The sequence below is a fragment of the Apium graveolens genome, unplaced genomic scaffold, assembly GCF_009905375.1.
Source record: "Apium graveolens cultivar Ventura unplaced genomic scaffold, ASM990537v1 ctg5971, whole genome shotgun sequence".
Taxonomy (NCBI): Eukaryota; Viridiplantae; Streptophyta; class Magnoliopsida; order Apiales; family Apiaceae; genus Apium; species Apium graveolens.
The window spans coordinates 74,496-146,584 of NW_027419176.1; the positions used below are offsets into that span (position 1 = coordinate 74,496).

General features: G+C 38.8%; 1 protein-coding gene, 1 long non-coding RNA gene and 3 other non-coding genes across 54 annotated transcripts; 2 read left to right on the forward strand and 3 right to left on the reverse strand.

Annotated features, from left to right (window-relative positions):
• Positions 1-13,029: 13,029 nt before the first annotated feature.
• On the reverse strand, positions 13,030-14,697 carry LOC141702949 (uncharacterized). Its single transcript, XR_012567307.1, has 4 exons — positions 14,628-14,697; positions 14,450-14,537; positions 14,237-14,345; positions 13,030-13,215 (listed from the first exon to the last, which is right to left on the reverse strand). It is a non-coding gene; the product is annotated as an uncharacterized LOC141702949 (long non-coding RNA).
• A 1,103-nt stretch (positions 14,698-15,800) lies between these two features.
• LOC141702950 (uncharacterized) lies at positions 15,801-34,215 on the reverse strand. Of its 50 annotated transcripts, none has more exons than XM_074506556.1 (19): positions 33,918-34,211; positions 31,727-31,835; positions 30,569-30,757; positions 30,016-30,190; positions 29,431-29,493; positions 29,213-29,275; positions 28,535-28,631; positions 27,080-28,438; positions 25,990-26,036; positions 25,386-25,645; positions 22,562-22,847; positions 20,634-22,474; positions 19,164-20,184; positions 18,743-18,790; positions 18,521-18,601; positions 18,209-18,441; positions 17,508-17,598; positions 17,228-17,350; positions 15,801-16,453 (listed from the first exon to the last, which is right to left on the reverse strand). In XM_074506556.1, the coding sequence occupies exons 4-8, from the start codon at positions 30,133-30,135 to the stop codon at positions 28,068-28,070; spliced, it is 714 nt and encodes a 237-aa protein (XP_074362657.1). In that variant the 5' UTR covers positions 30,136-30,190; positions 30,569-30,757; positions 31,727-31,835; positions 33,918-34,211; the 3' UTR covers positions 15,801-16,453; positions 17,228-17,350; positions 17,508-17,598; positions 18,209-18,441; positions 18,521-18,601; positions 18,743-18,790; positions 19,164-20,184; positions 20,634-22,474; positions 22,562-22,847; positions 25,386-25,645; positions 25,990-26,036; positions 27,080-28,067. The 50 variants fall into 50 exon arrangements, with proteins under 50 accessions (XP_074362657.1, XP_074362653.1, XP_074362654.1 ...); XM_074506552.1 differs by having other exon boundaries at positions 25,807-26,036; XM_074506553.1 differs by having other exon boundaries at positions 25,386-26,036; positions 31,727-31,900; positions 33,918-34,215.
• Positions 34,216-41,008: 6,793 nt separating this feature from the next.
• Positions 41,009-41,115, forward strand: LOC141702952 (small nucleolar RNA R71). Its single transcript, XR_012567308.1, has one exon. It is a non-coding gene; the product is annotated as a small nucleolar RNA R71 (small nucleolar RNA).
• Positions 41,116-42,956: 1,841 nt separating this feature from the next.
• Positions 42,957-43,063, forward strand: LOC141702954 (small nucleolar RNA R71). Its single transcript, XR_012567310.1, has one exon. It is a non-coding gene; the product is annotated as a small nucleolar RNA R71 (small nucleolar RNA).
• A 4,811-nt stretch (positions 43,064-47,874) lies between these two features.
• On the reverse strand, positions 47,875-47,981 carry LOC141702953 (small nucleolar RNA R71). The gene has a single exon (XR_012567309.1). It is a non-coding gene; the product is annotated as a small nucleolar RNA R71 (small nucleolar RNA).
• Positions 47,982-72,089: the final 24,108 nt, after the last annotated feature.

The following is a 72,089-nucleotide window of genomic DNA, read 5'->3' on the forward strand; positions in this document are numbered from 1 at the left end:
AGAGATAGATCCGTTAGTCCAGATTACTGGAGGAATGCCCGAAGCCTTAATAGGGTGAATGCCGTGAACATGCGGAGAGAATGGAGTCCTGCGTCAAATTCTGAAAAGAGGGTAAGCAATTACACTCCGCTAGCAACATCCATTGATCATATCTTTGAGGTAAATATGGATAGGGGAATTTTCCAAAAACTAGACCTTCAGACCTCATGGCAGAGTAGGGACAAGAAAAAATATTGTGACTACCATGAGTGCACTGGCCACGACACCCACGAGTGTCGTCACCTAAAAGATGAAATCTAAAAATTGATCAAGGCCAGATATTTGGGTGAGTGGATTAATAAGGTGAAGCGACGCAGGGGAAATGATGATAAGGGCAAAGATGAAAGGCGTCCCACACCGGCAGAGGATGTCAAAAAAATGGCGGAGATTAAGTTCCAAAGGGCTGGAAGTATTCGGGCAATCTTCGGAGGACATCCGTTTGTTGGTGATAACAATCGAGCGTTGGAAAGGAATGCAAGAGAGGCACGACACCCGCCGCTCACCAACATTCATAGTTTGGAAGATAGACCTCCAAAAATATTCAAAGGCGAATCTGTCGATATTACGTTCAGAGAGAGTCAAGATGGGTACATCATCCTCATAACGATGCGCTGGTGAGAACTAAGCTTATTGGGGCAATGAACGTGCATCGAGTCTTCTTGGACAACGGGAGTTCAGCGAACATCTTGTATTATAGCACGTACAAAAAATTGGATTTCCCGGACAATGACATGAACTTTGAAGATGCACACATCCACGGTTTTACTGGAGAGGCAGTAAGAGTCATGGGTTCTGTTAGGCTTCCAGTCACCCTTTGGGAAGGAGCTCTGTCCATCACCCAAATGATAGATTTCGAGGTGCTAGATCAAGACTCTGCGCATAACGTGCTGGTAGGCAGATCTTGGTTGCGGGTGTTCAGAGTGATAACCTCGATACATCACTTGATGATAAAGTTTCCAACGCCAAACAGAGTGGGTAGTCTGAGAGGATCCCACTACGAATCACGCGATTGCTATCACAAGGCTGTTAAAGAATTTCTCAGGAGAAGGTATGAGGGAAAAGGCCTTCCATTTGAAGACGCGGTGGATATTCAGACAAAACCAAGTGGAGAGGTTCTTGCCCATTATTTTATGAAAGATCCAGAGGAAGAAGATACTCATGCAACCAAAGCCCCTGCTTTGATGCTGAGGAATGTTTCGAGGATCCACAATGTGGAAGAAATCGTGGTGAATCAGACAGAAGGGATCATGCAAAAGGAGGTTAACGGAGAAAGTTGGAAGGAAGTGAGATTTTATAAAGTCTCGAAAGTAGCCTCAAGGTGGATGCTCCTCAAAATAAGGACGCTCCCTTGAAGAGTGAAAATGGAATTGAGGTTGATGCTCCTCAAAACGAGGACGCGCCCTCCACACCTGCATTGCACAAAGCCATGCCTTGTTCTGAGGTCGATGCTCCCACACATGGGGACGTGCCCTCGGATGCAAGAATGGAGGTCGAGGACCCCCGAGACTTTGATTTTGATATGGATCTCAGGATCCCTATGCCTGCCGAGAGAATGGGGCCGACCGAAGACACAATATCTGTTCCGATCGACTAGGATGACCTAAGCAAGGTTTTGAAGGTGGGATCTCAGCTATGTGATGAAATGAGGGAAAAACTTACCCGTTTTTTGGTTAAAAATCTCGATGTCTTCGCATGGAGTCATTCAGACATGGTGGGAATCGACTCAGGGGTAATATGTCATAGGTTGAACATCTTCCCTAATTGTACGGGCATACAATAAGAGTGTCTCCCGGTGAGCAGGGAAAGGGCAATATCATTAAAGGAAGAAGTGGACCGACTGTTGGAAGTGAGGTTGATCAAAGAATCTTACTACCTCGAGTGGCTCGCGAATCCGGTGCTTGTGAAAAAACCGAATGGGAAGTGAAGGACATGTGTAGATTTTACAGATCTAAATAAGGCTTGCCCGAAGGACAGCTTTCCGCTCCCACGAATTGATCAGCTGGTTGACACGATGACAGGGCATGCCTTGTTAAGCTTTATGGATGCATACTCCGGTTACAACCAAATTCCCATGTACGGTCCTGATCAGGAGCATACATCATTCATTACTGATAGAGGATTATACTGCTACATAGGGATGCCATTTGGATTGATCAATGCAGGCGCGACCTACCAAAGATTGATGAACATGATGTTCAAGAATCAAATTGGGAGAACCATGGAGGTATATGTGGATGATATGTTGGTAAAATCCAAGGAGGCAAACGATCATGTCAAGCACTTGATGAAAATGTTCAACATTCTTAGGTACTTTCGCATGAGGTTGAATTCGTAGAAGTGTGTGTTCGGTGTAGAGTCAGGCAAGTTTCTGGGGTTCATTGTCAATCACAGAGGAATTGAAGCTAACCTGCAAAGATTAAAGCACTACTGGATATGAAATCACCCACCAATATTAAGTAGGTGCAAAGTCTAACTGGGAGGATCGCCGCGTTGAACAGATTTATCTCTAAATCATCCGACAGGTGCAAAGAATTCTTTAAGGCGATCAAAGTGGCAGGGAAGTACTTTGTATGGACACCGGAATGTGAGGAAACTTTTAGGAAGATCAAGGAACAACTGGGAAACCCTCCTATATTGTCAAAACCATTAGATGGAGAATCCTTAATCCTATACCTTGCGGTTTCTGAGTATTCAATTAGCGCTGTGCTAGTAAGGGAAGAAGACGTTCAACAGTCACCGGTATATTATGTGAGCAAGCGATTGCACGATGCTGAAACTCGTTATACGAGTATGGAGAATCTGGTTTATGCCTTGATCCTTGCGTCGAGGAAGCTACGCCCATACTTCCAGGCCCATAGAATTGAAGTCCGTACAACATATCCTCTGCGGCAAGTTCTTCACAAACCAGAATCATCGGGGAGGATGTTGAAATGGGCTGTGGAGTTGGGATAGTTTGACTTGGAATACATGCCCCGTACGGTAATTAAGGGACAAGCCTTGGCTGATTTCTTATTGGAATTTGATTCTGCGGTTGATGATAAGGCTTTGGTAGTGCTACATCCCCCTCATACTGAGGAATATTTAAAGGAGTTTCCACATCCCTGGTGGATGTTGCATGTGGATGGGGCAGTTAACAATGGAGGAGCAGGCGCAGGTATAGTGCTCGTGTCTCCGGAAGGCCATCATCTGATGAGTGCGATCCATTTTAAATTTTATGCAACGAATAATGATGCGGAATATGAAGCATTGATCAATGGCCTAAAGATCGCTTTGGAAATGGGAGTGCGGAATCTAATTGCAAAAAGCGACTCGGAGTTGGTGATAAACTAGGTGAATGGGGGGTTTCAAGCTCGAGGACCACGGACGGAATTGTACCTGAGGTGCACGCAGCGCCTGATTGGAAAGTTCAAAGAGGTTAGGCTGGAATGTGTACCGCGGGAAAAGAATAGCAACATAGATGTCCTGGAAAAAATGGGATCCCAGCAGGAGGCTGTTTTGTTGGGATCTATTCCTAGTATCCTGGAGGTGGAGGTGATGCAAATAGATGAGGCTCCCAAGAAAACATGGATGACGCCCATTCTTGCCTACATTCACAAGGGAACACTCCTCGTGGATAAGTTCAAGACTCGTCGACTCCGTTATCAGCCTGTAAGGTATGTGGTGTACGATGAAGTTCTGTACAATAGGGGTTTCAATCAACCGCTGCTCAGATGTGTCGATGAAGAAGAAGGAAATTATATCCTAAGGGAGGTGCATGAAGGAATTTGTGATAATCACTCGGGGGGTAACTCGTTGGCGATGAAAGTTTTACGCCATGGATACCATTGGCCTATGATGAAAGAAGATGATGTAAATTTCGTCAGAGCATGCGATCGCTACCAGCGCTTTGCAAATTATTCTTCTATGTCGGCGACGCTCTTAACACCTATGGTGAGCCCCTGGCCATTTTCCATGTGGGGAATAGATCTTATTGGAGAATTGTCCAAGGCTAAAGGGGATGTCAAGTATACAGTGGTCGCGGTTGATTACTTTACTAAGTGGGTAGAAGCTATCCCATTGGCGACTATCACCATAAAGATAATCAAAGATTTTGTCTTCAACTCTATCGTGTGCAGGTTTGGAATCCCTTACAAACTTTTGTCTGACAACGGAAAGTAGCTTGACAGCAAGGAGTTGCGACAGTTATGTAAGGATCTTAAAATCAAGAAGGAGTTTGCAGCGGTCTATCATCTTCAAAGCAATGGGCAGAAAGAGGCTGTGAATAAAATAATAAAGCATACCCTCAAGACCAAACTAAAAGAGCGCAAATGGAATTGGCCTGACAAACTCCCAAAAGTGATGTGGTCCTACAACACTACTCCGCGATCTACTACGGGAGAAACTCCATTTATACTGACTTACGGCTATGAAGCTATGGTCCCTGTGGAAGTTGGTTCAGGGTCGCTTCGTAGAGATCGTTACACGAAGGAAGATGCAGAGGTTAATCAAAGGCTTCATTTGGATCTTTTGGAAGAAACAAGGGAAAATTCCCAGCTGAGGCTTGCGGCATATCAACAGCGTGCTACAAGGTATTACAACAAGAAAATAAAGGGACAGCTGCTGAAGGTAGGGGATTTGGTGCTTAGGAAGGTGATGCCAAACATAAAGAATCCCCACCATGGAGTGTTTGGAGCTAATTGGGAAGGATCATACAAGATAAAAGCAATCTTGTGGAAAGGGACTTATCACCTTGAGGATTTGGAAGGAAAACTGGTTCCGTGAGCGTGAAACGCGGAACATCTCTGAAAGTATTATCAGTAAGGCGTGGCTTTGGCCCCTTACATATCTTTTTATTATATACTTAGGGTTGTACCCAGATTATAGTCTAGAAGCAATAAAATTCCTCCTAGCCTAGGGGGGTAGTGCATGTACTACTTACCTTAGAACTAGTTGAAGGATCATTTTTTCGAATAAATTCCCCACAGAGCATAGTAGCCGTGGGACTGGTGCACTTTTTGACACCAGAGCGCTGTATTAATAAAAACTTTAAAAAATCCCAAAGGCTGTTTGTTTGATTTTTTTGGTTATGTGACGCGTCCTAATTACAGGGCGCACCCTGAGAATGAGTTCTTTATACATATTTATAGAGAAAACACTGAAGAAAATCCAAGTAAAAAATGGAAAATAGGACGTGTCTCGGGTCTAAGGATGCGCCCAAGTAACCTTGGTTGATGCTCCTTTAATTTTATGCTCCAATTTTGGCAATCCATAACTGAAAATAAGAACGCGTCCTTGCAAAGGACACGTCCAGCCTGATATGTTAAAAATATTATCTTCAAAAATAAAGGGTAGACGCGTCAAAACACTAGGACGCGCCCCTCATGTATTGTGCCTTACCTAAATACAAAGGTACAACATGATATCATGTTTGGGAAAAATATACCATCCAGAAAATTCAAAACGGTCTAAGTAAATGGATTAATGAAGATGTGTCCAAGCAGCGGGACGCGCCTTATAGCATATGATGCTAGAATAGAATTAACACATAATAAAATAAATAACAGCAATATCTAAAAGGTGACTCGTCCTCAGCTTAGGACGCGCCCACTATAGGTAAACAAGATGGTCAGGAGAACACAACATGCATGAAGATAATTAAAGGAGAGAAATCTCATGAAAAGTACAAACAAACGAAGTTCAAAGATAATCATTACAACTCGTAAGGCTTGAAAGGGCCTGCACCCTTAAAATAGTTCAGATAAAAAGTTCATGAATAAACATAAGACGCACCCTAAGCAGGAGGCGCGTCCTGGGGCTTGTCCTGGTTGTTTGGAGGAGGAGGTTGAGTCTGCGCTGGGGACGCGTCATCCTCTTCCAAGTCACGGATGGTCCTTTTGTTTTTGATGGAATCTGCAGCCCTGATTCTGAAATCATTTGCCCACTTCTGGGTGTCCTCATCGAACTTGGAAAAAGTGTATTCTGGGTCATTGGCTATGAACCCAGAACACCACTCTTTAAACCCAGCTGCAAAACTATTATGGTAAACCAATTTTTTCTCTTCCTTCCATCCATGCAACCTCTCATCATTTAAAGTGTACAGCTCCAGTTGCATGATGGAATTCAAGGCTACAACACTCTCCATGGCCTTCTCCACAGAGGTAACATTACCTTCCAGCAGCGCCTTCTCACCCTCAAGACGCGTCCTATCTTCCTGTAGCTGCTTGATCTCAGCATCTTTCTCTTGGATGAGCAAAGCAGTGTTCCTTTGCAAAAGTTTGATCTTATCTTCAGCCTGGCTTTTAGCAGTGTCAGTGACAGCAAGACGCGCTCTGAGTCTAGCAGCCATGTTGGCACTTTGCCTAGCGTGCAAGTGGAGTTCGGCTGCGGCTCTCACCATGGCTTGCTCTGTTTGTTCTTTTATCCTGAAAGTCCAGCCTCGAACTTCATCTTCAGTGAAGTCGCCAGCCGAGGACGTGCCTAGATATCTGAGAACAAAGGATTGCTCATGTGACATTGTTTTCTGACGCTTTAAGGGCACATCCTCCTTATCAGGGATGTCTGACACTTTGGTGTCAATGATCTTTGGTGGAGGGGGAGGAGTAACAGCAGGCAAGGGGTCTTTAACCTTTGGATCAAGCTTAACAGGAGTTTGCTTCATGGCTCTCATCTTTTTGGTGGCCCCAATAGCCAATCCTTTTGGAAGAGAAGACACATATGTGACAAACATGGAAAAATGTTAGACAGGGACGTGCCAGGGCAATAGGACGCGTCCTAAATGGAATATCATAGTAGTAAAATGATACATGCAAACATTTAAAGGAGAAAGTAGGTATGGAGCTTTGATTCATAAAGCATGACAAGTTGAAAAGGATACTAAGGTCACATATAGGTCATCAGGCGTGTCAAGAATTGAGGACGCGCCCAAAAAATTGATAAATCAAAAGGACAAGATGAGTATAAACTTAGACAAGACAAGTAGTAACAAGGCCATGACGCGTCCTAAGCATTATGGTAGGTTCGTATTTTTTAAAGCAAGAGGCTAACTTTGTAGCTTTCGACGCATCCAAAGTTATAGGACGCGTCCTCTCTCATATATACTTACCTTATTCTAGGTTAAATTGCTTACTGATGTCAATCTCAATGACTTTTGCGGCACTAAGGCCCCTGGCTTTTTCTGAGACTGTGAGAATAGGTTTGCCATTATGAAACTCGCGGAATTTGCTGACAGAACCAACCCGGGCGGACAACGCGCCCACTAGTTTGAGGTTGTCTTCTGTGATCATATTCTTGAGATTAAAATGATCCTCGGCATATTTTAAGACTTTTTCTGCTTTCTTCTTCTTTTTTTCTTTTAGTTCTCTTTGAGTTCTTTTGTCTAGAAGGAAAGAAAGGAAAAGTAAGTAATACGGAGGTATGTGGAAAAAGAAGATGACGCGTCTTGAATATAGGACGCCTCCAGATGGTAAAACTTACTTGGCTCAAGGTTAAAACGGACATGGGCTCTGTATACATCAAAAATATAAAAGAATGGCTCCTTCCAGTCTCGTTCGGGGCTAATATTTCCCTCGTTAAATTCTTTATTATTCAGCCATTTATTGACCACAAGGAAATGATAGCCTGGGATGGATTTTCTGATACTAAAGAAGAAGCTGAATTTCTTCATGGAGGGCGCGCTCAGTCCTAGGTTATATTACATCATGTACAAAGCCCAGGCTAGTTTATAGGAGTTAGGAGATAGTTGTACAGGGGCTACGTCATACCATCTCAGAATCTTCTTGATGAACCGGTGTAAGGGCGCGCCCACGCCTAGGGAAATCAATTTTGGTATAAGCACCATTCTGGGGATCCTTTGATTTCCAATGTTGAAGATGTGTGGCCTCATTGTTCGAAGAGGGCACGACCAAATGCCCTCCATGTCATAATACTTCATGCACCACTGGATCTCCAAGTCAGTCACAATGGAGTCAAGAGCTACACAAGCTAGCTTGTTCTCCCTTTTTCTCCGAGCATTTTTCTCTGATTCTGTGAGGTGATCAAGTTCTTTCCAATCAAGATCCACTTCAACATCCGAGGGTTCCCAATGTTCTAGGGGGATCGTATTTCTGAGGGGACACAGGATACTTTTCAGGGTCAGGAACCCTCTTTTCAAACTCGCTCACGCTAAGCGGTGACGCGTCCTGAGCCGGTGGCGCCTTGCGATATGGACGCGTCGTCTTCAGAGACAATTACACGAGAAGGCAGATGAGTATAAGTAGGAATAACTTCATCGTCGGTCTAGTCCCTTATGGATGAGCTAGTCTTGACTGGAGAAGTCCTCTTGTGTTTTAGTCTTTTACTCCTTGTACTTAAAGGAGCGTGGTTCATGGACTCGTCACTTGAGCTTGACATAATGGAATTTTTGGATTAAAGTTCCTTGAAAACTTGGGATTCTGCTTTGAGAAATGAAGTGGTCCTATGAAAGTCAGATGGCTGGGGATTGAAAGAAAGTGGAGGAAGGGAATAAACCCCTATGCGTTTGTTGAGAACCTTGAATGGGTGGAATGGAGAAGATGAAGACGCGTCCTCCAGCTGAAATAAGAAGGGAAATTTTTTTTGAGGACGCATCCATATTTAAAAAAGAGGAAAGTATAAAAGAAGGATTAGCGTGAGGACGTGTCCTAGAAAATCTAACGAAGAAAATTTTGTCTCTCTACGTTAACAGCATATGACAGTCAGCTTGAGCAAATAATATGACGTGCCCTATAGGGATGACGCGTTCACTAGAGCTGAAATACAGTGGAATTCTAATCGGTTTGGGGAAATTCATTTAAACCCTAAAAACATTTAATCCAAGATCAAAAAAGCAAAATATAGCATATTTACGTATAAATACACATATACATATAGAAGAAAATAAAGAACAGTAAAGTGAGAAGGGGGAACACGAACGGTTTTTTGCTCGTTATAATGGATTTATTCGACGAAATGAAGAAATGAAAGAAGATTCGTGTACCTTGGAACTCGGGGATTTGATCGACTGTAAAAACTTGGAGAATGGTCGGTTGAATCGCCGGATTTTTGAACTTGAAACTTTTGCTTGGGCGGCGGCAACGGCGGTTGTTGAGAGGGAATAAGGTGATGATATGATTTTCATTTTAGGGTATTTATAGAGGAAAGAAGATGAATGACGTGTACACCAGCTGTCACGCTACGGTCAATTTTGTGAATGTAAATTTTGGGCGCGTCCAGGTATCAGGACGCGTCCTGGGGTTTAACAAGGGAGCAATCCAAATTTTGCTTGTGGTTTTTGAGTAAAATTCCAGTTTTATTTTCAACTGCAAATAGAATTTGGGGGTAGTTGTTATACCCAAAATTTGGCATTGGATTAATGCGGGTCAAACACAGGCTAATTACAGTCACACTCGGTGTTGCTTTGTAAAAGGTGAGGACGCGCCAAGGTAAGCAGGACGCGCCCACCTTTAAAGAGGTGTTTTACAAATGATGGTTTTGTGATAAGAAATCTTGAGAGCACATGCCTAGAGTAGAACGCGCCCTGGATTATTGGTCACGTCCAGCATGGTGGGAACATTTGACAGTTATGTTTATTTCGCAATGAAGGTTAAATGACGCGCTCAGGGAAGTAGGACGCGTCCTGATATGCTGGATGTCAGGGAAGGTAGTTGCTGGAAGAATAAATACATGTTTTATGAAGGCCAGGACTCACCCAATAGCTTAAGACGCGTCCTATGCGTGGTAAATGCATTCTTAAGGGTGACATGAGGACAAAGCATACATGGAAATGAGCAATGGAAATTATTTTCACTAATATATTTGTTGCAGGTACTTTTTAAAGAATTCCCTCCTTGAGACGGTCAAGGAGGGGGATGTTCGTGAAAAGCTTGAAGGCCTCCAGGGGTATGCCTGATGCTTGAAGGCCTCCTCCTGTATTCAACGGGTGTCCTCGTTGGGGATGCGGGGTTAACTTTGGTGTGTGCTTTGGGAGCTCTGTTCTTGTATTCAACGGGTGTCCTCGTTGGAGAACTTTGGAGTCATCCTGCACTTTGCACCCAAGAGCTTGGGATCACCAGTCCTGTTATCTGGTAGGTTATCCTCATTCGGGGAACAGGGACGCGTCTGGCATTTGGGGTGAACCGCGGCTATACCTGCGTCCGTAAATCAAGAGAGATAGTTGTAGCGGAGTGTTATCCTTGCGCAGGGAGATGTATTATTCGTGAAGTCCTACGGTTACGGACTAGCCTTGGGCCTTTGCGGTTGGGTCTCACAGTTGGACATTCCTAAAGCTAGCGAAAGATGGATTCTGGATGGGCTTCTACCGGGCCTAGGAATAAGAAGTCTAAGCCCATTAAATTTCTTGTTCCTCAAGAACTACGTTAGGTTTGATCCCTATATAAAGGGTACGTAGGCACATTGAGAGGGGTAAGAAGTCGAGAGCTGATAAGAGAGTCACCACTTACTCTGATCAATCTCAGCCAAAAATAACCACCAACCACTACACACCGCTTGATTTTCCGGCGAAGAACCACCGTCATAGATCTTAATTCCGGCGAGAAACCTCAAACCTTGTTGTTACTAGATTCCTCCGTCAACACTACAAAAGACCAGTAATCATATATAATTATCCAAAACATCGTAAGCCATTGAATGTGCGTCCTAATGACGATGGGAAAACAGTTGCAACATTCAATTTGATTGTACCAAAGGTAAGCTTAAACAAGTAGTACTTGACAAAATGCAGTGCCTATTCTACATTCTATTCTGAATCAATAAGCAATGTTTGCAGGCTGGAACTATGATCAGAGGAAGCCAAACTGAGGAGCGTTTCAATATGTTAGACTCAAGGTAAAGAGTCATATTTATTGGCAGAAATCTTACCTCTTTATAACTCATACTTTGTGAATTCAATAGCAATTATAACCATGAATATGTAGCACGAAGAAAACATTACATAGATTCAGAATCAAGTAGCACAAGTGTACATTATTATAACTGATTTGGAGTAAAATTGCAGGATTAAAGAGTTGACCTTGCTAAAGGATCAGTACTAGTGGCACATGGATCTTCGCAGGCATGGAACTTCCAAAAACTCAACTTTGTAAAATCTTATTTATCAGAATTCCAACTTATTTAGTAACATGTAGAATATATATGGACAATGTTCATGGACAATTAGATAAAAATGAAATGTTATTTTAGCTAGTGTACACTGTTACAAATAATGATAAGAAATAGAAATGACCCAGAATTGAAATAATAAGGGATATTTGTTTAGCATGTTTGTTATATAATTGAAAATATTTGCTACTAATAAATTCAAAAAATGTTAGTAATAAATTCACAAGTGTTAGTTTAGTGGTCATCACGAAGTTTAAATTAAAATTGTATTATACGTTATTTCATAACATTTGGGTTTGATAAACAAATTCGTGAGAAAAAAAAATATATAGCACATACTAAAATTCTATTTTAATGTGGGTTATAATACAGTAATTTATAAATTATATGTCTGAAACCTGAGTCTAAAACTGGGTTTTACTCCATTTTACATCCCTATTTATAATTGACAAAGTCATATTAAGCACACAAAAATAATATTGTAGCACTTAAAAATATATATGTACCATTTATTTAACCAAACAAATTTAAGTGTGACAATATTTTTAATAGATAATTGAATTTAATTAAAATTTACAGTTATATGTGAAACTATAAAAATCGATAAAGTGGAATTACTTCAAAATATAAACCCCAATTTATAAGGTCAAAATAATATTTAAAAATTTGATAAAATGTGAGAATATGATTTGAAAGAGGCCTGAACTAAACTCAAAGGTCCTTAGTAAGAATTTTTTGTTTTACACCAGGAAACCAGAAAAAATTATCCACGTATGGTTTATGGAAACATAAGTATTTTTATGTAACCCAAAAGAGTTTGATCGTTAAGTCACCTTTAAGCATATTATTGCCTGTATAGCCGTGCAGATGTAGGTGGATTTTAAAGGAGAGAAAGATGTGGATCCCCCATTTGAGGCCCTTTAGATTACTGAGTTGCAATTTCACCCTTGACGGGGTCAGTTCCAGCATGAATGACTTTAATTTTCTTACCATTATTCTCGTTTGGGAGTGTCATTTGATTAGAGGAAGCCTCCTGCATGGGTGCCAATTTAGACAATGAAAGATGTGTAGTCTCATTTGTAATCTGTCAGGGAATGTGTTTTGAGAACGGGGTTCTATGAAAATATAGTAAATAAATAATTAAGAGGGCATGGGCTATTGATTGGTGCAGCAGGGAGGTTAACGGGCGAGAGGGCATTACCTTTGAAGATTTAGATGCTTCATTGTTCAGCTCCACGGATTCATCTGCCAAGAAAATTACAACTGTATAATGTTGGGATTTTGAGGTACTGGCATAAGTAGTCAGTCTTAGTTTAAAAACAAGTGCCCTATGAGTGTGATCAGTTGGTCGGGGATGGAGTGATCCCTTGTAGACATTTCAGTGATGATTTTATTTGCTGATGTGTCGAGAAAGTGTTTGACAGTAGCGTTCCGCATGGATAGCCTGACTGTGCCACTCTTGTCTTGGACGCTGACAAAAACCTGGAATCTAAACATATTGTAGGTTAAGCGTCATTTGTTGAATGGCACTGGAATATCGTGTAATATGTTGTATGAAGGAATAATTTTTTGTATAAATGTATACTTACAGATGATAAACCCCCCAGATGGTGCAGATATCTCTTTGAGGCACACCTTGCATGAGGTATAAAACCAACCAGCCTTGTTGTCTATCCCAATAATTTGGGCCTTTAAAGTAACAAATTTAGTATGTCATAACAATTTTATTTGCTTTCAGGTATAAGTTTCTGAGGTTAATATGATAGGCAGACCGTGTATGTCGGCCGCTATATTTACGGTATAGTATCTGATATTTCTTAGTGTCTTGTGCACTATTAGTCAATTTGAGTTGTGATTACCAACTTACGTGTATCTTGCCGGCGGTCATTACCGCCGCAAAGTTTTTAACAGTCATGCGGTTGGTCACCAGTTGTTTGTGCAATGGAATCTGAGGTGGTGATGAGCCAACAGTGAACCTCAGCGCATTTGAGAGGGAAGAGAATCTATCACGTACAGAAGCCACATGGTTAGAGTCAGGGTCCATGTAGACGGCTAATGCATGTGTGGTAGCAAAGTTGACCGCACCTACTAAACAGAAAGCTTGAAAAGTAAAGAACAGGTTGCATACAAAGTATAGTTGTGAATAATATAATTGTATTATTTGGCCAGTAGTAGTGTTGTGAGAACTAAAATTTAATTATGCATGTATCGAAGCAGGCAAACGTGATTCCTTATCAAAATTTGGTGTGGTGTGTGGAGAACGTGAATGTGAAGGGTGTCATAGCGCCAAACAGGTGTCACGCTCAACCATGTAACTTGATTGAAGTATGGTTGATAGAGATATTGAAAAGATTTATATTGCCTTTGGTAGAGTTGATCCTAACAGTTTGCCCCGTCTGATTTATGCAAATGATACTTTACTGAATTTGTCCATGTATTCATGCAGCCTATTCTACTTGGGTATCAAACATTTATTTAAGGCGCCTATGTTCTTCGATTTTAGGACAAATAAGAACTCTGCCGTTTCTGCATTGTTATGCAAGCTTTTGTAATATGAGTGTGATACGTTTTAAATGAAGGGGTTGAAGGGTTTTTGCTGGAAAAGTTTGGAGTTATGATTTAAGAAACGAAATTTATAAGAGCAGCTGAGCATTTGCAGATCTAGTATGTTTTAGTTGTTATGTCAGCCTTAAGCCAAATTCAATTCTTTTTAAAATGATTAAATATGCATTGTGTAAAGCCGTTTGTATGACCATCTATAATATTTCTTTTGTAAAACGTTTATCATGTAGTAAAATTAACATCTTGAAGATATTTACACAGAGTGGGTAAAGAATACTCTCAGAGCAAGTTTTGTATGGAAGGAGGAAGACGGGAATATGCTTGACCTATGTCCTAATTGTGGTTAGTTAAGTATGGTACAGTTTTGCGGGCATCAGACCTAACTGCATGTAACATGTGATGAAAGTTTATGTATATATATGTATATGCATATGTGTAGGAATATAGATATGTCAGGGCCAACTTAATAATTTTTTTAAGTTATGTAAAACTACATTTCTATATGTTTTGGAGGGTCAGAAGACATGTCTTTAAATGCGTTTACCAGCACAGAGGTAACCACGATGACATGTGGGGCATCTTCCTCTGTATAGAGTGAAGGGTCAAACACCTCAGCAATATTTCCCCAAAGGGTGACGATGATAGTAACGGAGCTGTAATAAAAATAAAAACAGAGTTTAGCGTAAAGGCCCATTTATTCGGTTGCTTGTATATATCTGGAGAGGAGGAGAAATGAGCTTTGTCATTCATTACTTACAAATCGGTTAAGATGTTCACATGTCTTCTTTTATTGTCGCCGAAGATAGTCTCAACATCAGTACTTCCTAGATAGCAGTCGACAATATCTGTTGACATATATAAACATTATTTAGCAGCGTGTGGAAAGCCCGTAATATTTCTGATTTATATGCTGCAAATAGTACTGTAATACATACCTAAGAGAATGGTTGAATTGTTGGCCCGGCTACGCAGTATGGACTCCTTAACAAATTCAACTACGTGGCGTGGGATTTGGACGACGGAGTCCTCTAACGGTTCAAGTGAAGTGGATTCATGGAATAGGAGTTTAACCGGACAAGCCAGGAGCCGGAATGGAGCTTCATTCCTTGTCACAAAGGGGATTCTTAAGAATGTATATTTTTCAACGAACGTCAATAACACGGGGATAAAAGGTTTTCCAACGGCGGCATGTAGGTATATTGGTAAGTTTACACAATGTCATATCTGGTGAGGTAACAAAAAAGGTAATTGAAAAGAACAAAGGTGGATTGGTTTTACTCTTTGGAGGGGGGCGTGTTTTTTGGAATGAGTACCAACGAGTGCTTAAACCGAGAGGTTTGATTGCAAACTCCCTATGTAGGCTTGTGCAGTTCAAAAGACGGCTGTTGAGCTACAAAACGTGGATATAGTTGAGATTTGTATAGAGGTTGCATGAGCAACTAAATGTGAGATATTAGTGTAAACTTTATCCATGGAAGCAGCAATTATGTCCCCGTTAGTTTACATGAACGGTCTTTTGAGAGAAAATGTAAAGGCTAAAGTTGTCATGCATGTAAATGTAATTTGTATTGCTATTAAAATAATCAGTCTTTGAGGAAAAATAAAGAGGGAAATTTAGCAGGGCGGATGGTGTTTAGAACCTAAAATAATTGTGAAGAAGGTTTCTTCTTTTTAAAAAGACAAACCATAGTATGAAAGCTGCCCCTAATGACCAGGCAAAACCAAAGAAAGAAAGAAGAGCATTTGGGATTATCGGATCGTGTTGTCATGAGAACAATGGACATTTAGATGAGGTTATGGGACTTATACTGTAAGAATATACAGACTTAGCTGGAGTCTACTCGGAAGTACATATGAATTTCCGAATTCTTCTGAAAATAGAAGCTATGAGGGTCTGAATATCCTCAACTCTGAGCTTGGAAGGAACCAGAGGTCGTATAACATTATAATTTATTTTAGGCATCTACATTTTGGCAATTATCATCTGATTGTACGGTGTTCAAAACAGAGTGCAATGTTTTCTTCTAAAAAATATATTAAACCGGTTAGCACCCAATTCTTCCCCATCTATCATAATGAATTCATTATTAAGATGTGCAACAAGAACATATCAATAATTTGGAGAGTTATTTATTATCACTCTGCACATAATCATAACAAAAAATGTAAGATCCTCTATTCACTTAATGGTTTAAACATGCTGAAGCTCTCCATTATCTAGGGAAGTCAAAATTGTCTTCCAAGAATCAAGACCATATTCACTGGGACAAAAATGGCTACCTAGATATGCGACTTGCAAGTTCTTTCATGGAATTCTTGAAATGCCTGAAGCTTTTTTACTTCTAAAAAGTAGATATCAGGGGCAGAGTAACGATAAGATATAACATTACGACACAGGAAACCATAAATCATGGGCATCTCATAAAATTGCAAAGCACTGTCAACAGCCCAAGGCTTTGGTTCCTAGAGATGTCTTGCTTTCCTCAGAGCATTCCCACCTCTGAAAAGGAATCTTTGATCCCTCGCCAAAGCAATTTGCTTTTTGCATTGCAAAACAAATTGTTAATGTAGACCCTTCCGTTTCATCTACCATTAGGAGGTTTGTGCCACATCTTCTATTTGCCAAGGAGTGCATTCAATGATTTGATAATCTTGTAGTAAGAAAGACCTGGCTTCTCAGCCAACAGGCTTTTGCTCTATGCACCACATATCCCCGACAGTATCCTTCAGGAGCCTTCGATACACAGCAGTTTCATCATTCCTTTGCACCCACAAAAAAGTATACATCGGTGTAAGCATAAATTCACCCCGGTGAATATATTTAAACAACTTCAACATCATTGACCATCTCTGTGCAGTAATTATAGCAACATACAAGGATGGGACAGACATTGCTTTTATAGAAGAAGTCTCTTTGGAAATTTGCAGTGGATGCATTTTATAGATGAAATAGGGGTGCCGGCAAAGCTGTGAGACGCTGGCCTGCTTGGTTATTGGAGGTTGGTAAAGGGTCAAGACAAGGCTGAATTTTAAGAATCTCTACCGGATGCTTACTAATAAGGGAAATCATAACTAATCACATTATTCATCCATTTAGAATCCATACCACGAGCAATAATATCAGTCGTAATCAAAACCCATGTTTTGCCACCACTGAAATTATCAACTGCATTTTCTCGTTGAATTTAATGAACATGAATTAGAATTCTTCTAATTATTGTAGTTGGTCTACAAAAAAAACTGAATAATCAAATTAAAAGCAATATAAACACCAAAAATTATCAGACTTTAACAGACGGACTCTACCAAAACATAATTATAAGATTCTTGTAGAGCTATTATACCACAGTGACATGACTAAATACACCGGAATGAGGCGATTGTGCTAAGAATTTGTAGCAAGTAGTTCACACAAAGCATGAATATCAATATTGGGTTGGAAGTTCATCAAGTCTGCTTTTTATAGAAACATCACTGTTGATTTCTTCAATACCGTACTCAGTTTGAGATCATGTATAAAGATTTTCATGATTACCTCTGTTTGCGATAGAGCAGTATGTATGACATCAGCCCTGATACCGTCTTACTTCAATTCATTGTAAAGCTCTTTTGCTCTTTCTTTATTCTGGACTAAAACAAGTACATGTGGATTCAAGCGCTGAAAACAAGAAGTATTTATAAACAAAATATTTGTAGAGGGAACAATATAGCACTATAGATGCATCGTGCATGGCTATTTTTTAATATACAGTAACTATAATGACAATTGAGAGCATTCCCAGCATGCAGTGGGCATAATAATAGCAGCAGTTTACCTCTGCAAAACCCTAGTGAATAGCAATCAGTTTTCCTTCTTGACTTCCAACATGTAATAGTTCATGTTTTATTGTATCAGATGCAGATATCCTATATATATATAACTGAAGTGAGTAGGAAAAAGGAAAAACATCAACAGTTGAGTACACCTCTGTACCCAGACCTTAAATTTTGCCTCGGGTACCATTGTAAGACACTTGACACTCGGACGTGAGTATGGACACTTCCAGGAGAAAGACATGAATTTTTTAAAAACATTAATATAAATCACCTGTTGGAAATGACTATCTAATTTATACAAGAGCAAATTAACTTGTCAGACATTATTCCCTTTTCCTTCAGATTGAAAGGCGCTTTTTTTTCAGTGTAACAGGTGAATTCTGCTATGGGTTTCAATTCATAAATATGTTTACCTGTGAAAAAAGAAAATGATGCTTTTGAAGTCTGCTGAACATATTATCGCTGGTTTTTTGTAGGCTAAAAACTTGGCAAGTAGGTAAGGTGGTCATTTATGCTCATTTTATATATATTTTTCCAAAGAAGGGACATTTACTTAAAAATACTATATAGTGTTTGGTATAGGTAGGTTAACATGTGGCTCGTCAGGTAGCAGAACATCAATCTAAAATGAATTCTGAGTTTTAAACATCAACCCAATTTTTGTTGAGCATCGAAAGAAATAATCGTAGAGTGTGCATACCTGCTTAAAGCAAGCCTTTTCTTACGGACAGCATACTGTACCCAGTAAGGTGTTTATATTAATATATGAGAATGCAGTTATAAAAAGTAATCTGATTTCACAAGCTGCTTAGTCATCAGCTTCATATGAAATTTTGGTCCTTTAGTCAGTTTTTTGCACTCTCTTGCTGTTTGTGCAGCTACTTCTCGTGGTGGAAGTAGGATAAGACCCCGAATACAATCGGTAAGAGCATGCTGAAGATACAGGAAGATAAGATACGTTTATGTTCATTAATAAGATCACAAATAACGGCTGAAAATGTGTCTGACCTACCTTAAGTTTAATTAACATGGGATAGACAAAAGCCATTGCTTTTCCAGAGGCTGTTGGTGCGCAAGCAAAGCATTCCCGGCCCTAGGAAATGCACAATTTAAGAATTAATCATGTCTCTTAAGAAATGAAAACCATTCGTTTCATCCACAATTAAGAGTAGGGTTCCTGAATCCAGATATAAGAGAAAAGGTAATAGCTTTAAATAAGAAGCCATAAATAAACCTGCATCTGGTGTAGATTCATCTCGAGCTGCTTTCAGTTTCATCCCACCTAAAGAATTGAGAAAACAAAACATGAATAATTCATATAGCTAATTAGTTATATAAATGATCTTCATTATCAAACTCTAAATTAGACCTATGCACAATCTAGTATACAACTTGCATATCATTTGGAACACAATTGGTATATGTAAATTCATTTTAAAAAACTACAAATCAATGTATACTATTATTTACAGGGCCCTCATATAAAGGTTTTCCGCAACATACGTTGTACCAATGAAAAGCTCAAATGTATTGACATTACAAGCTTACCAGCCATAGTCCCCTAATAGACAAATCAGTGATATGCAGCAAGTTATACCATGCAGGTGACAAGGTTTAAAGATGAGATAGCAAACAAATTTCAGGGCTTCACTTACAATAAACGTGTCATTGAATGAATCAAAGATGTGAGCAACACCAAAACGTTCTCTCTATTCCTGACAGCAGGACCCAGGGCCATATTTTCTGAAATGAATGCCCGATGAACAAAATAGGTTTGTTAAATATTAACCACCGACAATGCATTTACGGGCCAATAATGCTTTCAGTTCTCAAAGTAAGTTATAGTTCTTATGGGGTTGAATAACCCTTTTGAGCGTCATTATGAAGGGAAATTTTCGGACACAGTAACATCCTTGCGTGTGTGGCATGAAATTAGATTTTCAAATATTCGCCATAGACGATGTTCTTGGTGTACCCTAAGTATTCCTCTGCTTCGTCGACATATACAATTTTCAAACCTCGTGGAGAAGTGACCCGAGAGACTGCCACATAAAAATGGCCATGGCTAAACACTATTTTAGGCAAAAACAAACCCACATTCTTCATTGGTTGGCCTTGACTTTTGTTTATAGTCATCGCATAACAAACTGCTATTGGGAATTGCTTTCTCTTCAGCATGAAAGGCAGGGTTTTATCGGCAGGGGACATGTTAATCCGGGGAATATATGTAATATCGCCAATCCGGTTGCCCGTTATAATCAATGCTTCAATTATGAAAGGATACGTCCTCCTAACTATGAGTCGAGTCCCGTTGCACAGTCCTTTCTTGGGATTCAGGTTTCGAAGAAGCATTATTGGGGAATCAATCTTAACCTGGATCTCATGATTTGGTACACCGCTGAATTTCAAAGAGTTTAGATATTCGGGTGTATACAGCATCTCATCACCCGCACCAGTTGAGGAGGCCTTACAAATATTGTCACAGCTTTTATAGGTTTTAAAATCCCTCGGAAGTAGCTATAGAACGTGATTATTGACAGAATCGACAAACTCATTGAGAGGTGTCAATATAGCCCTATCACGCAGATATTCTATGTCCCCATGCCTTTGACGCAAATCTCCATATACCTCGGCCACCATTGCATCCATTGGGTCACCATTATAGTTCAACCTAAGCTACACAACATACGAAAGTAACAGCATCAACTTCTTATCATTGCGAGGAAAACGATAATAACTTCGTAATTGTCATTAATTATCATACTCTTCGGTAGAGCTCACAACATGACTGAAATGTGTTAATGCTGAATAAAGGATGTGAATGAATTTAGTTATTAGCCCGATAGCAACCCCTTTTGGGGGTAAGTGTTTCGGAAAGATCATATCTACACAAAACTACAAATTGGTATGAATAAGGTCTTGCCTTAATGTTTTTCGCCACGCCGTCAGCATTTGTAGATTTTTTCAAACCCTCATTTAGCCGTGGGCAGACAGTAAGCCAAGACCTTTTTTTTTTGTTATTCTCCCTCAGGGTTTTTTACATGACAAATTCATTGTGGGGTCAAACAAAATCACAATCATAAGGTGAAAGTATTAGAAGTTCTAAAATCAAATATTTTTTGTACCTCGTTTGGTATTTTTATCCATGATGGCTCTATGTCATCACCAAATTGCAAAGTAGGTTCGGAGCCATCACCCAGTGCCAAAATCCAATCCCGGAACTGTACCCTTCTACCATCAATTGTAATCAGGGCAAATTTCTTTCTATCCTCATATTTTCAGTAAGCTGGAATATCTGACAATGTTGCCACAGTTTCGACTTGGTTATTGTTGATGCAACAACGTCCTCTCTTCCTTTCTTCGGGAGCACCGGCAAAGTTTGTCTAAAATCGCCCCCAAGCAACATAGTAACACCTCCAAAAGGCAACAACCGTGCATTAGGGCTTGTCTTGTTGCGGATGTCACGAAATGTCCGATCAACTGCTTCAAAAATGAAACGGTGATTCATAGGAGCTTCATCCCATATGACTTAGCTAGTATTGCATATTAGTTTTGCGAGATTAGTATTTTGTTTAATGTCACAACAACTGAATTCATTTATGTCTATCGGTATTTTGAAGCGGGAATGAGCTGTCCGCCCCCATCAATTAAAACATAAGTTATTCCAGAAGAAGCAACGCCCAAAGCAATTTTACCTTGACTCCTTAATCTGGATATGATAGTTGACCACAAGAAAGTCTTTCCGGTCCCTCCGGGTTCGTAAACAAAGTAGAAGCCACCCAAGCTAGAGTCCACAGATCTGACTATTGTTTTATATATGGTGCGCTGCCTTTGATTGAGACGCTCGCAATTATTATCTGCCTTCAACCGAAGTTCCTCTCGATCATACATCATTTCCTCATTTCCTCAATTAATAATTTGTTCCTATACTTCGAAGTGCTAACAACATTCAATTCCGGTAGACCAGGATAGTCAGCCAATTTCTTCCCATACTGTTTCAATATATTATTAACGGCCTCAAGTGCAAGCATTTGTTTGTCGGCAGCATCTATTTTCAATGTTGGCAAATTTAATATCTTTCTATGGTTGTACTTAATATCATCTGCTAATGTTGTCCAATGCTTGGCCCATATTTCCCCGGGATTACTAACTTTACAAAACACCAACATAGTGACAAATAAATCCCGTATGTGAGAAGGTGATGCACATACAGATGCATCATGAAGCGCAATATGCCATTCTTTATCTGATTCAAGCAAACCTCTCTGAAAACAAGCTTTCTTATATGTTGGGCATACAACTCCATCCACAGTTCTAATATCCTTAAAATTCATTGGTCCAGTAACAAAATTTAGCAACAGACGCATAATAAAATCGCTCTTCAGATGCAGGATGAGCATAGACCATACGACTAACCACATCCAAATTTTTTTTTCCGCCGAACCCAGCGTTTGGTTGAGGCATCCCACCGATATTTTGTAGGATATTTAACAAAAGTTAGTTCACGACCTTGTTCATCACATTGATCATCACATTGATTCTTAATAACCACTGAATAAACATTGTTCCGTTGGGGTCCAGCCTACATACTATCTCCGGAATAGTGTCATTATTGCGGAACCGCACCTCCTGCTCATTCTCAAGGTGGAAGTACAGACAATGCACAAATGGTTCCCTATGATGTATAGGAAACTCAAATAAACGTCAACATGCCTCGGCTTAAGAAACATACCGGCATGAGAGATAGCTTGTCACTTCGTCGAAATCATCCCTTTGTGCAGAGGTGGATGGCTGATCTGTTGTGGTTTGCTGTTGGCCTACTTTCTCCAAAACAAATGTAGCTGTATCCTGACCCTTGCCAATATATTTGAACATGTACTTTATGGACAGCGAGCAATTACACCATTGAACATTTATGTGGGCCTGATACTTGACCAATAAACCGCGATGATGAGGAACAACATGGCTGCACAAACGAAAATATTTGATAAAATAAGAAGTCTAAACGGTATTGCGAAAGTCAAAGTTTTAAAAAAGCACAGTAGTGGGTTACCTATTATTTAGTAGTATATTGTTGCACTCCACAGTTCTTTTCGTATCTCTACGCCCGTACAAAGCATAACCATCATCATCCACAGTGGTTTTGTCGCGGAATGCCTTTGGATAATACTTTGTGCATTTGCCTTTAGACATACATGGACATTTTGGGTTTGCGGCTCCACAAGGTCCATGCATCATAAACTGAAAGACGGCCTTATACCTTGCAGGACCAACTTCCTCATCTGGTATTTCTGCAGATATGACCTCATCTATGTCTTGTGGAGTTATCAACTTGTTTCCTTCGGCAAACCACAACACTATTTGAGCATGGGGGAGATGTAATGAACTCACTAATTCAAGTCTAAATCAACACTAAGGGATTCAATACAGAGATGTTTATCAGAGAAGAACACTTCAATTGACAATAACAATACTTTCTAATTAGTACTAAAAGGAAATAGATAGATAACACACTGAACGTTCGAGAGGTTCAGCTCTCTCCCACTAAAATAAAGTAAATACCAGAGTACTAATTGCCTGCCTTCTCAATAGCCTTGTCCCTCTATATATTACTCCCCCCTTCACATGTCTCGCGTGCTGTCTCCAAGTACTATTAGGTAATGACATAATTGCCCTGGTATAGTGTATTCGCATATTTGCCCTTATACTTGGTCGCATTATATATGTGTAGAATTTGTGGTTACCTTGATTCATCACATTACCCTCCCCTCAAAGATTCACCTTGTCCTCAAGGTGGAAGTGCGGGAACCTTGCATCCAAGTCACCAGTTACCTCCCAAGTGGCTTCAAACGGTGGTGAACCATGCCAATTAATCAAGACTTCCAATGTCCACTGTGATCTGTGCTGCACTTTATGAACATTCACCACTAACTCAGGCGTTGCCACCAGCTTTAGTCCAAGTGTTAGTTGTGCTGAAATTGTTGTATACTCAGGGGATGACCCAATGGCTCCTCTCAGTTGCGAGGTGTTTAACACCTTAAGAATTTTACTTGAGACTGGTAGTTCCAAACGATATGTCACCTTTTCAAGATGCTGCAATACTTTAGACAACCCGTAAACTTTTGAAGCTAAATTTTCATATGACCGGTATGCGATGGAACGTTGTCGATACGGATGAAACGTCACATACACGCATTTTCCCACGTGGAATGCATCATCCATACTCTTTTTACTTTCATTGTCTTTCATTGTCTTTGCCTCCTGCCACTTCACTAACACCTCTGGAGCTCCGGGAAGGCCTTTAACTTTTGAAGTAACATTTAGCAAAGGCTCGGGAACGACCACTAATTCCAAGTCTGGAGCAAAATCCACAGGGAGCGACAAGGACACCAAAGACACATGTGTTGTCCCAGTTGCTCTTTTAAGTTCTGACACGTGAAAAACGGGGTGGATTCTGATGTAAGAAGGGAGCTGTAATTGATATGCCACCTTGCCTATACGCTGGAGAATAGTAAACTGACAATAAAACCTCGCAGCCAGCTTCTCAATCGGCGTTCTCGCTAACAAATTATGTCGATATAGCTGGAACGTCACATGCACACATATCCCAACCTGGCATGCATCATCCCTCCTCTTTTTATCTGCATTGTCTTTCATAATATTACCAAGATAAAATAGTTTAGCATGCCAAATAGTTTAGCATGCCAAATGATCATCAGTTCCGAGGTAGGTGCATTCACTTCAAGAATTTGATCAACTATTATCCTCGCATACATCTCCGTTACAACAAGCTTAAACTTTTTACATGCCGGAAACAACTGAAGTACCACAAAAACTTGCTTATAAAGATATAGTCTAAGAAATCTATAGAAGTTTATACTCTGTCCATTAATCTTATACTTAGTGTTAGCTGGACAGGTCTTCATCACCTTCTCAGCCTTTACCCAATTAAAAGAAAGAAGATCCTTGATATAATTATCAACTACCGAAAATTTCACAATGAATATGGGCTGGTTGATCATTTCGCCAGGCACATCAAAATTCAGTGATAAACTATTCTCAGTACTGCAATAATTTGAAGCAAGTCTATCACTATCCATCACTCCTCGCACCCTCCCCTTAAAACCCTGATACAAATTCGGTTCAACATTTCGAAGATTAATATGCCTCTCAAGCTTAGTTTTAGCCTCTAAATCCAACTCTGGTCCTTTTTCTTCAGGTAGCTTATAATACATTGCTCCACCTTCATCATCCCACACTAAATTCCTCTGAAGCTTACTATTAAATAAATTGCATCCTCTTATATTATCGAATCTAAACACCAAACTCAACAAAATTATCGTAAGTGAAACTTCCTCTTTAAAAGACAATTCATCAACTTTTATCACTTCATGCACCATCCCATTGTAGGCCTGATACAAGTCCTGTTCACCAAGTTGAAAAATAGCAGGGCTCTTATTCCCATCATATCTATCTTTATCCCCCTCCTTATATCTTATTTTTATTCGATACTTACCATACTCATCTTCGTGAAGTTTGTAAATAGGAACAGTATCATACTCTTTTTCAGTAGGCTTAGAATTAATAATCATATGATACTTGACAAGTTGTTGAGAATGTATTTTTAAATCCCTTTCACTTCCCTAGATAAGATCAAGGATTCTTTGCAACACGATCGAAGAGAATAACAGAGTTTTATCTACTTGCACTTTGTCGGGACTATTATCAAACATTTTAAGGGCGGACCTTGCAGGTTGTATCAATTGTGACTTGTTTGAATCCTCACACTTTTCATTCACAGGTTTCTCTACTCTATTTAAATTATCCACTTTATCAACAACCGCAATATGAGTAGGAGCATTAAAAGTTTGAATTACCTGATTTATGGACAACTCCCTGGAATGAGAATCATCTTCACTGTCTCTATCACCCTTCCTAATCATCTCCGAAAGCGAATGATGCATAGCTTCCACTGCTTTATCTATTGCCTTGGACACCATCTCCGAAATCGCCTTTTCCAGATTTCTAAACTTATCTTCCTTTATCTTGTCGATTCTTTGAAACTGTCGTGTTTTCAGTTGGGGCGCCATGACCGAATCGCTCTGATACCACTTGTAATGAACTCACTAATTCAAGTCTAAATCAACACCAAGGGATTCAATACAGAGATGTTTATCAAAGAAGAACACTTCAATTGACAATAACAATACTTTCTAATTAGTACTAAAAGGAAATAGATAGATAACACACTGAACGTTCGAGAGGTTCGGCTCTCTCCCACTAAAATAAAGTAAATACCAGAGTACTAATTGCATGCCTTCTCAATAGCCTTGTCCCTCTATATATTACTCCCCCCCTTCACATGTCTCGCGTGCTGTCTCCAATTACTATTAGGTAATGACATAATTGCCCTGGTATAGTGTATTCGCATATTTGCCCTTATACTTGGTCGCATTATATATGTGTAGAATTTGTGGTTACCTTGATTCATCACAGGAGACCCCGTTTTTGGAACTCAATCTAGACAACTGTGAAAAGAATATAGTAAGGGCGCAGATACATATTAAGTGCAAGAAAAATTATTTAACAAAATGACATAACGGGGTAAAATGAGGGGATTGCGTAAGACTAGTGCTTTGGTATAAATACAGAAAGATTATACAAGATCATTATCCTAACTTCCTAATTTACTGAAAGACATTATGGCTACAACAATATCAACTTTTACATTTCGATTTTTGCCAATGATATTAGAGCATCTGTAGATAGAGCTATCATACTAAATGATCATATATTTTTGGAGTTCCCCTATCCTATGCATTTTTTTCAAGTAAATCAATAAAAATAAATATATGAAAAATAGCAGTGCACCCTTCTACCCCATCACCTGAGACTCCCAAACACAAGCTACCATGCCAAGCTTTCCACTAATTTTTCTTTTTGGCCACATGCACATAAAATTATACCAAGTGAACTGAATTGGAGCAGACCTAATTTTCGGATTAGCAAGCACGCATAGACCAGTTAACAAAGCACATAACATGTACGGGCTATATGCAACAAATATACGCTGGCGATATGATCCCTTACGATAATTATGCTGCTTAGTGTGATTCTCCCAAGTGGTTCTCCCCTTGTAATTTTCTGTCAAAAATGTTTACATCTTACAAGTTCAAACTTATTATCTGTTTGTTTTCTTCACCAAGCCCTCCGCTCATTTTTCTTGAAACAAACCTCAAGATGTGATCCACGCACAAATACTCTTTTAAAGAAGATTCAATTCCTCAACTATATCATAGCATGCAGGCCTAAGCATTCAACCACAAAATGTTTTTCCAGTCAGGGAAGATGCCATACTTCAATGGCACAATATATTTAATTCTAAGGTCCCAAGTTTTATGATCAGAATTTTAATACTATCTATCATAACAACCAATTGACCAGATTTGGACTTTAATGTATCGACAACCTAAGTCACACTCACCTGGCAACATTACATCACACGAAAACAATGTATTAGACACCCTCTAAATTTTGATAGGGGAAATAAGTGAATTACGAAAATGCATACCTTCTAGTACACGTCCCAACACACTATTTTTGATGAAATCATCCATCATGGCATCAAGTTTCATCTTAGACACGCGCACAACTATATCTGGCCGAACAGAAGTAGTCTGAGAACCAGCGGACATGACATCCAAAATTTCCCCCACTTGGGGTTGCAGGTAAATGTGATGAAGAGGTCTGGGTGCCCGTATTCTTTGCAAATAGCTAATGAGTCTTGGAAGTTTTGTTGCATATATCTATAGCCACCCGTAAAGCTTGACGGCAAGACGACGCGTTTCCCGACATCAGTGGCCACAAAATCACCTCGCCTAAGGCTATCGACCACATTGTTATACAAATTAGACCTAATTATAGATTGGTGTGTACAAACCCATTGCTACCTACCACGCTCAACCGAACACCATGCGTCAACAACAAATTGCAAGAACAACCTCCCACCAAGCAATATTGTGTTGCCCTCAGCAGGTCGGTATTGCAATCTAAAAGAATAATATCCTCGCAGGCTTACTATACTCATCTTCCGGGATTCAGCTTCTGTTACATTCCAATGTTTGATATTGGTCCTGTATTCATCCTCCCCATATGGAAAGATGAGAGGATACTGCATGGACATGAAGCACGGATGCAAATCATTTATATGTCTCAACCCTAACATTTTATGATCAGCAACTATATTTCTGTAATTTGCAAAGTCTTCATCAACTGCCAGGCCTGCAAATTCATAATCGTTTTTGGCGGGCAGATTTTCAAAGCGGCCATCAGTTATCCTCCTCGCCAACAATCTAAGTTGAACTGGCATATGATCTGCATTAGCAAACCTTTGCCGTGCTTGCTTAAAAAATCCCTACCAGAGCATTTTCGCGGTTGAGCATCGCTTCCCACATAACCACAATAACTGGATCCTCCTCCTCAGCTGCCCCCGGAAAGTTAAGCCGATGGGCAATGGCCTGTTGGCCATCATACATGTTTAACTGAGCAAATTTGGGAGTTCAACCATCTGGCGCTACCAAAGAACCGTAGGCATGATACGTTTCCTCGGATACACGAAAAACATATGGACCTTTACCCTTGTTAACGGAATGGTCGACCCCCCCCCCCCCCGTATGAATAAAAAGCAAACATGTTGTTATAAACCTGGGCCTTGCCCAGAAATGACTTTGACAGAGCGGATGTAGAAGATAATAATGTGGTGGACGACGCAATAATGGCAACTGAACCTTCCCCTTTCCACAACATATTGAATAACCCTTGGCCCCAGTACCGGGGTACCTCCCTATGAATTCGGCAGCCCAAACCTGAGCCCCGCAAAAACCACATGACTGATCCTGTTTCCCAACATCCAACACCAAACTGGAAGTAACTGCGGGTTAAATGCAACGGAAAATGTAAATTAAATAAATAGCAGATAGAACAGTTCTGGAGATCATTAATTGAAGCATAGCGAAGCAAACATTACAGGGACGAAAGCAAACATTACAGGGACGAAATGTAAACCACAAACTCACAAAAATTCTTCTTCCTCCGTGCATAGTTCTGGCGCTGGCGGGAGGAACCTGCGTGCCAAAGCATCGAAGGCGAATTAATTTTAAAAACACAAATATTTTTTAAAAATATGCTGCTAATGCACGCAGATGAAATAAAACAAACAAGCTAATATAATGGGCCACAACCGTCATATCTCATTTACACCTACATCTCTGTGACGCTTCCAAACCTATGTTTTTATAATCTACGATTTTTTGTTTAATGTGTAAGTATCACGCAGGAACAAGACGTTTTTGCGCGCATGGTATAACACGGACTAATGCATGTAAGTATAATTGAATAAACATCTCAATTTCTAAAATTTTACTACGACCATATATGGGTAAACCATACTCTTTTAACGGCTGCCACTCAAATTTAGGCAAGAAAACTGATGCAGCTACCAAAGGCAAGAGATATTCCTAAGCCACCAAATCATTGGTAAGTGATGGTCTCATTAAAGGAAAGAAATTTAGTATTGAGCTTATTAAATTGTGAGAAAGTGAAGCTCCCATATATGAAAATGTGTCAAATATCCTTACAACCATTCATGGGTAACCAATATTTTTTAGTTTTGCAAGAACAAAAATGCAGCAAATAAATCCAATACCTGCCTCCTGGGCATCAGATTCACTATGATTTCCATGCGAAGCAGTGCTACTGCCACAAGCACCTGGCATTCAGGCCAAATAAATTTTGGTAAGGCCCGAGATAGCGCATGGTATATCACGCACTAATGCAGATAATAAGATAACATCATAGCCATACTTTTATAGCCAACATTTATTATTTTTGCAAGGACAAAAATACAGAAAATAAATGCAATACCTGCTTCTTAGGCATCAAATTGGCCATGATTTTTATGCGAGGTAGTGTTACTGCCACAAGCACCTGCCATTGAAGGCAAAATAAATTGGTAAGGGCCGAGAGGGCGCATAGTATAGCACGCACTAATGTAGATAATAAGGTAACATGTGAAATTGTATTATTCATTAACCAATGCTCCCTTAACAGTTTAATTGTATAAACATTTGAGCCATTAAATCCGGAGAAAGCTATGGGGGTTCATAATTAATTAAAAGCTGCTCCTGCTAACCAGCCAAGAGCATTGAGCAAACTCGTTAAATATACCTAAAATCATACACATGTAAAGGACAACGCAATTAGCTAACATCCACCACCTGTTACAAAAACCTTACATGGGCAATGCAGAGTTATTTAACGCCCCCTGTATAAATTTTTTTCAAGAAACTAATGCAGCCAAGAAAGCCAACATCTATTCCTTAGGTAATTAAATTATGAGAAAGTGATGATCCCTTTTTTGAAAATTTACAAATATATGTACAACCATACATGGGCAACCAACATTAACTGATTTTCCTAGAAAACAAATGCAGGAAACATATGCAATACCTGCCTCATTGGCATCAGGTTGACCATGATTTTCACGTGGTGTAGCACTTTTGCCACAAGCACTTGGAATTTTGCACAAATAAAAATGAAGAGGGGCGAGATGGCAAACAACGAATACATTGCTGAACTCTAAATTCCTGCTTCCATAATCTATATCCTTCCCACAACATGTAAGCTAAAAGGGCACAAAATATCATTTTTGAGCATGAAGAACGACATAAGAAGTCCCAGCATGCATGGCATAACATGTTAAACAATATTGCAACACATTATTTTATTTATTCCAAGACCCAAGAATGTGGTTCGTGAGAACCATATGTCATGCAACTGACAGGATGAAAATAAATCCCAAACATAATTTATATAAAACTTCTGGTCTGGTAAGAACCAAACCAGTTGCACATATATCATAGGTGACATCTCAGATGGTGATCCTGTAGATTTAATTTAAGAGGTGTCGGTTATAATATGTCGGCACCTTAAATAATAGTTAATCTGGGATGAGATTGGCAAATGAGAGAATGTAAACAGGTCCCAAACATAATTTATATACCTCTAGTGGATGTATTGAAACCCCATCGAGCATTATTACGAGCACGCTTTAGTGCCCTGCGTTCTTCTACCACTTCTTGGGTGAGGTAGAGTTTAGGCCTCCCTCATTTTCTAGGGGTTGAATCCATGAGACAGCAGAACTGCACAGCAAATAGCTGGTAGGAGCGTAATGATAAGCAGTAATTGATTCCTAAAACAACAAACGGAAAAATAGTTGGAGAGGGGGTGTTGTGAGTTTTACCACCAAGCATGCAATGATTAGTAGGCATCGGCTTCCAAATAAAAAAGGAAAAATATTTGGTTGCAACACGACTCTACAATATGTAAGTTATTCATGAGGAAACTATTTTAAATGGAAAATTAAAACCGTGAACATACAAAAAATCCCAACCCACTATAACCACCCACACACCTCAAAATTAACATGCACAGATAACACCCATTCACTTACATTATATACACAAGCACACACGCGGAACATATGTCAACGATATGTTTATATACACCAAATGTAAACTCCAGTTCATCAAACAACAAAGCCTAAGCCAAAACATCAACAACAAACAGCGACTAAGACATCTAAACAATTGGGCCACATAAAATGAAGGGGGCATATATAAATTTAAGAGCTTTCATTTACGATTCCGGGAACACTTGAAGCCAGAGAAGCACAAATCTTTTCATAACCCGAGAAAATTAAGGAATTTTATTGCCTAAGTCTTTAAAATATAAATTATGTATATGAGATTTACATTCTCCTTAAATTTATAACAAATCCATACTTCTCAATTTCTTTTGGTTTTATTTGTATATAAACATTTAACACAATTTTACTATTCACGCATAACCTGTGAGGAAATGAGCACGAAAAAACCAATAATCTAATGTTGAATAAATAATAAATTGATCAATGCATCAATGCATTAAAAGTCAAAACTAATCCATAAAAGAAAATTGTTTATATGCACATCTCATCTTTCAGTGGCCCTGCTGCTTAAATAAGTAAGTGAAAAATACAGGCAATGTCTATAAGGCTAATATTACATTCCATTTCACCCTGCACCAGGATCAAACACGACGATGATGCCTTGGATGCAATAATCGATAAAAATTATGGAGGACTTCATTAAATGCATGGAGATATAGAATATCTACGTACCTTGTTTGCGAGACAGCCTTATAAGCAACGGGATCGGCCACTTTATCTTGTCATTCGGCACATATTACATCATCAATATCCTCTGGAGTTATCAATTTATCCCAATCACCTAGACATAACACACACTATGAGCATGTGGAAGTCCCCGTTTCTGAAACTGAACTGTGTATGCAACTGGTAATAAAAAAGGACTATTAAAGTCATAGAATATCATTTGATAAAGATTAAGCAGCACACAAATTTGTAACTATCTATTCCACCCTGAAACATGCCATTTTGAAAATCTGACTATAAATTAACCATACAAATTTGTTTCAATTAAATGTCGCAGGCTCTGCTTAAATTAAAAGTAATATATCTCCTTTCTTTACAATTAAGACCCTCAACATGGCTTTTAATCCATTCAGCATTAAATTATTAGATATTCAACTCCCTCATAATCCTCCATTACTTGCAATGAAGTATGCTCAGAAAGACACTCTTAGTGATTTGAGAAGTTACTTTAAATTTATAAACGGGAAAAGGCTTCAACCTTGGAAATACATCATCTCACCAGTAAATAAATAACATCGCGAATTGGCGAGAATATGAACCTAATAATAAATTAAACTGGCATAAAGTTTTGCAGGAAGACAAACTAGCAGAATCCATATTAACATTCTGTAAATAAATTTTCATTATATAATTCATATTAATAAAAATATTGTCCAATGTAAGCATTTTCATTCAAGTGAAACTACCAAAAAGATATATGTACAAGATTATGACCATACGTCACCTTAATTTCCCCTTAATGTTACCTCTTGAGCTGATCATATATCTTAAACATCCACAATATATTTTCAGCCAATATCTGACGGCTTAAGAAAATCTAAAGCCTACCAGCCATACAAAGGTCTTATATAATGAAGTAACAAAAAAGCCTCGGGTGTAAGGAGTAAGGTATATAATTAAAAAAAATCAATAAATTTGCAGCCACTTGCTGTATTTTGGGCCTTTGACATTGTAAAGTTGTTGTATACTGGTTATCAAAAAGCATGTGAAGCTATTCAAAAAGAGGACACCTTTTTTAGGAGTCCAGCAACAAAATGTGTTTGACAGGTTAATTCATAGAATTAAGTACAAATAAAATAATATACACGTAATATTTGTGGCTTCTAGAATGCAACCCAGTAGATACAATACATAGATAAAGAAACAGAGAGAGTTGTTGTTTGTAAAAAGACAAGAAAACAATAGGTGATTAAAAGTATCCAGTGGCTAAAAGAACTTTTTGTACAAATAAATTGAAGGACAAAACCTGGACATGTACAGGTATATTCAGCAAAACTGCATTATGTGCCATCAATACGTAAAAATTATAAGATGCAAAGTAGAAATAGGTGAAATCAATACATGTTTTTCTCAGCCCCCGAAAATGCAAACCGGAAATAGTTAAACCATAAGGTTAGAAGCTTGGACATGTAGTCAATTAGGTGTGTATAGCAGTGGCAGACCTACTACATGTTAGGATTAAAAAAAGACGCTATCCAATAACTCCAGACTTGAAAAGGAAGGGAAAGCAACATGATTTATAACAGTAATGACTAATGACTTCTTTGTCATTAGAGTAAACTTCACCAGATAGTGTAGAATTTTAAATACTACCATCAGAATCTGAATATTTAAATTAAGGAGAGAGGAGAGAGCAACATCAATTTTTTTAAGAATAATAATTAAAGTACGAAAGATTGGTTAAAACCTCGTACTCTAAACGGCCCATATCATCGTTATAGACGAAAAGTATACATTATATGCATACAAAAAAACCACACAGGTTAAAATAATTAGGCTCAATTCTTATATTCATAAACATCCATAGACCATACTCCTTAAACCCAAAACAGTAGCATCACCATGGCATCCTTATCAGAAAACAGTATCAAATAATTGGCATAAAATCCAACAAAAAAATGATTTTGTCCAAACTAAGCACCCCATCCACTCCTTTTTATTACTCAGCATTACCCCATCCATCTACCTCTAATTATTCAATGCATATAATTATGGAACCTCAACTGAATCTAAAAACTCCAAACATAAACTAATGCCCCACCCTTGGCGTTTAATTAAGAAATTAGGGGGAAAATTGATGCTTGGCAATTTAATGTGAATTATAATATTATGCAAAAATTGAGTCGAAGGGTCTCACAAAGTTTTTTCTTTGGGAAGTCTGCCAAGCCCCTTCTTCTGCCGCCGCCTAGGTACGTCTCTTTATCGACACAACCACACCAATCAGTAGCACGATATTATGCGACGACAGACCTCCGCCAGTTCTCCTCCTCCACGGAAAACAAAATTGTAGACAAACCCACCGCTGCGCTGACCCCCAGATGCAGCCGATGTAATACAAATTGGTACCTGTGTAAATTCATATTTTCTAAGGGTAAATAAGTATTTTCACAGGTATTTTTTGGGCTCAATTTGCTCCTATTCCTCTTTTAATATATAGAAGGAGATACCATAATTATGAAAGAAATATCAAATCATTGCAACATATATAAGAAACAATTTAGGAACTTGCCTTAAATCCTATTCCAAACTCTACGCTCACGGATAACCTCTGACTATACTCTATTCACCACACTGTTAGTGTCTGTACCCTAAAGACAACACTATGATGTTTTAGTTTAAGATATTTAGATTATTAATATTTAATTTTTATCAATCATTCCTTTTATAATTTATTAGGTCTTAATTTACTGTGATATAAATATTAGATTAATAAATGTCCTTGGAATATGATATGCAATTTTATATCTATAAGTACGTGACTTAGAAATGAGATTATGAGAATAATATATATATTCCCAAAGGTCCCTAGTCGAGTATTATTATAGGGGACAATAATAATATATTAAGATTAGTATGTTTGTTGACTAATGATCACATCTCATTGATCATAGGTATGGTGATATCAAAGTCAAAACACATGCACATGTATTAGATACATGGTGCTCGATTGACCAGTTCTGAGATAGTGTCATGAGTTATTATCACAGTGATAATGATGTAATGTCCTTAGACCTGAAGTCATTATAAATCTATACAAGAATTAATATACTTTGATTATTGGTCTCTTGTGTGAGCTAGACTATGAAATGCGTGGCCACACTCTAATGTTGATTTGATATGATAGTCTACTCATTGATCAAAGAAACTTGGATTAAATTATGATGAGTATGACACATTACATGCCTCTATTTTAATCTATAATATTGGGTTAAAGGGATTATATTACTTTATACATTATCACGAAAGGTTTAATCGAATCACCGATTTAATTATTATTAATATTTGGGTAGCAATGTTACTAGATGCCGCTCATTGTCTCTAATTTTAATATGAGATATTAAAATTATTGTCAACGTAATAATAACCTACAGGGTCACTGTGACGCCCTCCAAAACCGGGTCAGAAGTTTGGGGTTCACAACATACACACACCCAGTATATAAACATGTTTATGAAAGTAATATATGTAATGACCCTACTTACCATAACCACGGATCGCAGCTGGTTAAAGTATGAAAATAAGCCACCATCTTAACTTTTATTACATCGTACCAAATCCAACTAATTCAACTTACAACTGAAAGTGAAAATATTCTTACAAGCTTACATAACTCAAAACTAAACGTAAAGCTCCTGCTATCTCGATCCAACTTAACCTGGAATCCTAGCTCGTACACTGGTCTGGGAATCCTCGTTACCAACCATTTCCTTTTTAACTGTGGAATAACATAAAAAGATTTGCAAGAGTGAGCTAACTAGCTCAGCAAGTCATAATAGCAATAATTGAGGTTAAACAATTATCAATTGAAATGATTCATAAGAATTAAGTTTCTTGATAAGCAATGATTAGAATTGGATATTCACTTTAATTTTAAAAAAACCAAGGTTAGGCTGTTGATCAGTCACGCACTAACCCCAAGCAAGGCACACAGCTCTGCTCTCTATACTGGATCCAAGGCACACATTCGCCTAATATGACCATGAATCTGGTCTGACCACGAATCTGGTCTGACCACGAATCTGGTCCACATTTATAAAACCATACAATTCTAAAATGATTCAATATGATAAACATTGTACTTCAATAAAATAGAATCATAATTATCATTGATAAAGCATTTACCTTGGAACTTGAAACAATTCATAAGTATTTCCAGAGTATATCAGGGTATGTACAAAGAATGGCTTAAAACCTAGAGAAGAATAAATGAACAATTGTTTCACGGTTGTATAAGGTTTAGTTCTTTGATGTTTCAGGGTGTTGTAGAATATTAAGTCTCTATATGTTCAAGGAATTTTGTTCCAGTGTTTTGTTAGGGCGAAAACACGCGCTAAAATTACACGCAAGTATACGCGTTCGCAAGTAGTATAAGATATAAATCAGATTCGTACCCTTAGAGACTATTTTTAGTTAATTTAAGATTATGCACCTATACTACAATGGTATGGCTATCGCTCAATGCTAAGACAATAACAAGTTAAGATGTATATAACTAAGATTAAACTAACATGCAATTAACTAAGAGATTAAAAGGTTGATTTCACTATATAACACAAACATGGGATTCTAACTTCATTATTACTTCATTCAAAATCATCGTTCTTAACCTTATCATGCAATGGTGATGACAACTAATCAGATAACACGAAACTAGTAAACACCGACTTTGTTGTACGAATACCCTAATACCAGACATCCACAAAAGAGATAGAAGCTGAATAGACACCAATTATATTGAGACCCTATATGTCTATAGAATTTGACAACATAAAGGTTTAATGAATAATTTATCTATCGTTATTACATTGGGCAAGTAAGATGATTAAAATTACCTATGAATCATGCATAATAAATACATGAGCCTATGCTAGCATGGCAAGTTCTAAATCTCTATATTCACTGTCGCTTCAATAGAGATTAACAAACTATCTTCTATGTTCGCGGCGCATATAAGATGAATACGCACAACCAATACTAGGAAATCATATATCACCACACGCAAAGGATTATAAAATAATTAACTATTGAAATCCATAGATAAATCCGTTAGAACCCCACGACAATGATTAGTTCATAATTGAACTCATCGTCACCATGGGTTCCAATGAAAACATGATAATAAACAATATAAGAGTACTAGGGTTCAAAGACAAATCGAAAACAAGCATCCCAATATCAACTATATTAAAGAAAATAAAAGTCTTATTCTCCGTAGCCATCTCGTACTCTCTAGGTCTTCTTATTGTTCTCCCTGGTCTCCCTGTCATTAAAAACGTCGAATTAGGGGTTTATATAGGCTTCAGGACGATCATGGGCTTCAAAATCTAAAAATCAGAGAAGAATCAGGATTTCTGCCAAACAGACCCGCGCGACCGCCCTTTTCACGGCGCGCCCGCGCTGCACTTCTGTTCTTCCTGAGCGGCCGCCCCGCATGTGGCGCGGGCGCCCTGCTCTTCTGCTCTATGGATTCTTCAGCCTTGTTTTCTTTTTACTGTAACTTTCGCTCCGCTCATTAGAATTCGATGAATAAGCAGTCCACGCGAAGCTCTCGAAATTCTCTACAACTTGGGAATGGCTTTGGCTTCCAATCCTGGCCTCTTTTCAGCATATTTCCTTGAAAAGATCAATTAATCATCCAACTAATTCATGTAATGCACAAACACAAAAACAGATCAAAAATACGAATAACTTCAGTCCAAAAAACCAATTCGAGCCTTTACGAAACGTTCTAAGTGGATAAAGATTCCACTTATCACGCCCTCAAACTTGAATCGATGTTTGTCCTCAAGCATAAATAGACTCAGAGAACAAAACAAAAATGCATGAATGCAACTATTTTCTTAGAATAACTTAACCAACCAATGAGAAACATCTCAAAGAATGCAATTATTCGCACAAAGTTTAATCAAATCCCACAAATCAACTAACAAGTCAAAAACGTGTGTGTGTGCAATTGCTTAACAGATATACTCTCAAAACTAGATCAATAAACATAACTCACCTCTCGTCAAGACAATCACAAGGTTATAAACAGAATAAATGATAAACACAAAATGACTGACAACACTTCAATTTTATCAGAGTTATACAAGGATTCATGCTTTTATTGATAACACATAAAAAACACAAACATGTCTATTCGATCGTGCAATGAGCGAGGTCCACAAAAGAATTATGCAATAATACCCATGTAGTGAGTGTTAGGTTAGCGGAACCTAGACTATAAAAGCCTTAGGTCATTAGGCACAAAGTCCCCTAGAACTTAATAACTCGAGTATTAAAGAGTCCACTCGTGATCAATTATGCATAGCACATATATTTTTTTCTTTTTTTTCTTTTTTTCTTATGTTCTGAACGAGTGCGTTTCGCTCCATCTCGCTCAACCCTAGACTACTCATATAAATATGAGTCAGCTACTAGCCATTTGATGCCTAGCCACAACTAGCATTGATATCCAATGTTTTTCTCCAATTTTAAAATATCCATTTTATTTCATCGCTAAGAGAATAGCATAAATTTTAGACATAAACAAGTGATTAAACCTCGACAAACAAACAAGTCATGATCATGATCTAGCACTCAAGCAACCTATAAAACTTAGTGAAAATTTTCTTGTTTCTAGCATGCAAATCAATTCATTAGGAGTTAACATTCCTCTATACGACATCACTACACTCGAATCAACATTACAAATTAATCGGAAAAGCAATCTAAGGGATCATGATATAATGTTAATTAACTATATGCAACATACTAACATGATAACAAATACGCAAAATAAAAACAAAAACAAAAATCTAAATGACAAATATGCAAACTATATGAACTAAACTATCATGAATATGCATCTATATGGACTCACACACATATAATTCTTAACTATCACCCCCAAACTTAAAAAATTTCACTGTTCTGAGTGAAGGTAATAGCAAGGAATCAAGGCATACCTACTCGGAAGAAGAAGGATCATCACTCTTCGTGGGTGGAGGATCAGGTGGCCAATCAACCTCGACACCAGTGTCTCGAAAAACAGTACCCAGAGCCTGTGTCAAATCTTCAGCAAAATGTTTGTGAATATCGTTCATGGCCTCCATACGCCTAGTCAATCGCCTGTACTGCTCATCATCAACACCAGTTCTATCAACTGCCTGCTGCGCATGAAAAGACCATCTATAAGCACGGGAGAAACCGGCCAATCACCCTTTAGATTATCATAGATATATTCCAACCCCTTGTCAGGGGGTGTATCTAAAAATGCATAACTCAAATGATCAGGCAGTGGTTTGAGCCCAGGTGTGGGAGCTTCTTCAATAGATAATTGAAAACGCTCCTGAGAAATTTTCAACTCTGCTAACCCAAGAGAATCGAATGGCATATCCAACTTCCTCTTTCACGGAGGTGCATCCAAAACTTGCAGTTGCTCTTCTCCTTCTTCACCTTCACTATCAGATTTCCCTGTCAAGGCTCTCTCTAAAGTATCCGACCTTAGCACTTGCTCAAGTTCCGAATTCACTACAGAATCGACCATCTCTACTTTAAAGCATTCCTCTTCATTAGTTGGGAATTTTGTTGCTTTAAACACTTTAAAGGTGATCTTTTGATCTAGAATCCTTATTATAAGCTCTCCCTTCTACACATCGATCAAAGTTCGGCCTGTAGCCAAGAATGGTCTCCCCAAGATAATGGGAATCTTCTTATCCTCCTTAAAGTCAAGAATTACAAAGTCAGCAGGAAAGAGAAGTTTGTCCACCTTGACCAACACATCCTCCACAATGCCTCGTGGATATGTAATAGAACGATTGACCAACTGCAAGGACATATATGTCGGCTTCAGATCAGGTAGACCAAGCTTCTTGAAGATAGATAAGGGCATCATATTGATGCTAGCTCCCAAATCACACAAGCATTTATCGAACGACAAGTTTCCAATAGTGCACGAAATAGTAAAACTTCTAGGATCTTTAAGCTTCGGAGGCAATTTCTGTTGCAGCACAGCACTGCACTCCTCTATTAGAGCAACGGTCTCTAAGTCATCGAGCTTCAATTTTCGGGAGAGAATACCTTTCATAAACTTTGCATAGCTAGGCATCCGTTCAAGAGTTTCAGTGAAAGGTATGTTGATGTGAAGTTTCTTAAAAACTTCCAAAAACTTAGCAAATTGCTTATCCAACTTCTGCTTTTGCAACCTTTAAGGGAAAGGAGGTGGATGATAGAACTATTTTTCCCCTGTATTACCCTCGGGAGGAGTGTTGACAACAGCTTTCTTCCTTGTTTCCACCTAAGCATCCTTCAGCACCCTTCAACACCACTGTTTCAGCTACAATCTCATTTTTTAGAATTGGTAAGGATGCAGACGTACCTGCATTCTGGACAGAATTTTCAGAATCTTCATCTTGCTGAATTTGGGGGCTCGGGACCTTTTCAGACCTCAATGTGATTGCGTTCATCTGTTCTTCGACTTCCCTCTTGCCTAGATTGGCTTCTGTATCACTAGGGAGTGTACCAGGTTGTCGATTCAACACAGCATTGGCAATCTGCCCAATTTGATTTTCTAGAGTTTTGATAGACTCGGCTTGGCTTTTGCATATAAGAGCCTGGTTTTTGCACATAAGCCTCAACTCCTCCAATTCAGATTTTTCATTAGCAGATTGACCTACACTTCCATGCGGGTAGTGTTGAAGTTGGAGTTGTTGTATTGGTGCATACTGTTGCTGAAAACCAGGAAGATTGAATTGATTAGATCCAAACTGCTGATAAGGTTGTTATACCGCATTCGGATTGTTACTCCAGCTGAAGTTAGGATGATTGTGGTTATTGGGATGATAAGTGGCTGGAACTGGCTGCTGCGACCTTTGAAAGTTGCTCACAAACTAAGATGATTCACTAGATATAGCACATTTTTCCATCTCATGTGAATCTGCACAAAGCTCACAAACACTCGTCCTTTGATGAACTCCATAGTTAGCCAGTGAATCGATCTTCATAGACAACACCTTTAGTTGAGCAGTGATAGCCGTAGCTGTATCCACTTCAAGAATTCCTGCTACCTTGTTATGTGGCAATCTCTAAGTTGGATACTGATATTCATTAGCAGCCATCAGTTCAATTAGATCATAAGCTTCCTCATAGCTCTTTGCCCATAATGCTCCACCTTATGCTGCGTCGAGCATGGGTCTTGACTGTGCTCCCAACCCGTTATAGAAACAATTGATGATCATCCAATCAGGCATTCCATGATGAAGACACTTCCTAAGCATCTCCTTGTAGTGCTCCCAAGCTTCATATAAAGATTCTCCTGATTGCTGCGCAAATTGGGTAAGAGCATTCCTGATTGCAGTTGTCTTTGCCATAGGGAAAAATTTAGTGAGAAATTTAGTGAGAAACTTTTAAGTAAGATCTTCCATGATGAAGAAACTTCCTAAGCATCTCCTTGTAGCGCTCCCAAGCTTCATATAAAGATTTTCCTAATTGTACAATTGACCATCTCTACTTTAAAGCATTCCTCTTCATTAGTTGGGAATTTTATTGCTTTGAACACTTTAAAGGTGATCTTTTGATCTAGAATCCTCATTGTAAGCTCTCCCTTCTGTACATCGATCAAAGTTCGGCCTATAGCCAAGAATGGTCTCCCCAAGATAATGGGAATCTTCTTATCTTCCTCAAAGTCCAAAATTACAAAATCAGCATGGAAGATGAGTTTGTCCACCTTAACCAAGACATCCTCCACTATTCCTCGCGGATAAGTGATGGAACAGTCAGCTAGTTATAAAGACATGTATGTCGGTTTCGAATCAGGTAGACCAAGCTTCTTGAAGATGGACAAGGGCATCAGATTGATGCTAGCTCCCAAATCACACAAGCATTTTTCGAACGACAAGTTTCCAATAGTGTAAGGAATAGTGAAGCTTCCAGGATCTTTAAGCTTCAGAGGCAACTTCTGTTGCAGCACAACACTGCATTCCACCGTAAGAGCAACGGTCTCTAATTCATCGAGCTTCACTTTCTGAGAGAGAATACCTTTCATAAACTTCGTATAGCTAGGAATCTATTCTAGAGCTTCTAAAAACGGTATGTTGATGTGCAATTTCTTGAAAACCTCCAAAAACTTGGCAAATTGCTTGTTGAACTTATGCTTTTGAAACCTTTTAGGAAATAGCGGAGGTGGATAGACTTGTTTATCCCCTGTATTACCCTCAGGAGGATTGTTTGCAATATCTTTCTTCTTTGGTTCCACCTCGGCATCCTTCTGCACAACTTTTTCAGCTACAATCTCATTTTATGGAATTGGCAAGGGTGTAGACACACCTGCATTCTGGACAGAATTTTCAGACTCTTTGTCTTGCTGAATTTGGGAGCTTGTGACCTTTCCAGACCTCAGGGTGACGGCGTTCACCTGTTCTTTAACTTTCCTTCTGCCCAGATTGGCTTCTGTATCACCAGGAAGTGTTCTTGGGTGTCAATTCAATAAGGCGTTAACAATTTACCCTATTTGGTTCTCCAGAGTCTTGATAGAAATAACCTGGCTTTGGCATATAAGAGCCTGGGTTTTGCACATAAGCCTCAACTCCTATTCAGATTTTTCATTTTAAGACAGACTTGCACCTCTATGAGTTTGTTGTTGCATTCCCATTGGATGAAACTGTTGCCTTAGTGCAAATTGTTGCTGAAAACCATGAGGATTGAATTGCTTGTTTCCAAACTGCTGTAACCGCTGTTACATCACATTCTGATTGTTGCTCCAACTGAAGTTAGGATGATTCCAGTTATCAAGATAAGTGTCTGGAACTGGTTGTTGCAATCTTTGAAAGTTGCTCACAAACTGAGCTGATTCACTAGATATAGCGCATTGCTCCGTCGCATGTGAACCTGCACACAGCTCACAAACTCTAGTTATCTGATTAACACCATAGTTAGCTAGAAAATCGATCTTCATAGACAACGCCTTTAGTTGAGCAGTGATAGTCGTAGGTGTATCCACTTCAAGAACTCCTGCTACCTTGCCCTGTGGCAATCTCTGGTTGGATACTGATATTCATTAGCAGCCATCAGTTCAATTAGCTCATAAGCTTCCTCATAGCTCTTTGCCCATAATGCTCCACCTGATGATGCATCGAGCATGGGTCTTGACTGTGCTCTCAAACCGTTATAGAAGCAATTGATGATCATCCAATCAGGAATTCCATGATGAGGGCACTTCCTAAGCATCTCCTTGTAGCCCTCACAAGCTTTACATAGAGATTCTCCCAATTGTCGCGTAAATTGAGTTAAAGTATTCCTGATTGCAGCTGTCTTCGCCATAAGGAAGAATTTAATGTGAAACTTTTGAGCAAGATCCTCCCAAGTAGTCATAGAACCTGCTGGTAGAGAGTGTAACCAGTTCTTAGCCTTGTCCCTCAGAGAGAATGGGAACAGTCTTAGTTTCACCGCATCCTCAGACACACCATTGACCTGAAGGTGTCACAGATCTCTATGAAATCCCTAATGTGTGTACTGGGATCTTCCGTTGGAGAACCCTCAAACTGGACTGAATTCTGTACCTATTGAATCGTGCTAGACTTGATTTTAAAGGTATTAGCAATAATGGTTGGTCGGACAATGCTAGACTGAATGTCATTGATTTTCGGTTGAGAATAATCCATCAAAGCCTTCAAATTCGCTACTGGTTCTCCCATTGCAATAAAAACTATAGTAATGAAATAGACTACTAAAGTAAACCTTGTAAGAAAATAATCCGAGTCAGTGAACTTTAACGACCACCGATGACAAACACATAAACTAAATTTAACACCGGGTCCCCAACAGCGGCACCAAAAACTTGTTAAGGCGGAAATACACACTAAAATTACACACAAGTATACGCGTTCGCAAGTAGTATAAGATATAAATCAGATTTGTACCCACATAGACTCTTTTTAGTTAATTTAAGACTATGCACCTATGCAACAATGGTATGGATATCGCTCAATGCTAAGACAATAACAAGTTGAGATGTTTATAACTAAGATTAAACAAACATGTAATTAACTAAGAGATTAAAAGGTTGATTTAACTATATGAGATAAAAATGGGATTCTAACTTCATTACTACTTCATTCAAAATCATCGTTCTTAACTTAGCATGCAATGGTGATGACAACTAATCAGATAACACGAAACTAGTAAACGCCAACTTTTGTTGTACGAATACCCTACTACCAGACATCCACAAAATAGATAGAAGCTGAATAGACACCAATTATGTTGAGACCCTATATGTCTATAGAATTTGACAACATAAAGGTTTAATGAACAAGTTATCTATCATGATTATATAGGGCAAGTAAGATGATTAAAATTACCTATGAATCATGCATATTAAATACATGCATAATAAATACATGAGCCTATGCTAGCATAGCAAATTCTAAATCTATATATTCATTATCACTTCAATAGAGATTAATAAACTATCTTATATGTCTGTAACGCACATAAGACGAATAAGCACAACCAATACTAGGAAATCATATATCACCACACGCAAAGGATTATAAAACAATTAACTATTTAAATCCATAGATAAATCTGTTAAAACCTCATGACAATGATCAGTTCATAATCAAACTCATCGTCACTATGGGTTCCAAAACATGATAATAAACAATATAAGAGTACTAGGGTTCAAAGATAAATCGAAAACAAGCATCACAGTATCAACTATATTAAAGAAAACAAATGTCTTCTTCTCCGTAGCCATCTCGTGATCTCTAGGTCTTCTTATTGCTCTTCCTGGTCACCCTGTTATTAAAAACATCAAATTAGGGGTTTATATAGGCTTAGGACGATCATGGGCTTCAAAATCTAAAAATCAGAGAAGAATCAGGATTTTTGCCAAATGGACCCGCGCGGCTGTCCTTCTTATGGCATGCTTGCGCCACACTTCTGTTCTTCCTGAGCGGGCGCCCCGCAAATGGCGCGGGCGCCCTGCTCTTCTGCTCCCTGGATTTTTTAGCCTTGTCTTCTTTTTACTGTAACTTTTGCTCATCATAATTCGATGAATATGCAGTCCACGCGAAGCTCTCGAAATTCTCTACAACCTGGAAATGGATTTGGCTTCCAATCCTGGCCTCTTTTCAGCATATTTCCGTGAAAAGCTCAATTAATCATCCAACTAATGCCTATAATGCACAAACATAAAAACACATCAAAAATACCAATAACTTGAGTCCAAAACACCAATTCGAGCCTTTACGAAGCATTCTAAGTGGAAATAAATTCCACTTATCATGTTTGGTGTATAGTGTATACGTATTTGTGGAGTACTATTGTATTTGTATGGTTTAATCTCTAGGAAATTAAAAATCGAGGGTTTAGAAGAATAAGGCTTACCGCTCAAAGATCAAGTAATGTGAACAGGGTTCGAGGTTGAATGATTCAAAGCACTTACAATATAAAACATAATTATTTGAATACTAGCAAAGTGTTACGAGAAAGCTCAAAAATATTTTCAATATATCGCAAGAAAGGTTTAGAAGTACCTGCCTTATCATAGATGATTTCCAACTTTACTTGTACTCATGTAACAGTTCTACTCATCAATCACTTTTGTGGAGCCCTCCAAACTCGGGTCAGAAGTTTGGGGTCCACAACACACACACACACACACACCATATTTAAACTTGTTTATGAATGTAATAATATATATGCAATGACCCTACTTACCATTATCCACGGATTGAAGCAGTTTAAAGTATGCCCACAAGCTACAACCTTATTTATATTACAAATATTCCAAATTCCAATTTATTTATCTTACAATGGAAGTAAACTTTTTTATAAACTATTAACACAAACTAAGCCAAACATCATCTGCTAGCTTATTCCATCTCAACCTAGATACCTAGCTCGCACACTTGTCTCAGGATTCTACTACCACCTGTTTCCTTTTTCAAGGGAAAAGAATATAAACAGATTTGCAAGAGTGAGCTAACTAGCTCAGCAAGTTATTATGACAACACTAAGATTAAACAATGATCAATTGAGATGATATAAGAAATCAAGTTTCCTGATAAGTAATAATTAGAATTGGATATTAACTTTTATTTTAAAAACCAAGGTTAGGCTGCTGATCAGTCACGCACTAACCCCGAGCAAGGCTCCCAACTTTGCTCTATATACTGGATCCAAGGCACACATTGGCCTATTATGACCATGAATCTGGTCCGACCACGAATCTGGTCCATATTTAAAAACAATCCAATTCTATAATAACAACATGATAAACAATGAAATTTTAATAAGCTGAATCATAAACAAAACTTATCTTGAATCGTAGGGTGATTCATAATTCCATGAAGGTATAACAAGAAAGTCATAAAGATTGGTTTTCAATCAAGGAAAGAATCAAAAAGCATAAGACCAAAGGTTCAAGGTTACAAGAATTGGTCTTCTGTTATACAAGACATAAGGGTTGGTATCTTAAGCAATCTCGTATCAAGAATCAGTATGTGGTAGATATGTATTTGTGGAGTGGTATATCCAGGAATTCAACAATCAATGGTTTACAAGAAATCAGGCTTGCAGCTCAAGATCAATAGGAATCAAGGTTTAGGGTTAAGTACTTCAAAGTACTTGCAATATAGAATAAGAACAATTAGGAATACTTGCAATTATATTACAATGAAGAGCAGAAAACTTGCCTTATCAACTCGCTTTTATTCTACTTGTACTTGTCAATTGGTTCCCACTCACTGACCACTTGCTTTCCCTTCCTACATTTCACTTCCTCTATTAAACATCACATCTATTTATCAATATTCATTCTCATCTGGTTCTATTCGTTGCAAGCTTCTAACTACCCTTCATTTCACCCAAATCCGACGTACGGATTGAAAGTTATGATAAAACCGTCAAACAATACACATAAAGTCATATTATAATATTAATAAAATCACATATAACACGTAGCACGTAAGATATTCAATTAAAATAATCATGTAAAGAATATTCGGGGTTAAAATGATTTTCCAGGTATTTAATACAAAATTTTGAACATTTTTTGGAATTAAACGGGTCTCCGAATCATTTTATAATTAAATAACAGGGTTCGAACACCCGAATTTGATTTTAAAATAATTTTATAATAATTATCGAGCCTTGAAAATAATTTAAAATAATATTTTAAAGCTCGAAACTATTTTTTGGAATATTTAAATTTAGATAAATAATTAAATCTAATTAAATAATCAATTAATAACTAATTAATAACTAATTAAATTAATTAATCAATTAATATTTAAATTAATTGACTAATTAAATAATTAATTATCAACTAAAATTAATTAATAATTAATTAAGATTTATTTTAGAATTAAAAATAATTTTCAGAATTGAAAACATTGATTTAAAATAAGTAAAAACATTTTCTGAAAATAATTATAAAAGAAAGTATAATCTTTATAAATAAATAAAACAGGGATCTAATTTTTGCAAAATTTTAAAACTCCGGGGACTCATTTGGAAAATTCAACAAACCAGGGGGGTCAAATGGCATTTCTGCCATCTTCCCCCCGCCCCACGCCGACGGTCGGCAACCCCGAGCTCGCCGAGAAATCTCATTCGAGCCCAGAACTTGACCAAAAGGTGCAAATTTGTAGAGAAAAATGAGACGATCTTTATTCTGTAAACAAAATCATCAAACCGTGCCTGAAACGACCAAAAAATCATGAAGAACACTCGCCGGCGGCGAGAGTTCCCCAGAATCTGGCGAGGTTGATTAGAACAATCCGTGAATCGTCTGTTAATTTCAAATATACCAATCGATTTGTTTTTCCACAATCTACAACTTGGTATAATCAATTTCAAGTACTAACCCCAAACACAGAAATAACCAAATTTCAATTGAGAACATTCAAAGCTATAAACCCTAATTTTTAATCCCGAGAATCAAACATCAATTTCAACATGTTATTGAACTCCAAATTAATCATATAACGTACCAAAATGACCAGGACAAAATTATCTACAAGATTAAGCCATCAAATCATACAAATAACATCAAAAACAAAAATTCAGATTTAAATTATTAAATAATTTGAATTAAAATAAATAAATAAGAAAACAGGAATCCTCTTACCCAGTTTGCTCAGCAAACAGGGGAATCTCTGTGTGAAGCTTGGGATCAGTATAAGGAGATTCTAAGGAAGTGTCCACACCATGACATGCCTGATTGGATGATTATTAATTGCTTCTACAATGAATTGGGTGCTACTTCTAAACCCATACTTGATGCAGCATCAGGAGGAGCCTTATGGGCTAAGAGCTACAATGAAGCTTATGAACTTATTGAACTGATGGTTGCTAATGAGTACCAGAATTATTCCTAGAGACTGACTCAGAGGAAAGTCACAGGAATTTTGGATTTGGATGCAACTACTGCTATCGCTGCCCAACTTAAGGCTTTGACAATGAAGGTGGAAACTTTGGCTAATTATGGAGTAAATCAAATCGCTAGTGTCTGTGAGCTTTGTGCTTGTGCCCATGAGACTGATCAGTGTGCAATTTCTAGTGAATCAGCTTAGTTCGTGAGCAACTTCCAGTGATCGCAACAACCAGTGCCAACCACCTATCATCCCAATAACTGCAATCATCCTAATTTCAGTTGGAGCAATGCTCAGAATGCGGTTCAACAGCCTTATCAGCAGTACCCAGCTAAACAGTACAACCCCCCTGGTTTTCAGCAACTACAGTAGGCACCTAAACAACAACTCCAGCTGCAACATGCCAATGAAAAATCTGAATTAGAGGAGTTGAAGTTTATGTGCAAGAGTCAAGCTGTTTCTATCAAGACCTTGGAAAATCAAATTGCCAATGCCTTGCTAAATTGTCAGCCTGGTACATTACCTAGTGACACTAAAGTTCCAGGAAAGAGGGAAGCTAAGGAGCAGGTAAAGGCAATCACTTTAAGGTCTGGAAAGGTTGTGAATCCCGAACAAACTCAAGAGTTGACTGAAGAAGTTGGGGCTGAGAAAGAAGTAGTGCAGCAGGACGAAGAAGTGGGACCAAGGAAGACTACTGTTGAGCACACTCCGCCCGAGGGTAATACAGGGGAGAAACAGATCTATCCTCCACCGCCCTTTCCCAAGCTGCTGCAGAAGAAAAAGCTGGACAAGCAATTTGAGAAGTTTCTAGAGGTGTTCAAGAAACTTCATATCAACATACCTTTTGCCGAGGCTCTTGAGCAGATGCCTAGTTATGCAAAGTTTATGAAAGGTATTCTCTCTCAAAAGATAAAGCTAGATGATTTAGAGACAGTCGCCCTCATGGAGGAATGCAGTGCTGTGCTGCAACAGAAATTGCCTCCAAAGCTTAAAGATCTAGGAAGCTTCACTATTCCATGTACTATTGGAAATATGTCTTTTGATAGATGCTTATGTGACTTGGGAGCTAGCATCAATCTGATGCCCTTGTCAATCTTCAAGCAGTTGGACTTACCTGATCCCAAACCGACTTATATGACCTTGTTGGTCAATCGTTCTATTACATATCCGCAGGGTATTATGGAGGATGTCTTGGTCAAGGTTGATAAACCTATCTTCCCTGCCGATTTCGTCATTCTTAATTTTGAGGAGGATAAAAAGATTCCCATAATCTTGGGAAGACCTTTCTTGGTGACTGGTCATACCTTGATAGATGTGCAAAAGGGTGAGCTCACAATGTGAGTTTTGGATCAGGATGTTACTTTTAATGTGTTCAATGCTATGAAATTTCCTACTGATAATGACGAGTGCTTAAAGGTGAAGTTGTTCGATTTGGTGGTCACCTCGGGACTTGATCAATTGCTAAGGTTCGATGCCTTAGAGAAAGCCTTGTTGGGGAATTCAGATAGTAAAGATGATGAAGGGGAAGAACAATTGCAATATTTGAATGCTTCTCTCTGGAAAAGGAAAATTGATATGCCTTTTGAATCTCTTGAAATGGAGGAATTGAACAAAGCTCCTAAACGCCTTAAGCCTTCTATTGAGGAAGCTCCAACTCTTGAGCTTAAGCCTTTACCTGAACATTTGAAGTATGCATTTTTAGGTGATGCATCTACTCTGCCTGTTATTATTGCATTTGACCTTTCAGGTAGTGATGAGGAAAAGTTTTTGAGGATTCTGAGAGAGTTCAAATCAATAATTGGATGGACTATAGTAGATATTAAGGGAATCAACCCTTCTTACTGTATGCATAAAATTCTACTAGAGGAAGGTAGAAAACCTACAGTCGAGCAGCAAAGAAGACTTAATCCTATCATGAAGGAAATAGTGAAGAAAGAAATTCTTAAGTGGCTAGATGCAGGGATCATCTACCCTATCTCTGACAGTTCATAGGTAAGCCCAGTTCAATGTGTGCCAAAGAAAGGTGGAATTATTGTGGGAGCAAATGAGAAGAATGAGCTTATTCCTACAAGGATAGTCACGTGGTGGATAGTTTGTATGGACTACAGGAAGCTAAATAAAGCCACTAGAAAGGATCAATTCTATTTGCCCTTCATTGATTAGATGCTTGACATGTTGGCCGGTCATGGGTAGTATTGTCTTCTGGATGGCTATTCTGGTTATAATCAGATTTGTATCGCTCCAGAAGATCAGGAGAAAACTACCTTCACTTATCCATTTGGTACTTTCGCCTTCAGATGAGTTTCTTTTGGTCTGTGTGGTGCGCCAGCCACATTTCAGAGATGTATGATGGCCATATTTTCTGACATAATTGGCCAGAATGTGGAGGTGTTCATGGACGACTTTTCAGTCTTTGGTGATTCTTTTGACGAATGCTTGCAAAATCTTGGACATGTTCTTAAGAGGTGTGTTGAGACCAATCTGGTTCTCAATTGGGAAAAATGTCACTTTATGGTGTGACAGGGCATCATTCTCGGGAATAAAGTTTCTAGTAAAGGTCTAGAGGTGGATAAGGCAAAGGTGGGGGTCATTGAGAATCTTCCTCCACCTATTTCTGTTAAGGGAGTTCACATTTTTATTGGTCATGCGGGTTTCTACAGGCATTTCATCAAAGACTTCTCGAAAATTTCAAAGCCTTTGTGCAGTCTGTTAGAGAAAAATGTTCCTTTCAAGTTTGATGACGAGTGCCTTACAACTTTTGAGACATTGAAGAAAAGTTTAATCACGGCACCGGTCATAACTGCTCCTGATTGGAATGAGCCTTTTGAGATGATGTGTGATGCAAGTGACTATGCAGTTGGAGCAGTTCTTGGGCAGAGGAAGAACAACATATTTCATGTGGTCTACTATGCTAGTAAGACCCTAAATGGTGCCTAACTGAATTATACTACTACGGAGAAAGAGCTTTTAGTTATTGTCTATGGTTTTGAGAAATTTCGATCTTATCTACTTGGGACTAAGGTGATAGTTTTCACTGATCACACTGCAATTCGATATCTCGTCTCAAAAAAGGACTCGAAGCCTAGATTGATTAGATGGGTTCTTTTGCTCCAAGAATTTGAACTAGAGATCAAGGACATAAAAGGAACTGAAAATCAAGTCTCTGATCATCTCTCGCGTTTAGAAAATCCTAATGCTACTTCATTGGATAAGACGTTGATAAATGAGTCTTTTCCCGACGAGCAACTGTTTGGAGTGCAAGAAGAACCGTGGTTTGCAGACATTGTGAACTACCTTGTGAGTAATATCATGCCTCTCGACTTATCTTATGCTCAAAGAAAGAAGTTTCTACATGAGGTGAAGTGGTATATGTGGGATGCGCCATTTCTTTTTCGCCAAGGAGCTAACCAAATCATCAGGAGATGTATTCCTTACAGCGAAACGGGGGGAATCTTACGAGATTGCCACTCAACGGCTTATGGAGGACATTATGATGGAGAAAAGATAGCAGCTCGTGTTCTTCAAGCAGATTTCTTTTGGTCGACGTTGTTTAAAGATACTCATCAGTTCATTTTGAAATGTAATCGATGTCAACGTGTGGGTAATATGTCTAAGAAGGATGAGATGCCTCTTAATGTGCTTCTCGAGGTTGAGATCTTTGATGTTTGGGGAATTGACTTCATGGGGCCATTTATCTCATCTTGTAACAATCAATATATCTTGTTGGTGGTTGATTACGTGTCAAAATGGGTTGAAGTTAAGGCGTTGCCAATGAATGATGCGAAAGTGGTGCTTAATTTTCTTCACATGCAGATATTCACAAGGTTTGGAACTCCAAGAGTCATAATCAGTGATGAGGGGTTGCATTTTTGCAATCGCAAGTTCACTGCTATGATGAAAAGGTATAATGTGAATCATCGCATTGCTACAGATTATCATCCTCGGATGATTGGTCAAGCTGAGGTATCTAATAGAGAGATCAACCGCATTTTGGAGAAAGTGGTGTGTCCATTAAGGAAGGATTGGTTTTTGAAGCTTGATGAAGCTGTTTGGGCATATAGAACAGCATATAAGACTCTATTAGGAATGTCGCCATTTCAGTTGGTTTATGGTAAGGGGTGTCATTTTCCTGTAGAGCTCGAGCATAAGGCATATTGGCCTTTAAAGAAGTTGAATCTGGACTTGGATGCGGCTGGAAAGAAGAGGATGCTTCAATTGAATGAACCTGACGAGTTTCGACTTCAAGCTTATGAGAACAACAAAATGTATAAGGAGAAAGTTAAGAGGTGGCACGATAGGGGTCTAGTGCTCAAGTCATTTATGTCGCGGCAACAAGTTCTTTTATTCTACTCTCGTCTTCCTCTTTTTCCTGGAAAGTTGAAGTCAAGATGGTCAGGGTCGTTTATTGTCAAAATTGTGTTTCCACATGGAGCGGCGGAAATTTTTGAGAATGATCCGGGTCAAGCATTCATGGTAAATGGTCAAAGGTTGACGCATTACTATGGTGATACGGCAAATTGCGAGGTGGTTAGTGCCGTTTTATTGTCCATTTGATCACAAGATTCTACGTCGAGCTAGCGACATAAAATAAGCGCTTCTTGGGAGGCAACCCAAGTATGTTGTACATTAGTAGGTAGAAGAAGCAAGAAGAAAAGAGAAAAACACAAAAAAACCAGAAAAAGGAAAAAAATCAGGGCCAACTACAGAACCTGGGCGCGCCCGTGCTGAACAAGCGTGCGGCCGTGCCGTTTTTCCAGTAGCTAAGCACGCCCGTGCTGTTCTAGCGCGCGGTCGCGCTGGTTTTCCATAAAGTGAGTGCGCCCGCGCTGTCTCAGCGCGCGGCCGCGCCGGGTTCCTGTTCGAAAATAAATAAATAAATAAATATGGCAGTTTTAAGAGAAAATTGGGATTTTTAACTAAAAATCAATTCCAACCTGATTTTTACTCTTCCACATCCCATAATTCCCTCCTAATGAATTCCATTATTCCCACGATTCCCATAATCAATTCCCACTTCTAATCCTTATAGAATTCATACTTCTCCACCTATAAATACATACACTTACATACAACTTCTCCACCAATTCACAACCTCTCAACACAAATTCTCTCTAAACACTTAAGCTTTTATTCTTTCTTCTTCAATCCCGATGGCACCCAAGAGACAAAGAATACAAGTTGGAAGTAGCACCACCGACTCTTTATCTGCGGGTGGTGTGAGGCCCAGGTATTCTACTCTTGAGGCTGAGGAGGAGGACACTAGGCTTTTCTCGATGCCTATTGCTAAGGAGCGAGGTTTTCTGCCATCAGGGAAGGATGGTAAGTTGTTAGAGATGATTCTCGAGATGGGCTGGGTTTCTTTTTGTGAGGCGCCCACTACTGTGCCCGTGAGTGTTATGCGGGAGTTTTATGTGAACGCCAAGGCGAAGAAGAATGGCTTCACGGTGGTGAGGGGGAGGACTGTAGAGTACAGTGCTGATGCTATCAGGACGGTGATTGAGCAGCCCGCGAGGAAGGTGGGTCAGGACACTTGGAATGATAAAACTCCGGAGGACTTTGATTTGGATCTCATCGTTGCTACTCCCTGTGTGCTTGAGACTCATTGGAAGTTCAAGAGGGGCACTACTGATTACTCTACGTTCCCTGCATCGTGCATGAACAGGTTTGCTTGGGCTTGGAACTCGTTTATTTGTGCTAATATCATGCCATCTTCGCATGTACATGAGATTACTGTGGAGCGTGCTCGCCTGCTGTTGGTATTCTACAGGGTGATTACATTGACTTGGGGATGGTGATATATCAGGGGATTCTGAGATTCTTGAGGGGAGGTATTTCAGGTGCTATTCCGTACGCGCCAGTTATGACGAAGTTATGTGTGGCGGTTGGAGTTTATTGGCCAGCACATGAGCATCTTCAGCTTCCCAGTACTCCTATTGATAGTTCTACACTGCAAAGCATGCAGGAGTGGTATGGAGGAAAGCCCGATCTTAAGGGGCTTGGTTATTCTTATGATCATCTTCCAGGCGGTGTGCCCATGGAGGCTGCTACTGCAGGAGGTTCTCAGCATGCCCGCCGAGCAGCTTGGAGAGCTCAATATGGAGAGGAGGCTGGTTCGTCACAGCAGTAACAGCAGGAGGCAGCAGGAGCAGAGATAGGAGCTGGTTTGAGTTCGATGCAGTATAGACATTTCGCGAGGAGGATGGATGCAATACACGACATCCATAGTCGGTTTGCACACGATCTCACCCAGGCACTTGGGATAGCTTTCAGAGCCACTGGTGTTGACATCCAGTGGCCAGTTTTTGGTGAGGATTCAGTGTATCCGCCTCTAGACATGCTTGACACTCCACCCGTTGAGGGTGAGGATTCTAATTCACAGTAGGTATGCCTGATTCCTTACTATTACCTTCACTGAGGAAAGAAAATATTTTAAGTTTGGGGGTAGTAGTTGAAGGAATATGTTTTGTGTGAGTCATATATAGTTTACATATTCATGATAGTTTAGTTCATATAATTTGCATATTTTGCCATGTAGTTTTTTTTTTATTTTTGGTAGTTTTATGATATTTTGTTCATGTAGTTTCATGCATTTGCATTATAACATGATCCCTTAGATAACTTTCCGATTAATTTGTGATATTGATGCTAGTGTAGTGATGTCGTATTTGTTGATGTTGAGTCTTATTGGATTGATTTTCATGCTAGAGACACTTGTATTTCACTAAGTCTTATAGGTTGCTAGAGTGCTAGATCATAGTCATGATTTGTTTGATTGTCGAGGTTTAATCGCTTGTTTATATTTGGAATTTAGGGTATTCTCTTAATAATAAAAGACATGGATATTTAAAAATTGGAGAAATTGGATTTCATCGCTAGTTGTGTGGCTATGTGTCAAATGGCTAGTAGTCGACTCATATTTTTATGACTAGTCTAGGGTTGAATGAGATGTAGCGAAACACACTCATTCAGAAATTGTTGAAAAAAAGAGAGAAAAAAATAGAAAAGAAAAAAAAGAGAAGAATAAGTGTATTGCATAATTGATCACGAGTGGGCTCTTTAGTACTCGAGTTATTAAGTTCTTAGGGGACTTTGTGCCTAGTGACCTAAGGCTTTTATAGTCTGGGATCCGCTGTAACACCCCCAGATCCAGGGGTCGGGGATCCGGGTCGTCACGGTCTTTCTTTCCACAATATCACTTCACTTAATTAATAATAATAACCTTATGCTGTGACCCCACACTAACACACACCACAACCCGTTATAGTCTCAGAAATGAAATTTAAATAAGTACAAGTCTTTGAATCCAAAATTTAAAAGTTATTACAACCCAAAATGATTACTTGATAAATTTACAGTTAATTGCCATTATCTGCCACAAGTTATAATTATACATAATTTGATTCTCAAAATAGAATGCCTGATCTACCAATGGATCTACCTCTGCAGCTATAGCAGCCACAACATCATCGGGAAGACGTGGGACGCTTCCCACGCGCTTGCGCTGGGTCTGCTGGAGTCTGGCCATCTTTCCTAACTGTTGTTGTGTGATGAAGAAATAAAGCAAGAGTGAGCCTTACAGCTCGCAAGATAATATATAGTGATAACAATAATACAAGTATCTAAATGGATACTTACTAGAATTCTTTATCATGAGTAAGGTAATTACTTACTGGATATAAGTTTTAAAAGAAGATGAAGTTACCAATTACTTCACTATACTTATACCATTTTTTTTGAAATCTACTTGAACTACTACTGTTCGAAGTATAATAAGATTCACGAGGTCATCCCATAGATGAGACCATAAATAAAACTTGAAAATATTTGATCTTTGAAATATTTTGAAAAGAAATGAAGTTACGAGATACTTCATTCAATGGATACACCAATAAAAATGTTTGACCTTGTCAATGCTTCGGCAACCACCCATTAGTAGCCTTTCGATCGAAATGCTACGGGTAGTGTTGCAGAATTATCCAAATGGATGATGAACTCATTACGGGAGTTTGCCGCGCCAGGAAGACCACTTACGATGATCAGTCGTAGTAGTACAACCCCACCATTTTCTACATGTAGAGGAGAACCTGTCGGATTTACTTGTCAACCGAACACTGAACTCCTAAGGAATGGACCGCCTTAGCGGAACTTCCAGGCCATTTGGGCCAATATAATAAGGCTGGGCCGGCGCCACTCGACCACTTACACCACTCCTAGTTCAGATGAAATCCATGACTCTGAAACGTAAAGCTCGTTCCCCCTTTCCCCAAGTAGAACTTGTTGATACGGCTCCACCAAGAAGTCGTATCTAGTTGGAAAGGAAAACTCACCGATATTTCCCAGGCGATGCCTGTTAATGGATTAACTTGTTCCAAGAATTTTACTTCCCGAGTGTTGGGTAAGTAATCAATTCATTTAACAAAATAGCAACCTTGTTGCGAATATAAAACACACCACAGAGCCGGATCCCTCAGGTTTTGAGCGAGTATTTAAATCCCCTTAAAAGGAAGATCTTAAATATAAAAATGAGTTTTGGGATCCGCTCTATCTTTTAAAAATCATTTTGAAGACTCGAAAACACTTTATAGAGTGTTTGGAGTAAAGCTGATTTAATGAAGTAAATCAGTCCCCAGAATATTTAGAAAATGACTGAATATTATTATTTAAATAATATTCCCATAAAGAATAATCTTTATAAAAATAATTGAAGTAAAAGTATTAAAACTTATACTTGAAATGAGTATTAAATAACCAAAGATATACTTATATGAAAGTACTATCTTTATTTGAATAATCGAAAATAAGTTTGATTATTTACACCTTATTCTTTAATAAAGTAAAGAACAAATCTCAGCAAATAATCGGAGTCATAGATCCTCAAATGAATATTCAAAAATATTCATTAAACAATATAAACTGAGTCATAAGCCCTCGAATGAATATTCAAATAATATTCAGATAATAAAATAAAAGGAGTCATAAGTCCTCGAATGAATATTAAAAATAATATTCATTTAATATAAAGGAGTCATACGCCTTCGAATAATATTCGAAATAATATTCAATAATAAAATAAAGTTAAAGTTATCGAATAAACCTTATTCGATTAATGGTTTTGAAAACTATGACCATATATATATATATATAAGTATATATATATATATATTTATATCCATATATACAAAATCTACTCGGGATCCTCGACTCCCGGTTTTAGAAAATATTTTCACCTTTGGGTCCCTATACCAAGGGTATATGCAAATTACCGCTATCCTCTAGCATAGGTATTATCAACTGAATCAACAGATATATATATATGGAAAGAATGCGAAACAGGCATGCATATATATATACCATAGCAGCATACTTCAATATATAACAACATTTGCTAATTAACCAACATGCATCTATCGCAAGATAATGCAAATACATATATTCATCACCACAATAGTTATAACGGGTAGAAAACTTGCCTGAGCGACTTGGGGTGATAAAAGGCTCGGGACGAGTCTGGTAACCTATAAACAACAAGTAAGTTGGAATTAAACCAAAGTCACTTGTAAATCTATACTTTAACTAACTTAGACTCTAACGCTTGTTTTGCGCTTACTGATTTGCTTAAGTCACCCGGGTACCCTCGGCTCCACCATTTTTAATAATTTAACCTTTACGAGTTTTAAGGCGATTCCTTCGCGAGTGTCTTACCAACTGCCTAACACACTTACCATAAATGTTTCATACATTAATTAACCCTTTTTGGTCTTTAACCTATGTTTCAAAGTAAGGCGAGGGGAAAAGTTTCGTTCGCGAAACGCCGTTACTTGAAACGGTCGTTTCTCCTAAACCGTGCATCAGAATTGAACGAACTACATATCAAAACGAAGCTCGTAACATGAGCTATCTAAACATGGCAATGGTCATAATCTAGCAGGGGGTTCTCGGGTCCTAATGTTATGCACAAAAACAGTCTAAAGAAAATCGGACGTTACGACGGCTATGTTTACGCGATTTCCCAATTTTAAACCATTCAAAATCAACCCAATTCAACCTCAAATCCAACATACAACCAACATCCATCCTTATCACATCATAACAACCCCAACCAATTCAATTTTAACATTCATACTTATGCCTAAGCTTAACTTTAACCATACTTAAGTTCTTTAAATCAAAATAACAACATTTACCATTCCATTTCAATACCAATTCAATCCCAAACTCTAAATCACCAACATCAAGCTATAATATCATCCTACTAATCAAAATCATCTTATAATAAATAGGAATCTAGGGTTTGGAGATGGTATACCTTCCTTGAAGTGGTTGGAGGAGCTAGGAAGCCTTAAGAAGCTTTGAGAAGTCTTAGGAATGCTTGGATCTTCAAGGAAAACAAGAAAAACTTCAAGTTAAAAACTTGAAAACACTATTCATAGTCTTCTTCTTTGATTAAATGAAGAAGATGGAGAAGGAATTAATGGCTTAAACTCATGATATAGCCCTAACTAAGCATGAAGATGATTAGGAAATTAACTCACCAATTTAGGAAGCTTGGATCTTTGATTTTTGAATTTCCTTGCCTTTTGAATAGTAAAAAGCCGAGAGCTCTTCAAGAACAAGCCTTGGTTCTTTTTGATTTTGATGAAAAATGATTTTACTTGGCTTGGTTGATTTGTTTTTGTGTTTGATTTAGTCAATTACCTTGTTGCCCTTGAATTTGTGTGGTTCTCATTCAACCACACCTCCTTCCTTCCCATGTCATGCTTGTGTCATCCTCATGATGTCATCCTCCCCTCCTTGTCCTCTTTCTATTGGTTGGATGACATCATCCCCACTAATCCCTTTGCTTAACTTCCTAATTGTTTGCCTAATGACCGCTGATCTGTTATACGGTTCGCTTAACTTTCGTTTTCGTTTATCGTTTGAAGGATCATACCCGGGATCTTATTACTTAGGTTTCCCTTAACCTTTCTCAATACATTATATTCCTTTTTATGATCCTCTATTATAATCCTTTAATTTAAATCCTTTTTATCCTGTTACCTTATACTCAATTCTCTCCGTATCTAGTGGATTTCCGGGAAAAATCCAAGTGTTCGGAATTGGATTCTGACGATCTTTACATACACTTATATACCACATAGAGTACTAATAATATCCCAGAAGATCAATGACAGAACCCCTACATAGTGTGGCATGAAAAGTTTTTCTCATTCAGCTAAAACACTATTCACAAGGGTTACAAAAAGTTGAAAATTTTTGGGGGTTATTACAGTCTCCCCTCCTTAAAAGGATTCCGTCCCAGAATCAAACAGAAAACAAATGGGGGTACTTTTCTAGAATTGTGCTCTCTAGTTCCCAAGTTGATTCTTCCACGTTATGATTCTGTCATAGTACTCTGACTAGCTTGATCACTTTGTTCCGAAGCACCTGCTCCTTCTTATCTATAATCCTTACTGGCTTCTCCACGTAAGTTAGATCTGGCTGCATATCCACCTGCTCGTACTCCACTATGTGTCTGGCATCCCGATGATACCTCCTTAGCATTGACACATGGAACACATTATGAACTTGTTGCAAATTAGGGGGTAGGGCTAGCTCGTAAGCTAACTTTCCAATCCGTCTTAATATCTCAAAAGGTCCAATGTATCTTGGGCTTAGTTTTCCTTTCTTTCCGAACCTCATTAATCCCTTCCAAGGGGATACTTTCAGCAGTACTAAGTCCCCTACTTCATATTCCTTGTCCTTTCGGGCTAGGTCTGCATATTTCTTCTGTATGTCTTGGGCTGCTACAAGTCACCCTCTGATAAGATCCACTATATCTTTGGTCCTTTGGACCACTTCGGGTCCGAGCATCTTCCGCTCTCCTACTTCTCTCCTACTTCATCCCAGTATAAGGGAGATCAACACCTTCTTCCGTACAGGGCCTCATAAGGCGGCATTCCGATGCTAGCATGAAAGCTATTGTTATAAGAAAACTCGATCAACGGCAAGTGATCATCCCAACTTCCTTTAAGGTCTATTGCACAGACTCTCAACATATCTTCTAGTGTCTGGATGGTCCTTTCACTCTGCCCATCCGTCTGGGGATGGTACGCGGTACTCATATTTAACTTGGTCCCCGCACATTCCTGAAAGCTCCTCCAAAATCTGGAGTTGAACCTGGGGTCTCGGTCTGAGACAATGGACGCTGGGACTCCATGTCACGTCACTATTTCCTTAAGGTAAATGTCCACCAGTCTATCGACTGTGTATCTCTCATTGATAGGAATGAAATGAGCTGACTTTGTCAGTCGGTCTATAATTACCCAAATGGCGTCATGATTGGCTTTCGTCCTTGGCAAGCCTACAACAAAATCCATCGCTATCTGTTCCCATTTCCATTCGGGAATCTCCAGGGGTCGTAAGAGTCCACTGGGTCTCTGGTGCTCTGCCTTTACCTTTTGGCAAGTCAAACATTTGTTTACCCATTCTGCTACGTCCCTCTTCATGTTGGGCCACCAGTAATATTCCTTCAAATCGTTATACATCTTGGTACTTCCCGGGTGAATGGAATACCTTGAACTATGGCTTTCATCCAATATCTCATCTTTAAGCTCTTGAACATTCGGAACCCAAATCCGGTAGGAGTACCTCATTATCCCTTTATCATCTTTCTCAGTATGGATTTCCTCTCCAGTCATTGACTCTCTGCCTTCATTCATTATTCTCTCTTGGCACAATCTGATCTTTTCCAATAACTCTGGCTGCATTGAGATCTCAAAAAGCTTTTCAGTTCCGGTTCCGGTTATCTTTACTTCTATTTCCATTTTCTCAAAATCTCTTATTAATTCTTCCGAAGTCGTTATCATCCTGAGTCTTTCCTTTCTACTAAGGGCATCAGCCACCATATTGGCTTTCCCTGGATGATAGAGAATCTCACAATCATAGTCCTTGATTAGTTCTAACCATCTCCTCTGGCGCATGTTGAGCTCTTTCTGCGTAAATATGTACTTGAGGCTCTTATGGTCTGTGAAAATCTCGCACTTCTCTCCATACAAGTAGTGCCTCCAAATTTTTAAGGCAAATACTATTGCCGCGAGCTCAAGGTCATGAGTAGGATATCTAATCTCGTATTTCTTCAGTTGTCTCGACGCATACGCAATCACTTTACCGTGCTGCATAAGCACACACCCTAGTCCTTTGTGCGACACGTCACTATATATCACAAAATCTCCTTTTCCGTCTGGCAATGCCAACACCGGAGCCGTTATCAACCTTTTCTTTAATTCCTGAAAACTGCTCTCGCATTTCTCCGTCCATTCAAACTTCTCTGTCTTACGAGTAAGTCGTGTCAAAGGGGCTGCGATCTTCGCAAAGTCCTGTACAAATCTACGATAGTAGCCGGCCAATCCTATGAAACTCCTTACCTCTGTGGGTGTGGTTGACCTTTCCCAATTTGAGACCGCCTCTATCTTGGAGGGGTCGACCAATATTCCTTCTTTATTGATCACATGTCCTAAAAACTGTACTTCATTCCGCCAGAATTCACACTTCGAGAATTTGGCATATAACTGTTCCTCTCTGAGTATTCCTAGAGCTATCCTCAAATGCTCTGCATGTTCTGTCTCAGTCCTTGAGTAGATCAAAATATCATCGATAAAAACTATCACACATTTGTCCAAGTACTTCTTAAATACTCTATTCATTAAATCCATGAAAGCCGCTGGGGCGTTGGTTAATCCAAAGGACATTACCAAGAACTCATAATGCCCATACCTGGTACGGAACGCTGTCTTGGAAATATCTCCGGGTTTAATCTTTAGTTGGTGATATCCAGTTCTCAGGTCGATCTTAGAAAAATAAACAGCATCCTTTAGCTGGTCAAACAGATCGTCTATTCTAGGTAATGGGTACCTGTTCTTTATGGTTAGCTTGTTCAACTCTCGATAGTCGATGCACAACCTTATGCTCCCATCTTTCTTCTTAACAAATAAAACTGGTGCTCCCCACAGAGACACACTGGGTCTTATCATACCCTTATCCAAGAGTTCCTGCAATTGGATAGCTAATTCCTTCATTTCTAACGGGGCTAACCGGTAAGGTGCTTTTAAAACTGGCGCCGTCCCTGGGGCCAACTCAATAGCAAATTCAATCACTCTATCGGGTGGTAATCCCGGAAGGTCTTGTGGGAATACATCTTCAAATTCGTTGACTACTGGAATTTCTTGTAAGTTGGGCACCTCCTTCTGCGTGTCCACCATATAGGCTAGGTAGGCCTCATTTCCTTTTCGTAGCATCCTTCTGGCCTGGGCCATAGTCAAAAATTTATGCGTCTGCCTCTTTCCTCTAAATATAACTTCTTTCTTCCCTGGGATATTTAGCTTAACTTTCTTCCCTTTACAGTCTATCTGAGCATCATTGCTAGATAGCCAGTCCATTCTCAAAATTACATCAAACTCCCCTAATTTAAAAGGAATCAGATCAACACTAAAAGATTGCTCCCCTATGCCTATCTCACAGGCGGGGTGAATCTGGTTAACATGAATAATTTCATGGTTGGCTATTTCTACTTGTAAGGGTTCTATCAAGGGTTCAGCTTTAAGTCTTAATTTACGCGCAAAGTCCCTTGATATAAAAGATTTAGTTGCTCCCGAGTCAAATAAAACGTTTGCACTGACTGAATTTAGAGAAAGGGTACATGCTATCACATCTGAATCTTTCATAGCATCCTGGACTGTCATGTTGAAAGTCCTTGCAGTAGGTGGCTTATTGGAAGCAGCCCTGCTTGCTCCCGAAGCTGCTGGTTTGTTCATTGGGCATTCCCTCTTCCAATGACCCGGGCGTCCACACAGATGACAATTGGTGGTTGGAATGACGGCAGGGGCTGACGAAGGGCATTTGTGAGAATAGTGGCCCACTTGCCCACACTTAAAGCAGGTTACTGGCTTTCCCTTACATTCCCCAGAATGCATTCTTCCACAAGTGTTACAGGTTGGCAATGGGGGTCGAGACTGGTTGGAATAAGACATTCTTGACTTCTGGCCGCTCTGGCTCACATTCATGCTCATTGGCCGCTTAAACCCAGTGTTCTTTCCCGGTAGGGACACTGCTCCTCGATTAAATCTAGTTGGGAAGCTCCTTCCTGCTGAACCCCCACCCATGCTCATACTTTTCCTCTTTATTCCTTTCTTCTCTCTTTCCTTCTGCATCTGTTCACTTCCGGCTTCTACAATCGTTGCCTTTTACACCAGAGTGGCATAATCCGTAAGCTCAAGGATTGCCACCCTATTCTGAATCCACGGTTTCAGTCCCCGCTGAAACCTCCTAGCTTTCTTTTCCTCGGTGCTCACAAACTCCGGCACAAACCTTGATAACTCAGTAAATTTCGCTTAACACTCTGCTACAGACAAGTTATTCTGCTTTAGCTCCAAGAACTTGAGCTCCATCTGGTTTTCCATAAACCTCGGGAAATACTTTCCCAGAAACAACTGACAAAATCTCTCCCAGGTTATAATAGCATCTGTCTCCATGTTTTTCTTGGCCTCCCACCAGTAGTTAGCTTCTCCTTTTAGAAGGTAGGTAGCAAATACAGTCTTCTGTGCCTCATCGGTACTCAAAATCTCAAAAGATTTCTCCATTTCCTTTAACCATGCCCTTGCCTCAACTGGGTCGGCTGATCCGTGGAACTCAGGGGGCTTAAAGGACTTAAAAGCCCTGAAAGAGTTTGCCACAGCATTGTTATTTCCTTGAGGGGGTGGGTTGGGTTGACGTTCCAAATTCTGCCTTAGGAGTTGCATGAACTGGCCCATGGGATCCATGCCTGGGTTTGGTACTGGTTGCTCAACCTCGGTTTCTCCTTCTTCAGCCTCTATCTCAAATCCCTCAACATCATATGTTTCCTCTTCCTCTTCATACAGGGAGTCATCCTATTCCACATAATCCTCATCTTCCTCTTCACTATGTTCCTGGTTCCTATCATCCTGGTTATGGCTTCCCTGGTCCTCAGATCCAGGGTTCGCCCTAGTTTCAATCTTTCTTGGCGGCATGATTCTGATAATAAAAAAATTATTGGGAAAATTCAATGTTAGGTCACAATCATATACAACATTGTGCCTTGCACAGCTCTTATAATGGGGAGAACGTATATCGCAATTCTATTATTTTAAGAAAGTTCTAATACGAAGTGCAGTAATAATAATGATAAAAACAGTGATCCCGTCACTATGGAACTGAACCGAAAGGAAACAAATATATACATAATGCGAGAAATACATAGTTTGATCTGGTCAAAAGTACAACAATGCTACAGTCATCTGTCCCAAAAGTGATACACAAGAGTCTATCTGTCTAGTCAGAAAAAGGGATGCTATATACAAGTCAACTATCCCGGAAAATTGGCTCTTACTAAGGCCTCGGCTAACTAGACAACTAGACTATTCCATCATCAATCCTGAATCATACACCGGAGTGGGTCAGCTCCCATACCCTTTCCATCGCACGACGGAAGATATAGTCGGCCTGCCGCCTGGAGATCCTACCATGCCTGTCCCCCTGGAGCGATCTGAGCCTCGCTCGGGATGTGAGCTCTATCCCCGTAAGCTCCCTCCTCAAGGATCGGGGTATAGAAGCCCTAGTCTCGTAAGCTCGGGTACGCCTACCCGCCCTCTCTGCATCCAACTCCCTCCTGGCCTCATCCAGTCGGCCCTCGGCAACAGCCACTCGGGTCCTCAGAACATCCTGAACATATCCATGAGCTAACGAAGACTGCCTGTGGGCAGGGTCAAGAGGTGGTGAATCCGGAGCCGCTGAGGGTGCCTCCTCGGTCTGCCTAGGCTCGGAAGTATGGGTCTCTGAGCTGTCATCATCGGGAATCCAGGATAGTGGTGGAGGGGTAGGGTCTCTGACCATCGGAAGTGTGGGTAATGGGGTACCAGCATACACTACCATAGGTCCAACACACTCCTCAGCTACTGGGACCTCATCTGGGCCCTCCTCATCTGGAATAGCAATAACCTCTGTCTCTGACTCCTCTGAGGGGTCCTCCTCATCCGAAATAGCAATGACCTCCGTCTCTGACTCCTCTGAGGGGTCCTCCTCATCCTCCTCCATCTCAGGCTCCTCCTGATCCTCAACATCTAGCAATGCCTCATCATGCTCACGCTCGAACATCTCAGGGTCCTCTATCTTAGGCGCCTACACATTAAACGAGCTAAGTTACTATCATGATACTTATAAGGGTTCCCGTAAGGGTTTTAACTGTCAGTACTACTTTAAGTAGTCCGACCATGAACCTGGCAAGAGTTCTTATTATCTTTGTGAGTTTGTTATTATATCGTCGCATCATCTCTGAGGTTTATAACGATTATCTCTGATACCATTTCTGTAACACCCCCAGATCCGGGGTCGGGGATCCGGGTCGTCACGGTCTTTTCTTTCCACATATCACTTCACTTAATTAATAATAATAACCTTATGCTGTGACCCCACACTAACACACACCACAACCCCGTTATAGTCTCAGAGATGAAATTTAAATAAGTACAAGTCTTTGAATCCACAATTTAAAAGTTATTATAAACCCAAAATGATTACTTGATAAATTTACAGTTAATTGCCATTATCTGCCACAAAGTTATAATTATACATAATTTGATTCTCAAAATAGAATGCCTGATCTACCAATGGATCTACCTCTGCAGCTATAGCAGCCACAACATCATCGGGAAGCGCGGGACGCTTCCCACGCGCTTGCGCTGGGTCTGCTGGAGTCTGGCCATCTTTCCTAACTGTTGTTGTGTGATGAAGAAATAAAGCAAGAGTGAGCCTTACAGCTCGCAAGATAATATATAGTGATAACAATAATATAAGTATCTAAATGGATACTTACTAGAATTCTTTATCATGAGTAAGGTAATTACTTACTGGATATAAGTTTTAAAAGAAGATGAAGTTACCAATTACTTCACTATACTTATAACCATTTTTTTTGAAATCTACTTGAACTACTACTGTTCGAAGTATAATAAGATTCACAAGGTCATCCCATAGATGAGACCACAAATAAAACTTGAAAATATTTGATCTTTGAAATATTTTGAAAGAAATGAAGTTACGATGATACTTCATTCAATGGATACACCAATAAAAATGTTTGACCCTGTCAATGCTCGGCAACCACCCATTAGTAGGCCTTTCGATCGAAATGCTACGGGTAGTGTTGCAGAATTATCCAAATGGATGATGAACTCATTACGGGAGTTTGCCGCGCCAGGAAGACCACTTACGATGATCAGTCGTAGTAGTACAACCCCACCATTTTCTACATGTAGAGGAGAACCTGTCGGATTTACTTGTCAAACCGAACACTGAACTCCTAAGGAATGGACCGCCTTAGCGGAACTTCCAGGCCATTTGGGCCAATATAATAGGCTGGGGCCGGCGCCACTCGACCACTTACACCACTCCTAGTTCAGATGAAATCCATGACTCTGAAACGTAAAGCTCGTCCCCCTTTCCCCAAGTAGAACTTATTGATACGGCTCCACCAAGAAGTCGTATCTAGTTGGAAAGGAAACTCACCGATATTTCCCAGGCGATGCCTGTTAATGGATTAACTTGTTCCAAGAATTTTACTTCCCGAGTGTTGGGTAAGTAATCAATTCATTTAACAAACAGCAACCTTGTTGCGAATATAAAACACACCACAGAGCCGGATCCCTCAGGTTTTGAGCGAGTATTTAAATCCCCTTAAAAGGAAGATCTTAAATATAAAAATGAGTTTTATGATCCGCTCTATCTTTTAAAAAATCATTTTGAAGACTCGAAAACACTTTATAGAGTGTTTGGAGTAAAGCTGATTTAATGAAGTAAATCAGTCCCCAGAATATTTAGAAAATGACTGAATATTATTATTAAATAATATTCCCATAAAGAATAATCTTTATAAAAATAATTGAAGTAAAAGTATTAAAACTTATACTTGAAACGAGTATTAATAACCAAAGATATACTTATATGAAAGTACTATCTTTATTTGAATAATCGAAAATAAGTTTGATTATTTACACCTTATTCTTTAATAAAATAAAGAACAAATCTCAGCAAATAATCGGAGTCATAGATCCTCAAATGAATATTCAAAAATATTCATTAAACAATATAAACTGAGTCATAAGTCCTCGAATGAATATTCAAATAATATTCAGATAATAAAATAAAAGGAGTCATAAGTCCTCGAATGAATATTCAAAATAATATTCATTTAATATAAAGGAGTCATACGCCTTCGAATAATATTCGAAATAATATTCAATAATAAAATAAAGTTAAAGTTATCGAATAAACCTTATTCGATTAATGGTTTTGAAAACTATGACCATATATATATATAAGTATAAATATATATATATATATATATATATTTATATCCATATATACAAAATCTACTCGGGATCCTCGACTCCCGGTTTTAGAAAATATTTTCACCTTTGGGTCCCTATACCAAGGGTATATGCAAATTACCGCTATCCTCTAGCATAGGTAGTATCAACTGAATCAACAGATATATATATGGAAAGAATGCGAAACAGGCATGCATATATATATACCATAGCAGCATACTTCAATATATAACAACATTTGCTAATTAACCAACATGCATCTATCGCAAGATAATGCAAATACATATATTCATCACCACAACAGTTATACGGGTAGAAAAACTTGCCTGAGCGACTTGGGGTGATAAAAGGCTCGGGACGAGTCTGGGTAACCTATAAACAACAAGTAAGTTGGAATTAAAACCAAAGTCACTTGTAAATCTATACTTTAACTAACTTAGACTCTAACGCTTGTTTTGCACTACTGATTTGCTTAAGTCACACGGGTACCCTCGGCTCCACCATTTTTAATATTTAACCTTTACGAGTTTTAAGGAGATTCCTTCGTGAGTGTCTTACCAAACGCCTAACACACTTACCATAATGGTTTCATACATTAATTAACCCTTTTTGGTCTTTAACCTATGTTTCAAAGTAAGGCGAGGGGAAAAGGTTTGCGTTCGCGAAACGCCGTTACTTGAAACGGTTCGTTTCTCCTAAACCGTGCATCGGAAGCGAACGAACTACATATCAAAACGAAGCTCGTAACATGAGCTACTAAACATGGCAATGGTCATAATCTAGCAGGGGGGTTCTCGGGTCCTAAGGTTATCACAAAAACAGTCTAAAGAAAATCGGACGTTACGACGGCTATGTTTACGCGACTTTCCCAATTTTAAACCATTCAAAACCAACCCAATTCAACCTCAAAATCCAACATACAAACCACATCCATCCTTATCAAATCATAACAACCCCAACCAATTCAATTTTAACATTCATACTTATGCCTAGCTTAACTTTAATCATACTTAAGTTCTTTTAATCAAAACAACAAACATTTACCATTCCATTTCACTACCATTCCAAATCCCAAACTCTAAATCAAACATCAAGCTACAATATCATCTAATAATAAAATCATCTTATAATACATAGGAATCTAGGGTTGAGATGGTATACCTTCCTTGAGTGGGGGGAGGAGCTAGGAAGCCTTAAGAAGCTTTGAGAAGTCTAGAATGCTTGGATCTTCAAGGAAAAACAAGAAAAACTTCAAGTTAAAAACTTGAAAACACTATTCATAGTCTTCTTCTTTGATTAAATGAAGAAGATTGAGAAGGAATTGATGGCTTAAACTCATGATATAGCCCTAACTAAGCATGAAGATGATTAGGAAATTACTCCCAATTTAGGAAGCTTGGATCTTTGATTTTGAATTTCCTTGCCTTGAATAGTAAAAAGCGAGGAGCTCTGCAGAACAAGCCTTGGTTCTTTTGATTTTTGATGAAAAATGAATTTACTTGGCTGGTGCTTTGTTGTTGTTTGATGTAGTCAATTACCTTGTTGCCCTGAATTTGTGTGGTTCTATTCACAACACACCTCCTTCCTTTCCCATGTCATGCTTGTGTCATCCTCATGATGTATCCTCCCCCTTGTCCTCTTTCTATTGGTTGGATGACATCATCCCCACTATCCCTTTGCTTAACTTCCAATTGTTTGCCTAATGACCGCTGATCTGTTATACGGTTCGCTTAACTTTCGTTTTCGTTTATCGTTTGAAGGATCATACCCTGGATCTTATTACTTAGGTTTCCCTTAACCTTTCTCAATACATTATATTCCTTTTATGATCCTCTATTATAATCCTTTAATTTAAATCCTTTTTATCCTGTTACCTTATACTCAATTCTCTCCGTATCTAGTGGATTTCCGGGAAAAATCCAAGTGTTCGGAATTGGATTCTGACGATCTTTACATACACTTATATACCACATAGAGTACTATAATATCCCAGAAGATCAATGATAGAACCCTACATAGTGTGGCATGAAAGTTTTTCTCGTTCAGCTAAAACACTATTCACAAGGGTTACAAAAGTTCCAAAAATTTGGGGGTTATTACAGGCGAGGAATTCATCCATCTACAGTAGAAAAGGTTACTTAATGGGTATCTTTTCCTGATCAACAAGATATCGGGTTTATGCCAAAATTCTCTTCTTTCCAAATTCATTGGATATGACAACTCTGTTTATACTTTCATGACAGAGGTTTTTAGGGAATGTATTTATATATACATATATAGAGGTGTATATATATATATTATATCGGGACTTAATGAAGTATCTCGTAACTTCATTTCTTTTGAATGATATTTCAAAGATTTAATTTATTCAAGTCTTATCTTGTAGCCTCATCTATGTGACGAAATTTTGAAACTAATTATAACTTGAACGGTGGTAGTTCAAGTAGTATTCGTAAAAGATATAAGTATATTGGAGTATCTTTTAACTTCATCTTTTAAACTTATATCTAGTAAATGATTATCTTACGCATGACAAAGACTTTCAGAAAAACGTTGAGACAAGGTTAGATATATGAGATCACTTGCAACGATATTTTTATACAGTTATAAACTGGAACTCGGTGTATATTAGCGTGGAAGAGGACTTCCAAGATTTTGAAAAGATATATACATATATACAGAAATTTTGTGACTTGGTCGCGTTAAGATATCAAACTTGGTTCATATCTGCTTGACCAAGACGTTCATGAGTATTGCAAGGGTGAGATAATTGCTCAGCAGTACCAAATATGAAAATGGAATAAAAGCAGTAATGTACAATAATAGGAACATAGTTGTAATCATGATATCAACATTTATAATGAAAATCGGAGATAACTGGATATCACTAACTAGCATGCTTTATCAAAACAACATAGCAGTGTGCTGGGTAAATACCAGAGTCCAATTTTAGCATGCTAATCACATTATAAAACCGCTGTATCAACTACTTATGCCCTTACGGGAATCACAAATCCAAATCAGATACATAGCGGATATGTGAAGACAACTGATCAGGCTATAAACACCGGACGACTCTAACTTCCATCCCATTTACCTGTTTCGGAACTCAGGACTAGCTAGGTCTCTGACCTGCTGGACTAATGTTATATATTACGCGCAATCGAATTAGCCTCTTACGCCACCTCAATAGGCCTACTTTGGCCCCAATGTATCCCATATCTGACCGTTTTATCCAGTTTTCAAAACACTTGTACTTATGTCGTTTCCAAAACCATTTATTTTGCCAGCACACATATAAAATCCATTTCGCAAACATTTCATTCGAGATAGGTACCTTTCGAAGTTACTTTTCCCCAAAACAATTTGAAAACAGTGATTTATAACTACAGGGATACGTAACTTAAAATGTTTCTGTTCCATTACAAGAATAAAACATTTAGTTATTCATACGTACTGAACCATAAAAGAATGGTCAGGGTACTTGCCTTGCAACGCTACGAAACCCTAAGTAGCTTTCACGTTGACTTCGGTCCTGGCGAAACTCGACTGGGATCTACAATTACAGAATAACCTATTCAGTATTACTAATAAGCTTGATATCCTTAAATTCTAATAACCCAAATACTATAACCCGACTCGTATAATTATATACACATATCACGTTATCACATAACCCGAACACAAATAGGGGTAACATGTAGAATATAATTTGTACATTTACAAATATATTTTTAGAAAATTTTGGCAGCAACTCCTTTGTTTATAAGACTACCCGTCGATTACAATCGACGTCAACAATCCACAATATCCACATTATCACTCCACCATTTTATACAACGTACATCACAACCCATTTCACAACGTATACTACAATACACTTCGTAATTAATTATTTAAATCCGAAAGTATTTTTATAAATAATTTATTTTTATTATTTATAAAATTTAGGACTCTGAATAAATCATCACAGTCCACCGTCCGCTCGTAAAAAGTCATCGCGGACGGCGGCAAAATTTCGCGGGTACCCGTTAATTCTAGGGTTTCCAACCCAAAATTTCACTAATTAATCCTTAAGAATTACTCTGCATAAATAATTAATACATAAAATAGGAAATAAAAATTAAAGGCTAAACAATCGAGCCCAATTGCAAGCCCAAAACCAACCCACCCAACAGAGAAACACGAAGCAAAGCTACACAAACACACTGCACAGCCGCACAACACACGCGCACTACGCCACACACACACGCACACACCTACAAATACACACTTACACACACAGGTACAACACATATATATAATCATATGCATATACACAAATTAATAGCACAAATCGAACCAGCTAAGCAAGAAAATCAAGCGGCGGCTCACCAAAATGGCCGGAAAACAAGAACGGCGGCAACCAGGAGCAACAGGGAGGAAAGAACACAAGAAATGGAGGAATAGAAGCGGAGAGAGGAGAATAGAGATAGAGAGATTGAGAACACAGAGATGAGTAGGAGGAATTGTAATAATAATATATATAATAAAACAATTATGCTGCTAAATTGTGTGAGGCAGCCACGTAGCAAA

Coding starts and splice junctions, on each gene's coding strand:
- LOC141702950 (XM_074506547.1), bottom strand. CDS start 25,100: ATGATTATTAATTCTAAGCCTACTGAAAAAGAGTATGATACTGTTCCT.